Below are 60,066 nucleotides of genomic sequence, written 5' to 3' on the forward strand. Positions count from 1 at the left end.
CAGCCCAAGCTTTTATAAACATTAAAAGTATTTCTTCTGCTGTTACATAATATACGTTACCCGCAGCACGCTGTAGAACTCATCCAACACAAGGCTCATGGAGCGAGTCAGGTTGCTGACATATGATGTCTCTTGGTTCAGAGCATCCTGGAAGCTCTCAAAGTCCTGCATCCACTCAACCGCAAAGCTGTGATCGATGATATCTGTCTGCAAGAGACATTGATGGGGGAGCAGTAGAGCAGGCAGGGGCGACGGGGGCCAAGAGCGCTAAAGCATGGGCGATGGGGGCCAAGAGCGCTAAAGCACGAGAGGTGATGAGAAGAGAAAGAGGGCTGGGGGAGCTGAGCAATACAGGGAGCTAAACAGAACTCACCTTGTTCATGACAACAATAAACGGCAGCTTGGTTTTGTACATGATGCTGAAATAAAATGACAGTCGTGAGGGAGGCTGCAGGGGATATGCTAGGAGACAAGTACAAGCTCTTTAGCTACCTACTGATTAAAGAGATGGTAGTGCCGCTCACCTGCAGGCATAGAGCATGTTAGACATGAACGTGACTGGGTTTGTGCTTCGAGAGGTATCCATGACATAGACAACCACAGAAGGGAAGGATGACGCCTAAAGAGAGAGACAGCGGTTATATCTTCTTGCAGCCGGCCTTGCACCTAGTCAGGAGAACTTAGCATGACATTATAGGGACATGAAACCTATTTCTCTTTCTTTTGAGATTTAGGTAGAACAAACAATTTTAAACAACTTTCCAGTTTACGTATATTATCAAATTGGCTTCATTCTCTTGCTTTGTTGAAGGAGCAGCAATACAGTACTTGGTTTCTAACTGAACAATGACAATCGGTATATATATATATATATATATATATATAGCCACCAATCAGCAGCTAAAACCTAGGTCCCTTTGCTGCTCCTGAGCTTTCCTAGATAAAACTTTCAGCAAATGGTAACAAGAGAAAGAAGCAAATTAAATAGTAGTTTATTGGAAAAGTTGTTTAAATTGTATTCTCTATCTGAATCATGAAAGAACAAAGTTAGGCTGCATGTCCCTTTAACCAGTGGTTACAGATTATCACTGCACACTTTATATTGTATGAACAAACAGAGAATGTAGTGCTCACTGGGCCTGTCTGCTGCAGAAGAGCAAGCTCACACTTACTACACACTTTATATTGTATGAACAAACAGAATGTAGTGCTCACTGGGCCCTGTCTGCTGCAGAAGAGCAAGCTCACACTTACTGCACACTTTATATTGTATGAACAAACAGAATGTAGTGCTCTCTGGGCCCTGTCTGCTGCAGAAGAGCAAGCTCACACTTACTGCACACTTTATATTGTATAAACAGAGAATGTAGTGCTCACTGGGCCCTGTCTGCTGCAGAAGAGCAAGCTCACACTTACTGCACACTTTATATTGTATGAACAGAGAATGTAGTGCTCACTGGGCCCTGTCTGCTGCAGAAGAGCAAGCTCACACTTACTGCACACTTTATATTGTATGAGCAAACAGAGAATGTAGTACTCACTGGGCCCTGTCTGCTACAGAAGAGCAAGCTCACACTTACTGCACACTTTATATTGTATGAACAAACAGATAATGTAGTGCTCACTGGGCCCTGTCTGCTGCAGAAGAGCAAGCTCACACTTACTGCACACTTTATATTGTATGAACAGAGAATGTAGTGCTCACTGGGGCCCTGTCTGCTGCAGAAGAGCAAGCTCACACTTACTGCACACTTTATATTGTATGAACAGAGAATGTAGTGCTCACTGGGGCCCTGTCTGCTGCAGAAGAGCAAGCTCACACTTACTACACACTTTATATTGTATGAACAAACAGAGAATGTAGTGCTCACTGGGGCCCTGTCTGCTACAGAAGAGCAAGCTCACACTTACTGCACACTTTATATTGTATGAACAAACAGAGAATACAGTGCTCACTGGGCCCTGTCTGCTACAGAAGAGCAAGCTCACACTTACTGCACACTTTATATTGTATGAACAAACAGAATGTAGTGCTCACTGGGCCCTGTCTGCTACAGAAGAGCAAGGTCACACTTACTGCACACTTTATATTGTATGAACAAACAGAGAATGTAGTGCTCACTGGGCCCTGTCTGCTGCAGAAGAGCAAGCTCACACTTACTGCACACTTTATATTGTATGAACAAACAGAGAATGTAGTGCTCATTGGGGCCCTGTCTGCTGCAGAAGAGCAAGCTCACACTTACTGCACACTTTATATTGTATGAACAAACAGAATGTAGTGCTCACTGGGCCCTGTCTGCTGCAGAAGAGCAAGCTCACACTTACTGCACACTTTATATTGTATGAACAAACAGAGAATGTAGTGCTCACTGGGGCCTTTCTGCTGCAGAAGAGCAAGCTCACACTTACTGCACACTTTATATTGTATGAACAAACAGAGAATGTAGTGCTCACTGGGCCCTGTCTGCTGCAGAAGAGCAAGCTCACACTTACTGCACACTTTATATTGTATGAACAAACAGAATGTAGTGCTCACTGGGGCCCTGTCTGCTACAGAAGAGCAAGCTCACACTTACTGCACACTTTATATTGTATGAACAAACAGAGAATGTAGTGCTCACTGGGCCCTGTCTGCTGCAGAAGAGCAAGCTCACACTTACTGCACACTTTATATTGTATGAACAAACAGAGAATGTAGTGCTCACTGGGGCCCTGTCTGCTGCAGAAGAGCAAGCTCACACTTACTGCACACTTTATATTGTATGAACAAACAGAATGTAGTGCTCACTGGGGCCCTGTCTGCTGCAGAAGAGCAAGCTCACACTTACTGCACACTTTATATTGTATGAACAAACAGAATGTAGTGCTCACTGGGGCCCTGTCTGCTGCAGAAGAGCAAGCTCACACTTACTGCACACTTTATATTGTATGAACAGAGAATGTAGTGCTCACTGGGCCCTGTCTGCTGCAGAAGAGCAAGCTCACACTTACTTTACACTTTATATTGTATGAACAAACAGAGAATACAGTGCTCACTGGGCCCTGTCTGCTGCAGAAGAGCAAGCTCACACTTACTGCACACTTTATATTGTATGAACAGAGAATGTAGTGCTCACTGGGGCCCTGTCTGCTGCAGAAGAGCAAGGTCACACTTACTGCACACTTTATATTGTATGAGCAAACAGAGAATGTAGTGCTCACTGGGCCCTGTCTGCTGCAGAAGAGCAAGCTCACACTTACTGCACACTTTATATTGTATGAACAAACAGAGAATGTAGTGCTCACTGGGCCCTGTCTGCTGCAGAAGAGCAAGCTCACACTTTATATTGTATGAACAAACAGAGAATGTAGTGCTCACTGGGGCCCTGTCTGCTGCAGAAGAGCAAGCTCACACTTACTGCACACTTTATATTGTATGAACAAACAGAGAATGTAGTGCTCACTGGGCCCTGTCTGCTGCAGAAGAGCAAGCTCACACTTACTGCACACTTTATATTGTATGAACAGAGAATGTAGTGCTCACTGGGGCCCTGTCTGCTGCAGAAGAGCAAGCTCACACTTACTGCACACTTTATATTGTATGAACAGAGAATGTAGTGCTCACTGGGGCCCTGTCTGCTGCAGAAGAGCAAGCTCACACTTACTGCACACTTTATATTGTATGAACAAACAGAGAATGTAGTGCTCACTGGGCCCTGTCTGCTGCAGAAGAGCAAGCTCACACTTACTGCACACTTTATATTGTATGAACAGAGAATGTAGTGCTCACTGGGGCCTGTCTGCTGCAGAAGAGCAAGCTCACACTTACTGCACACTTTATATTGTATGAACAAACAGAATGTAGTGCTCACTGGGCCTTGTCTGCTGCAGAAGAGCAAGCTCACACTTACTGCACACTTTATATTGTATGAACAAACAGAGAATGTAGTGCTCACTGGGCCCTGTCTGCTGCAGAAGAGCATGCTCACACTTACTGCACACTTTATATTGTATGAACAAACAGAATGTAGTGCTCACTGGGGCCCCTGTCTGCTGCAGAAGAGCAAGCTCACACTTACTGCACACTTTATATTGTATGAACAGAGAATGTAGTGCTCACTGGGGCCCTGTCTGCTGCAGAAGAGCAAGCTCACACTTACTGCACACTTTATATTGTATGAACAAACAGAATGTAGTGCTCACTTGAGCCTCTGTCCTGCTGCCAGAAGAGCAAGCTCACACTTACTGCACACTTTATATTGTATGAACAGAGAATGTAGTGCTCACTGGGCCCTGTCTGCTGCAGAAGAGCAAGCTCACACTTACTGCACACTTTATATTGTATGAACAAACAGAATGTAGTGCTCACTGGGGCCCTGTCTGCTGCAGAAGAGCAAGCTCACACTTACTGCACACTTTATATTGTATGAACAAACAGAGAATGTAGTGCTCACTGGGCCCCTGTCTGCTGCAGAAGAGCAAGCTCAACACTTACTGCACACTTTATATTGTATGAACAAACAGAGAATGTAGTGCTCACTGGGGCCCTGTCTGCTGCAGAAGAGCCAAGCTCACACTTACTGCACACTTTATATTGTATGAACAAGAGAATGTAGTGCTCACTGGGCCCCTGTCTGCTACAGAAGAGCAAGCTCACACTTACTGCACACTTTATATTGTATGAACAAACAGAATGCAGTGCTCACTGGGGCCCTGTCTGCTGCAGAAGAGCAAGCTCACACTTACTGCACACTTTATATTGTATGAACAAACAGACAATGTAGTGCTCACTGGGGCCCCTGTCTGCTGCAGAAGAGCAAGCTCACACTTACTGCACACTTTATATTGTATGAACAAACAGAATGTAGTGCTCACTGGGGCCCTGTCTGCTGCAGAAGAGCAAGCTCACACTTACTGCACACTTTATATTGTATGAACAAACAGAGAATGTAGTGCTCACTGGGGCCCTGTCTGCTGCAGAAGAGCAAGCTCACACTTACTGCACACTTTATATTGTATGAACAAACAGAATGTAGTGCTCACTGGGCCCTGTCTGCTGCAGAAGAGCAAGCTCACACTTACTGCACACTTTATATTGTATGAACAGAGAATGTAGTGCTCACTGGGGCCCTGTCTGCTGCAGAAGAGCAAGCTCACACTTACTACACTTTATATTGTATGAACAAACAGAGAATGTAGTGCTCACTGGGCCCTGTCTGCTGCAGAAGAGCAAGCTCACACTTACTGCACACTTTATATTGTATGAACAAACAGAATGTAGTGCTCACTGGGGCCCTGTCTGCTACAGAAGAGCAAGCACACTTACTGCACACTTTATATTGTATGAACAAACAGAGAATGTAGTGCTCACTGGGGCCCTGTCTGCTGCAGAAGAGCAAGCTCACACTTACTGCACACTTTATATTGTATGAACAGAGAATGTAGTGCTCACTGGGCCCTGTCTGCTGCAGAAGAGCAAGCTCACACTTACTGCACACTTTATATTGTATGAACAAACAGAGAATGTAGTGCTCACTGGCCCTGTCTGCTGCAGAAGAGCAAGCTCACACTTACTGCACACTTTATATTGTATGAACAGAGAATGTAGTGCTCACTGGGCCCTGTCTGCTGCAGAAGAGCAAGCTCACACTTACTGCACACTTTATATTGTATGAACAAACAGAGAATGTAGTGCTCACTGGGGCCCTGTCTGCTGCAGAAGAGCAAGCTCACACTTACTGCACACTTTATTTGTATGAACAAACAGAGAATGTAGTGCTCACTGGGCCCTGTCTGCTGCAGAAGAGCAAGCTCACACTTACTGCACACTTTATATTGTATGAACAAACAGAATGTAGTGCTCACTGGGCCCTGTCTGCTGCAGAAGAGCAAGCTCACACTTACTGCACACTTTATATTGTATGAACAGAGAATGTAGTGCTCACTGGGGCCCTGTCTGCTGCAGAAGAGCAAGCTCACACTTACTGCACACTTTATATTGTATGAACAAACAGAATGTAGTGCTCACTGGGCCCTGTCTGCTGCAGAAGAGCAAGCTCACACTTACTGCACACTTTATATTGTATGAACAAACAGAATGTAGTGCTCACTGGGGCCTGTCTGCTGCAGAAGAGCAAGCTCACACTTACTGCACACTTTATATTGTATGAACAAACAGAATGTAGTGCTCACTGGGCCCTGTCTGCTGCAGAAGAGCAAGCTCACACTTACTGCACACTTTATATTGTATGAACAAACAGAGAATGTAGTGCTCACTGGGCCCTGTCTGCTGCAGAAGAGCAAGCTCACACTTACTGCACACTTTATATTGTATGAACAAACAGAGAATGTAGTGCTCACTGGGGCCCTGTCTGCTGCAGAAGAGCAAGGTCACACTTACTGCACACTTTATATTGTATGAACAGAGAATGTAGTGCTCACTGGGCCCTGTCTGCTGCAGAAGAGCAAGCTCACACTTACTGCACACTTTATATTGTATGAACAAACAGAATGTAGTGCTCACTGGGCCCTGTCTGCTGCAGAAGAGCAAGCTCACACTTACTGCACACTTTATATTGTATGAACAAACAGAATGTAGTGCTCACTGGGGCCCTGTCTGCTGCAGAAGAGCAAGCTCACACTTACTGCACACTTTATATTGTATGAACAAACAGAGAATGTAGTGCTCACTGGGCCCTGTCTGCTGCAGAAGAGCAAGCTCACACTTACTGCACACTTTATATTGTATGAACAAACAGAATGTAGTGCTCACTGGGGCCCTGTCTGCTACAGAAGAGCAAGCTCACACTTACTGCACACTTTATATTGTATGAACAAAAGAGAATGTAGTGCTCACTGGGCCCTGTCTGCTGCAGAAGAGCAAGCTCACACTTACTGCACACTTTATATTGTTTGAACAAAGAGAATGTAGTGCTCACTGGGCCCTGTCTGCTGCAGAAGAGCAAGCTCACACTTACTGCACACTTTATATTGTATTACAACAGAGAATGTAGTGCTCACTGGGCCCTGTCTGCTGCAGAAGAGCAAGCTCACACTTACTGCACACTTTATATTGTATGAACAAACAGAATGTAGTGCTCACTGGGCCCTGTCGCTGCAGAAGAGCAAGCTCACACTTACTGCACACTTTTATTGTATGAACAAACAGAGAATAGTGCTCACTGGGCCCTGTCTGCTACAGAAGAGCAAGGTCACACTTACTGCACACTTTATATTGTATGAACAAACAGAATGTAGTGCTCACTGGGCCCTGTCTGCTGCAGAAGAGCAAGCTCACACTTACTGCACACTTTATATTGTATGAACAAACAGAGAATGTAGTGCTCACTGGGCCCTGTCTGCTGCAGAAGAGCAAGTCACACTTACTGCACACTTTATATTGTATGAACAAACAGAATGTAGTGCTCACTGGGCCCTGTCTGCTGCAGAAGAGCAAGCTCACACTTACTGCACACTTTATATTGTATGAACAAACAGAATGTAGTGCTCACTGGGCCCTGTCTGCTGCAGAAGAGCAAGCTCACACTTACTGCACACTTTATATTGTATGAACAAACAGAATGTAGTGCTCACTGGGCCCTGTCTGCTGCAGAAGAGCAAGCTCACACTTACTGCACACTTTATATTGTATGAACAGAGAATGTAGTGCTCACTGGGCCCTGTCTGCTGCAGAAGAGCAAGCTCACACTTACTGCACACTTTATATTGTATGAACAGAGAATGTAGTGCTCACTGGGCCCTGTCTGCTGCAGAAGAGCAAGCTCACACTTACTGCACACTTTATATTGTATGAACAAACAGAATGTAGTGCTCACTGGGCCCTGTCTGCTGCAGAAGAGCAAGCTCACACTTACTGCACACTTTATATTGTATGAACAAACAGAGAATGTAGTGCTCACTGGGCCCTGTCTGCTGCAGAAGAGCAAGCTCACACTTACTGCACACTTTATATTGTATGAACAAACAGAGAATGTAGTGCTCACTGGGCCTGTCTGCTGGAGAAGAGCAAGTCACACTTACTGCACACTTTATATTGTATGAACAAACAGAATGTAGTGCTCACTGGGCCCTGTCTGCTGCAGAAGAGCAAGCTCACACTTACTGCACACTTTATATTGTATGAACAAAGAGAATGTAGTGCTCACTGGGCCCTGTCTGCTGCAGAAGAGCAAGCTCACACTTACTGCACACTTTATATTGTATGAACAAACAGAATGTAGTGCTCACTGGGCCCTGTCTGCTGCAGAAGAGCAAGCTCACACTTACTGCACACTTTATATTGTATGAACAAACAGAATGTAGTGCTCACTGGGCCCTGTCTGCTGCAGAAGAGCAAGCTCACACTTACTGCACACTTTATATTGTATGAACAAACAGAATGTAGTGCTCACTGGGCCCTGTCTGCTGCAGAAGAGCAAGCTCACACTTACTGCACACTTTATATTGTATGAACAAAAAGAGAATGTAGTGCTCACTGGGCCCTGTCTGCTGCAGAAGAGCAAGCTCACACTTACTGCACACTTTATATTGTATGAACAAACAGAGAATGTAGTGCTCACTGGGGCCCTGTCTGCTGCAGAAGAGCAAGCTCACACTTACTGCACCTTTATATTGTATGAACAAACAGAATGTAGTGCTCACTGGGGCCCTGTCTGCTGCAGAAGAGCAAGCTCACACTTACTGCACACTTTATATTGTATGAACAAACAGAGAATGTAGTGCTCACTGGGCCCTGTCTGCTGCAGAAGAGCAAGCTCACACTTACTGCACATTTTTTTTGTATGAACAAACAGAATGTAGTGCTCACTGGGCCCTGTCTGCTGCAGAAGAGCAAGCTCACACTTACTGCACACTTTATATTGTATGAACAAACAGAGAATGTAGTGCTCACTGGGCCCTGTCTGCTGCAGAAGAGCAAGCTCACACTTACTGCACACTTTATATTGTATGAACAAACAGAGAATGTAGTGCTCACTGGGCCCTGTCTGCTGCAGAAGAGCAAGCTCACACTTACTGCACACTTTATATTGTATGAACAAACAGAATGTAGTGCTCACTGGGCCCTGTCTGCTGCAGAAGAGCAAGCTCACACTTACTGCACACTTTATATTGTATGAACAAACAGAGAATGTAGTGCTCACTGGGCCCTGTCTGCTACAGAAGAGCAAGTCACACTTACTGCACACTTTATATTGTATGAACAAAGAGAATGTAGTGCTCACTGGGCCTGTCTGCTGCAGAAGAGCAAGCTCACACTTACTGCACACTTTATATTGTATGAACAAACAGAGAATGTAGTGCTCACTGGGCCCTGTCTGCTGCAGAAGAGCAAGCTCACACTTACTGCACACTTTATATTGTATGAACAAACAGAGAATGTAGTGCTCACTGGGCCCTGTCTGCTGCAGAAGAGCAAGCTCACTTACTGCACACTTTATATTGTATGAACAAACAGAGAATGTAGTGCTCACTGGGCCCTGTCTGCTGCAGAAGAGCAAGCTCACACTTACTGCACACTTTATATTGTATGAACAAACAGAATGTAGTGCTCACTGGGCCCTGTCTGCTGCAGAAGAGCAAGCTCACACTTACTGCACACTTTATATTGTATGAACAAACAGAGAATGTAGTGCTCACTGGGCCCTGTCTGCTGCAGAAGAGCAAGCTCACACTTACTGCACACTTTATATTGTATGAACAAACAGAATGTAGTGCTCACTGGGCCCTGTCTGCTGCAGAAGAGCAAGCTCACACTTACTGCACACTTTATATTGTATGAACAAAGAGAATGTAGTGCTCACTGGGCCCTGTCTGCTGCAGAAGAGCAAGCTCACACTTACTGCACACTTTATATTGTATGAACAAACAGAATGTAGTGCTCACTGGGCCTGTCTGCTGCAGAAGAGCAAGCTCACACTTACTGCACACTTTATATTGTATGAACAGAGAATGTAGTGCTCACTGGGCCCTGTCTGCTGCAGAAGAGCAAGCTCACACTTACTGCACACTTTATATTGTATGAACAAACAGAGAATGTAGTGCTCACTGGGGCCCTGTCTGCTGCAGAAGAGCAAGCTCACACTTACTGCACACTTTATATTGTATGAACAAACAGAATGTAGTGCTCACTGGGCCTGTCTGCTGCAGAAGAGCAAGCTCACACTTACTGCACACTTTATATTGTATGAACAAACAGAATGTAGTGCTCACTGGGCCTGTCTGCTGCAGAAGAGCAAGCTCACACTTACTGCACACTTTATATTGTATGAACAAACAGAAATGTAGTGCTCACTGGGCCCTGTCTGCTGCAGAAGAGCAAGCTCACACTTACTGCACACTTTATATTGTATGAACAAACAGAAATGTAGTGCTCACTGGGGCCTGTCTGCTGCAGAAGAGCAAGCTCACACTTACTGCACACTTTATATTGTATGAACAAACAGAGAATGTAGTGCTCACTGGGCCCTGTCTGCTGCAGAAGAGCAAGCTCACACTTACTGCACACTTTATATTGTATGAACAAACAGAAAGTAGTGCTCACAGGGCCCTGTCTGCTGCAGAAGAGCAAGCTCACACTTACTGCACACTTTATATTGTATGAACAAAAAGAGAATGTAGTGCTCACTGGGGCCCTGTCTGCTGCAGAAGAGCAAGCTCACACTTACTGCACACTTTATATTGTATGAACAAACAGAGAATGTAGTGCTCACTGGGGCCCTGTCTGCTGCAGAAGAGCAAGCTCACACTTACTGCACACTTTATATTGTATGAACAAACAGAATGTAGTGCTCACTGGGCCCTGTCTGCTGCAGAAGAGCAAGCTCACACTTACTGCACTTTATATTGTATGAACAAACAGAGAATGTAGTGCTCACTGGGCCCTGTCTGCTGCAGAAGAGCAAGCTACACTTACTGCACACTTTATATTGTATGAACAAACAGAGAATGTAGTGCTCAATGGCCCTGTCTGCTGCAGAAGAGCAAGCTCACACTTACTGCACACTTTATATTGTATGAACAAACAGAATGTAGTGCTCACTGGGCCCTGTCTGCTGCAGAAGAGCAAGCTCACACTTACTGCACACTTTATATTGTATGAACAAACAGAATGTAGTGCTCACTGGGCCCTGTCTGCTGCAGAAGAGCAAGCTCACACTTACTGCACACTTTATATTGTATGAACAAACAGAATGTGTAGTGCTCACTGGGCCCTGTCTGCTGCAGAAGAGCAAGCTCACACTTACTGCACACTTTATATTGTATGAACAAACAGAATGTAGTGCTCACTGGGGCCTGTCTGCTGCAGAAGAGCAAGCTCACACTTACTGCACACTTTATATTGTATGAACAAACAGAGAATGTAGTGCTCACTGGGCCCTGTCTGCTGCAGAAGAGCAAGCTCACACTTACTGCACATTTATATTGTATGAACAAACAGAATGTAGTGCTCACTGGGCCTGTCTGCTGCAGAAGAGCAAGCTCACACTTACTGCACACTTTATATTGTATGAACAAACAGAATGTAGTGCTCACTGGGCCCTGTCTGCTGCAGAAGAGCAAGCTCACACTTACTGCACACTTTATATTGTATGAACAAACAGAATGTAGTGCTCACTGGGGCCCTGTCTGCTGCAGAAGAGCAAGCTCACACTTACTGCACACTTTATATTGTATGAACAAACAGAGAATGTAGTGCTCACTGGGCCCTGTCTGCTGCAGAAGAGCAAGCTCACACTTACTGCACACTTTATATTGTATGAACAAACAGAAATGTAGTGCTCACTGGGGCCTGTCTGCTGCAGAAGAGCAAGCTCACACTTACTGCACACTTTATATTGTATGAACAAACAGAGAATGTAGTGCTCACTGGGCCTGTCTGCTGCAGAAGAGCAAGCTCACACTTACTGCACACTTTATATTGTATGAACAAACAGAATGTAGTGCTCACTGGGCCCTGTCTGCTGCAGAAGAGCAAGCTCACACTTACTGCACACTTTATATTGTATGAACAAACAGAGAATGTAGTGCTCACTGGGGCCCTGTCTGCTGCAGAAGAGCAAGCTCACACTTACTGCACACTTTATATTGTATGAACAAACAGAATGTAGTGCTCACTGGGGCCCTGTCTGCTGCAGAAGAGCAAGCTCACACTTACTGCACACTTTATATTGTATGAACAAACAGAATGTAGTGCTCACTGGGCCCTGTCTGCTGCAGAAGAGCAAGCTCACACTTACTGCACACTTTATATTGTATGAACAAACAGAATGTAGTGCTCACTGGGGCCCTGTCTGCTGCAGAAGAGCAAGCTCACACTTACTGCACACTTTATATTGTATGAACAAACAGAGAATGTAGTGCTCACTGGGGCCTGTCTGCTGCAGAAGAGCAAGCTCACACTTACTGCACACTTTATATTGTATGAACAAACAGAGAATGTAGTGCTCACTGGGGCCCTGTCTGCTGCAGAAGAGCAAGCTCACACTTACTGCACACTTTATATTGTATGAACAAACAGAGAATGTAGTGCTCACTGGGGCCCTGTCTGCTGCAGAAGAGCAAGCTCACACTTACTGCACACTTTATATTGTATGAACAAACAGAGAATGTAGTGCTCACTGGGCCCTGTCTGCTGCAGAAGAGCAAGCTCACACTTACTGCACACTTTATATTGTATGAACAAACAGAGAATGTAGTGCTCACTGGGCCCTGTCTGCTGCAGAAGAGCAAGCTCACACTTACTGCACACTTTATATTGTATGAACAAACAGAATGTAGTGCTCACTGGGCCCTGTCTGCTGCAGAAGAGCAAGCTCACACTTACTGCACACTTTATATTGTATGAACAAACAGAATGTAGTGCTCACTGGCCTGTCTGCTGCAGAAGAGCAAGCTCACACTTACTGCACACTTTATATTGTATGAACAAACAGAGAATGTAGTGCTCACTGGGGCCCTGTCTGCTGCAGAAGAGCAAGCTCACACTTACTGCACACTTTATATTGTATGAACAAACAGAATGTAGTGCTCACTGGGCCCTGTCTGCTGCAGAAGAGCAAGCTCACACTTACTGCACACTTTATATTGTATGAACAAACAGAAAATGTAGTGCTCACTGGGCCCTGTCTGCTGCAGAAGAGCAAGCTCACACTTACTGCACACTTTATATTGTATGAACAAACAGAATGTAGTGCTCACTGGGGCCCTGTCTGCTGCAGAAGAGCAAGCTCACACTTACTGCACACTTTATATTGTATGAACAAACAGAAAATGTAGTGCTCACTGGGCCTGTCTGCTGCAGAAGAGCAAGCTCACACTTACTGCACACTTTATATTGTATGAACAAACAGAGAATGTAGTGCTCACTGGGCCTGTCTGCTGCAGAAGAGCAAGCTCACACTTACTGCACACTTTATATTGTATGAACAAACAGAGAATGTAGTGCTCACTGGGGCCCTGTCTGCTGCAGAAGAGCAAGCTCACACTTACTGCACACTTTATATTGTATGAACAAACAGAATGTAGTGCTCACTGGGCCCTGTCTGCTGCAGAAGAGCAAGCTCACACTTACTGCACACTTTATATTGTATGAACAAACAGAATGTAGTGCTCACTGGGGCCTGTCTGCTGCAGAAGAGCAAGCTCACACTTACTGCACACTTTATATTGTATGAACAAACAGAATGTAGTGCTCACTGGGGCCCTGTCTGCTGCAGAAGAGCAAGCTCACACTTACTGCACACTTTATATTGTATGAACAAACAGAATGTAGTGCTCACTGGGCCCTGTCTGCTGCAGAAGAGCAAGCTCACACTTACTGCACACTTTATATTGTATGAACAAACAGAATGTAGTGCTCACTGGGCCCTGTCTGCTGCAGAAGAGCAAGCTCACACTTACTGCACACTTTATATTGTATGAACAAACAGAGAATGTAGTGCTCACTGGGCCTGTCTGCTGCAGAAGAGCAAGCTCACACTTACTGCACACTTTATATTGTATGAACAAACAGAGAATGTAGTGCTCACTGGGGCCCTGTCTGCTGCAGAAGAGCAAGCTCACACTTACTTCACACTTTATATTGTATGAACAAACAGAATGTAGTGCTCACTGGGGCCCTGTCTGCTGCAGAAGAGCAAGCTCACACTTACTGCACACTTTATATTGTATGAACAAACAGAAATGTAGTGCTCACTGGGGCCCTGTCTGCTGCAGAAGAGCAAGCTCACACTTACTGCACACTTTATATTGTATGAACAAACAGAATGTAGTGCTCACTGGGCCCTGTCTGCTGCAGAAGAGCAAGCTCACACTTACTGCACACTTTATATTGTATGAACAAACAGAGAATGTAGTGCTCACTGGGCCCTGTCTGCTGCAGAAGAGCAAGCTCACACTTTACTGCACACTTTATATTGTATGAACAGAGAATGTAGTGCTCACTGGGGCCCTGTCTGCTGCAGAAGAGCAAGCTCACACTTACTGCACACTTTATATTGTATGAACAAACAGAGAATGTAGTGCTCACTGGGGCCCTGTCTGCTACAGAAGAGCAAGCTCACCTTACTGCACACTTTATATTGTATGAACAAACAGAGAATGTAGTGCTCACTGGGCCCTGTCTGCTGCAGAAGAGCAAGCTCACACTTACTGCACACTTTATATTGTATGAACAAACAGAGAATGTAGTGCTCACTGGGCCTGTCTGCTGCAGAAGACAAGCTCACACTTACTGCACATTATATTGTATGAACAAACAGAGAATGTAGTGCTCACTGGGCCCTGTCTGCTGCAGAAGAGCAAGCTCACACTTACTGCACACTTTATATTGTATGAACAGAGAATGTAGTGCTCACTGGGGCCCTGTCTGCTGCAGAAGAGCAAGCTCACACTTACTGCACACTTTATATTGTATGAACAAACAGAAATGTAGTGCTCACTGGGGCCCTGTCTGCTGCAGAAGAGCAAGCTCACACTTACTGCACACTTTATATTGTATGAACAAACAGAGAATGTAGTGCTCACTGGGGCCCTGTCTGCTGCAGAAGAGCAAGCTCACACTTACTGCACACTTTATATTGTATGAACAAACAGAAATGTAGTGCTCATGGGGCCCTGTCTGCTGCAGAAGAGCAAGCTCACACTTACTGCACACTTTATATTGTATGAACAACAGAATGTAGTGCTCACTGGGGCCTGTCTGCTGCAGAAGAGCAAGCTCAACTTACTGCACACTTTATATTGTATGAACAAACAGAATGTAGTGCTCACTGGGGCCCTGTCTGCTGCAGAAGAGCAAGCTCACACTTACTGCACACTTTATATTGTATGAACAAACAGAGAATGTAGTGCTCACTGGGCCTGTCTGCTGCAGAAGAGCAAGCTCACACTTACTGCACACTTTATATTGTATGAACAAACAGAATGTAGTGCTCACTGGGGCCCTGTCTGCTGCAGAAGAGCAAGCTCAAACTTACTGCACACTTTATATTGTATGAACAAACAGATAATGTAGTGCTCACTGGGGCCTGTCTGCTGCAGAAGAGCAAGCTCACACTTACTGCACACTTTATATTGTATGAACAAACAGAGAATGTAGTGCTCACTGGGCCCTGTCTGCTGCAGAAGAGCAATCACACTTACTGCACACTTTATATTGTATGAACAAACAGAATGTAGTGCTCACTGGGCCCTGTCTGCTGCAGAAGAGCAAGCTCACACTTACTGCACACTTTATATTGTATGAACAAACAGAATGTAGTGCTCACTGGGGCCCTGTCTGCTGCAGAAGAGCAAGCTCACACTTACTGCACACTTTATATTGTATGAACAAACAGACAATGTAGTGCTCACTGGGGCCCTGTCTGCTGCAGAAGAGCAAGCTCACACTTACTGCACACTTTATATTGTATGAACAAACAGAGAATGTAGTGCTCACTGGGCCCTGTCTGCTGCAGAAGAGCAAGCTCAACTTACTGCACACTTTAATTGTATGAACAAACAGAATGTAGTGATCACTGGGCCCTGTCTGCTGCAGAAGAGCAAGCTCACAACTTACTGCACACTTATATTGTATGGAACAAACAGAGAATGTAGTGCTCACTGGGCCCTGTCTGCTGCAGAAGAGCAAGCTCACACATACTGCACACTTTATATTGTATGAACAAACAGAGAATGTAGTGCTCACTGGGGCCCTGTCTGCTGCAGAAGGAGCAAGCTCACACTTAACTGCACACTTATATTGTATGAACAAACAGAATGTAGTGCTCGACTGGGGCCCTGTCTGCTGCAGAAGAGCAAGCTCACCACTTACTGCACACTTTATATTGTTATGAACAAACAGAGAATGTAGTGCTCACTGGGGCCCTGTCTGCTGCAGAAGAGCAAGCTCACACTTACTGTACACTTTATATTGTATGAACAAACAGAGAATGTAGTGCTCACTGGGGCCCTGTCTGCTGCAGAAGAGCAAGCTCACACTTACTGCACACTTTATATTGTATGAACAAACAGAGAATGTAGTGCTCACTGGGCCCTGTCTGCTGCAGAAGAGCAAGCTCACACTTACTGCACACGTTATATTGTATGAACAAACAGAATGTAGTGCTCACTGGGGCCCTGTCTGCTGCAGAAGAGCAAGCTCACACTTACTGCACACTTTATATTGTATGAACAAACAGAATGTAGTGCTCACTGGGCCCTGTCTGCTGCAGAAGAGCAAACTCACACTTACTGTACACTTTATATTGTATGAACAAACAGAGAATGTAGTGCTCACAGGGGCCCTGTCTGCTGCAGAAGAGCAAGCTCACACTTACTGCACACTTTATATTGTATGAACAAACAGAATGTAGTGCTCACTGGGGCCCTGTCTGCTGCAGAAGAGCAAGCTCACACTTACTGCACAGCTTTATATTGTATGAAGCAAACAGAATGTAGTGCTCACTTGGGCCCTGTCTGCTGCAGAAGAGCAAGCTCACACTTACTGCACACTTTATATTGTATGAACAAACAGATAATGTAGTGCTCACTGGGGCCCTGTCTGCTGCAGAAGAGCAAGCTCACACTTACTGCACACTTTATATTGTATGAACAAAACAGAATGTAGTGGCTCAGCTGGGCCCTGTCTGCTGCAGAAGAGCAAGCTCACACTTACTGCACACTTATATTGTATGAACAACAGAGAATGTAGTGCTCACTGGGGCCCTGTCTGCTGCAGAAGAGGCAAGCTCACACTTACTGCACACTTTATATTGTATGAACAGAGAATGTAGTGCTCACTGGGGCCCTGTCTGCTGCAGAAGAGCAAGCTCACACTTACAGCAACACTTTATATTGTATGAACAGACAGAATGTAGTGCTCACTGGGCCCTGTCTGCTGCAGAAGAGCAAGCTCACACTTACTGCACACTTTATATTGTATGAACAAACAGAATGCAGTGCTACACTGGGGCCCTGTCCTGCTGCAGAAGAGCAAGCTCACACTTACTGCACACTTTATATTGTATGAACAGAGATGTAGTGCTCACTGGGGCCCTGTCTGCTGCAGAAGAGCAAGCTCACACTTACTGCACACTTTATATTGTATGAACAAACAGAGAATGTAGTGCTCACTGGGGCCCTGTCTGCTGCAGAAGAGCAAGCTCACACTTACTGCACACTTTATATTGTATGAACAAACAGAATGTAGCTGCTCACTGGGGCCCTGTCTGCTGCAGAAGAGCAAGCTCACACTTACTGCACACTTTATATTGTATGAACAAACAGAGAATGTAGTGCTCACTGGGCCCTGTCTGCTGCAGAAGAGCAAGCTCACACTTACTGCACACTTTATATTGTATGAACAAACAGAGAATGTAGTGCTCATTGGGGCCTGTCTGCAGTAAGTGTGAGCTTGCTGTTCTGCAGCAGACAGGCCCCAATGAGCACTACATTCTCTGTTTGTTCATACAATATAAAGTGTGCAGTAAGTGTGAGCTTGCTCTTCTGCAGCAGACAGGGCCCAGTGAGCACTACATTCTCTGTTTGTTCATACAATATAAAGTGTGCAGTAAGTGTGAGCTTGCTCTTCTGCAGCAGACAGGCCCCAGTGAGCACTACATTCTGTTTGTTCATACAATATAAAGTGTGCAGTAAGTGTGAGCTTGCTCTTCTGCAGCAGACAGGCCCCAGTGAGCACTACATTCTGTTTGTTCATACAATATAAAGTGTGCAGTAAGTGTGAGCTTGCTCTTCTGTAGCAGACAGGGCCCAGTGAGCACTACATTCTGTTTGTTCATACAATATAAAGTGTGCAGTAAGTGTGAGCTTGCTCTTCTGCAGCAGACAGGCCCCAATGAGCACTACATTCTCTGTTTGTTCATACAATATAAAGTGTGCAGTAAGTGTGAGCTTGCTCTTCTGCAGCAGACAGGCCCCAGTGAGCACTACATTCTGTTTGTCATACAATATAAAGTGTGCAGTAAGTGTGAGCTTGCTCTTCTGCAGCAGACAGGGCCCAGTGAGCACTACATTCTGTTTGTTCATACAATATAAAGTGTGCAGTAAGTGTGAGCTTGCTCTTCTGCAGCAGACAGGGCCCAGTGAGCACTGCATTCTGTTTGTTCATACAATATAAAGTGTGCAGTAAGTGTGAGCTTGCTCTTCTGCAGCAGACAGGGCCCCAGTGAGCACTACATTCTCTGTTCATACAATATAAAGTGTGCAGTAAGTGTGAGCTTGCTCTTCTGCAGCAGACAGGGCCCAGTGAGCACTACATTCTCTGTTCATACAATATAAAGTGTGCAGTAAGTGTGAGCTTGCTCTTCTGCAGCAGACAGGGCCCAGTGAGCACTACATTCTCTGTTTGTTCATACAATATAAAGTGTGCAGTAAGTGTGAGCTTGCTCTTCTGCAGCAGACAGGCCCAGTGAGCACTACATTCTGTTTGTTCATACAATATAAAGTGTGCAGTAAGTGTGAGCTTGCTCTTCTGCAGCAGACAGGGCCCAGTGAGCACTACATTCTGTTTGTTCATACAATATAAAGTGTGCAGTAAGTGTGAGCTTGCTCTTCTGCAGCAGACAGGGCCCAGTGAGCACTACATTCTGTTTGTTCATACAATATAAAGTGTGCAGTAAGTGTGAGCTTGCTGTTCTGCAGCACACGTTATATTGTATGAACAAACAGATAATGTAGTGCTCACTGGGCCCTGTCTGCTGCAGAAGAGCAAGCTCACACTTACTGCACACTTTATATTGTATGAACAGAGAATGTAGTGCTCACTGGGGCTCCTGTCATGCTGCAGAAAGAGTCAAGCTCACACTTACTGCACACTTTATATTGTATGAACAAACAGAGAATGTAGGTGCTCACTGGGCCCTCTGTCTGCTGCAGTAGAGTACAAGCTCACACTTACTGCCCACTTCATATTGTCATGAACAAACAGAGAATGAGTGCTCACTGGGGCCCTAGACTGCCTGCAGAGAGCAAGGCTCACACTTACTGCTCACTTTATATTGTATGAACAAACAAGATGTAGTGCTCACTGGCCCTGTGTGCAGCAGAGAGTAAGCTCACACTTATGCACACTTTATATTGTATGAACAAACAAGAATGTAGTGCTCATGGGCCCTGTCTGCTGCAGAAGAGCAAGCTCACATTACTGCACACTTTATATTGTATGAACAAACAGAGATGTAGTGCTCACTTGGGCCCTGTCTGCTGCAGAAGAGCAAGCTCACTTACTGCACACTTTATATTGTATGAACAAACAGAATGTAGTGCTCACTGGGGGCCCCTGTCTGCGCAGAAGAGCAAGCTCACACTTACTGCACACTTTATATTGTATGAACAAACAGAATGCAGTGCTCATGGGCCCTGTCTGCTGCAGAAGAGCAAGCTCACACTTACTGCACACTTTATATGTATGAAACAAATAGAGAATGTAGTGCTCACTGGGCCCTGTCTGCTGCAGAAGAGCAAGCTCACACTTACTGCACACTTTATATTGTTTTTGAACAAACAGAATGTAGTGCTCACTGGGCCCTGTCTGCTGCAGAAGAGCAAGCTCACACTTACTGCACACTTTATATTGTATGAACAAACAGAATGTAGTGCTCATGGGGCCCTGTCTGCTACAGAAGAGCAGTCACACTACTGACACTTTATATTGTATGAACAAACAGAATGTAGTGCTCACTGGGCCCTGTCTGCTGCAGAAGAGCAAGCTCACACTTACTGCACACTTTATATTGTGATGAACAGAGAATGTAGTGCTCACTGGGGCCTGTCTGCTGCAGAAGAGCAAGTCACACTTACTGCACACTTTATATTGTATGAACAAACAGAGAATGTAGTGCTCACTGGGCCCTGTCTGCTGCAGAAGAGCAAGCTCACACTTACTGCACACTTTATATTGTATGAACAAACAGATAATGTAGTGCTACTGGGGCCTGTCTGCTGCAGAAGAGCAAGCTCACACTTACTGCACACTTTATTTGATGAACAAACAGTGAATGTAGTGCTCATTGGGGCCCTGTCTGCTGCAGAAGAGCAAGCTCACACTTACTGCACACTTTATATTGTGAATGTAGTGCTCACTGGGCCCTGTCTGCTGCAGAAGAGCAAGCTCACACTTACTGCACACTTTATATTGTATGAACAAACAGAGAATGTAGTGCTCACTGCGCCCTGTCTGCTGCAGAAGAGCAAGCTCACACTTACTGCACACTTTATATTGTATGAACAAACAGAATGTAGTGCTCACTGGGCCCTGTCTGCTACAGAAGAGCAAGCTCACACTTACTGCACACTTTATATTGTATGAACAAACAGAGAATACAGTGCTCACTGGGGCCCTGTCTGCTGCAGAAGAGCAAGCTCACACTTACTGCACACTTTATATTGTATGACCAAACAGAGAATGTAGTGCTCACTGGGGCCCTGTCTGCTGCAGAAGAGCAAGCTCACACTTACTGCACACTTTATATTGTATGAACAAACAGAAATGTAGTGCTCACTGGGGCCCTGTCTGCTGCAGAAGAGCAAGCTCACACTTACTGCACACTTTATATTGTATGAACAAACAGAGAATGTAGTGCTCATGGGGCCCTGTCTGCTGCAGAAGAGCAAGCTCACACTTACTGCACACTTTATATTGTATGAACAAACAGAATGTAGTGCTCACTGGGCCCTGTCTGCTACAGAAGAGCAAGTCTCACACTTACTGCACACTTTATATTGTATGAACAAACAGAATGTAGTGCTCACTGGGCCTGTCTGCTGCAGAAGAGCAAGGTCACACTTACTGCACACTTTATATTGTATGAACAAACAGAATGTAGTGCTCACTGGGCCCTGTCTGCTGCAGAAGAGCAAGCTCACACTTACTGCACACTTTATATTGTATGAACAAACAGAATGTAGTGCTCACTGGGCCTGTCTGCTGCAGAAGAGCAAGCTCACACTTACTGCACACTTTATATTGTATGAACAAACAGAATGTAGTGCTCACTGGGGCCTGTCTGCTGCAGAAGAGCAAGCTCACACTTACTGCACACTTTATATTGTATGAACAAACAGAGAATGTAGTGCTCACTGGGCCCTGTCTGCTGCAGAAGAGGCAAGCTCACTCACTTACGCAACTTTATATTGTATGAACAAACAGGAGAATGTAGTGCTCACTGGGCCCTGTCTCGCTGCAGAAGAGCAAGGCGTCACACTTACTGCACACTTTATATTGTATGAACACAGCAGAATGTAGTGCTCACTGGGGCCTGTCTGCTGCAGAAGAGCAAGCTCACACTTCTGCACACTTTATATTGTATGACCAAACAGAATGTAGTGCTCACTGGGGCCCTGTCTGCTGCAGAAGAGCAAGCTCACACTTACTGCACACTTTATATTGTATGAACAGAGAATGTAGTGCTCACTGGGCCCTGTCTGCTGCAGAAGAGCAAGCTCACACTTACTGCACACTTCATATTGTATGAACAAACAGAGAATGTAGTGCTCACTGGGCCCTGTCTGCTACAGAAGAGCAAGCTCACACTTACTGTACACTTTATATTGTATGAACAAACAGAGAATGTAGTGCTCACTGGGGCCCTGTCTGCTGCAGAAGAGCAAGGTCACACTTACTGCACACTTTATATTGTATGAACAAACAGAGAATGTAGTGCTCACTGCGCCCTGTCTGCTGCAGAAGAGCAAGCTCACACTTACTGCACACTTTATATTGTATGAACAAACAGAGAATGTAGTGCTCACTGGGCCCTGTCTGCTGCAGAAGAGCAAGCTCACACTTACTGCACACTTTATATTGTATGAACAAGAATGTAGTGCTCACTGGGCCCTGTCTGCTGCAGAAGAGCAAGCTCACACTTACTGCACACTTTATATTGTATGAACAAACAGAGAATGTAGTGCTCACTGGGGCCCTGTCTGCTGCAGAAGAGCAAGCTCACACTTACTGCACACTTTATATTGTATGAACAAACAGAATGTAGTGCTCACTGGGCCCTGTCTGCTGCAGAAGAGCAAGCTCACACTTACTGCACACTTTATATTGTATGAACAAACAGAGAATGTAGTGCTCACTGGGCCCTGTCTGCTGCAGAAGAGCAAGCTCACACTTACTGCACACTTTATATTGTATGAACAAACAGAATGTAGTGCTCACTGGGGGCCTGTCTGCTGCAGAAGAGCAAGCTCACACTTACTGGCACACCTTTATATTGTATGAACAAACAGGAGACTGTAGTGCTCACTGGGCCCTGTCTGCTGCAGAAGAGCAAGCTCACACTTACTGCACACTTTATATTGTATGAACAAACAGAGAATGTAGTGCTCACTGGGGCCCTGTCTGCTGCAGAAGAGCAAGCTCACACTTACTGCACACTTTATATTGTATGAACAAGAATGTAGTGCTCACTGGGCCTGTCTGCTGCAGAAGAGCAAGCTCACACTTACTGCACACTTTATATTGTATGAACAAACAGAATGTAGTGCTCACTGGGGCCTGTCTGCTGCAGAAGAGCAAGCTCACACTTACTGCACACTTTATATTGTATGAACAAACAGAGAATGTAGTGCTCACTGGGCCCTGTCTGCTACAGAAGAGCAAGCTCACACTTACTGCACACTTTATATTGTATGAACAAACAGAATGTAGTGCTCACTGGGGCCCTGTCTGCTGCAGAAGAGCAAGCTCACACTTACTTTACACTTTATATTGTATGAGCAAACAGAGAATGTAGTGCTCACTGGGCCCTGTCTGCTGCAGAAGAGCAAGGTCACACTTACTGCACACTTTATATTGTATGAACAGAGAATGTAGTGCTCACTGGGCCCTGTCTGCTGCAGAAGAGCAAGCTCACACTTACTGCACACTTTATATTGTATGAACAAACAGAATGTAGTGCTCACTGGGGCCCTGTCTGCTGCAGAAGAGCAAGCTCACACTTACTGCACACTTTATATTGTATGAACAGAGAATGTAGTGCTCACTGGGCCCTGTCTGCTACAGAAGAGCAAGGTCACACTTACTGCACACTTTATATTGTATGAACAAACAGAGAATGTAGTGCTCACTGGGCCCTGTCTGCTGCAGAAGAGCAAGCTCACACTTACTGCACACTTTATATTGTATGAACAAACAAGAATGTAGTGCTCACTGGGCCCTGTCTGCTGCAGAAGAGCAAGCTCACACTTACTGCACACTTTATATTGTATGAACAGAGAATGTAGTGCTCACTGGGCCCTGTCTGCTGCAGAAGAGCAAGCTCACACTTACTGCACACTTTATATTGTATGAACAAACAGAGAATGTAGTGCTCACTGGGCCCTGTCTGCTGCAGAAGAGCAAGCTCACACTTACTGCACACTTTATATTGTATGAACAAGAATGTAGTGCTCACTGGGCCCTGTCTGCTGCAGAAGAGCAAGCTCACACTTACTGCACACTTTATATTGTATGAACAAACAGAGATGTAGTGCTCACTGGGCCCTGTCTGCTGCAGAAGAGCAAGCTCACACTTACTGCACACTTTATATTGTATGAACAAACAGAGAATGTAGTGCTCACTGGGCCCTGTCTGCTGCAGAAGAGCAAGCTCACACTTACTGCGCACTTTATATTGTATGAACAGAGAATGTAGTGCTCACTGGGCCTGTCTGCTGCAGAAGAGCAAGCTCACACTTACTGCACACTTATATTGTATGAACAAACAGAATGTAGTGCTCACTGGGCCCTGTCTGCTGCAGAAGAGCAAGCTCACACTTACTGCACACTTTATATTGTATGAACCAAACAGAATGTAGTGCTCACTGGCCCTGTCTGCTGCAGAAGAGCAAGCTCACACTTACTGCACACTTTATATTGTATGAACAAACAGAGAATGTAGTGCTCACTGGGCCCTGTCTGCTGCAGAAGAGCAAGCTCACACTTACTGCACACTTTATATTGTATGAACTAAACAAGAGAATGTAGTGCTCACTGGGCCTGTCTGCTGCAGAGAGCAAGCTCACACTTACTCACAACTTTATATTTGTATGAACAAACAGAATGTAGTGCTCACTGGGCCCTGTCTGCTGCAGAAGAGCAAGCTCACACTTACTGCACACTTTATATTGTATGAACAAACAGAATGTAGTGCTTCTCTGGGCCCTGTCTGCTGCAGAAGAGCAAGCTCACACTTACTGCACACTTTATATTGTATAAACAGAGAATGTAGTGCTCACTGGGCCTGTCTGCTGCAGAAGAGCAAGCTCACACTTACTGCACACTTTATATTGTATGAACAGAGAATGTAGTGCTCACTGGGGCCCTGTCTGCTGCAGAAGAGCAAGCTCACACTTACTGCACACTTTATATTGTATGAACAGAGAATGTAGTGCTCACTGGGCACTGTCTGCTGCAGAAGAGCAAGCTCACACTTACTGCACACTTTATATTGTATGAACAAACAGATAATGTAGTGCTCACTGGGGCCCTGTCTGCTGCAGAAGAGCAAGCTCACACTTACTGCACACTTTATATTGTATGAACAGAGAATGTAGTGCTCACTGGGCCTGTCTGCTGCAGAAAGAGCAAGCTCACACTTACTGCACACTTTATATTGTATGAAACAGAGATTGTAGTGCTCCACTGGGGCCCTGTCTGCTGCAGAAGAGCAAGCTCACACTTACTACACACTTTATATTGTATGAACAAAACAGAGAATGTAAGTGCTCACTGGGGCCCTGTCTGCTACAGAAGAGCAAGCTCACACTTACTGCGACACTTTATATTGTATGAACAAACAGAGAATACAGTGCTCACTGGGCCCTGTCTGCTACAGAAGAGCAAGCTCACACTTACTGCACACTTTATATTGTATGAAACAAACAGGAATGTAGTGCTCACTGGGCCTGTCTGCTACAGAGAGCAAGGTCACACTTACTGCACACTTTATATTGTATGAACAAACAGAGAATTGTAGTGCTCACTGGGCCCTGTCTGCTGCAGAAGAGCAAGCTCACACTTACTGCACACTTTATATTGTATGAACAAACAGAGAATGTAGTGCTCACTGGGGCCAGGTCTGCTGCAGAAGAGCAAGCACACACTTACTGCACACTTTATATTGTATGAAACAAACAGGAATGTAGTGCTCACTGGGCCCTGTCTGCTGCAGAAGAGCAAGCTCACACTTACTGCACACTTTATATTGTATGAACAAACAGAGAAATGTAGTGCTCAATGGGGGCCTTTCTGCTGCAGAAGAGCAAGCTCACACTTACTGCACACTTTATATTGTATGAACAAACAGAGAATGTAGTGCTCACTGGGCCCTGTCCTGCTGCAGAAGAGGCAAGCTCACACTTACTGCACACTTTATATTGTATGAACAAACAGAATGTAGTGCTCACTGGGGCCCTGTCTGCTACAAGAAGAGCAAGCTCACACTTACTGCACACTTTATATTGTATGAACAAACAGAGAATTGTAGTGCTCACTGGGCCCTGTCTGCTGCTGAAGAGCAAGCTCCACACTTACTGCACACTTTATATTGTATGACAAACAGAGAATGTAGTGCTCAATGGGGGCCCTGTCTGCTGCAGAAGAGCAAGCTCACACTTTACTGCACACTTTATATTGTATGAACAAACAGAATGTAGTGCTCACTGGGGGCCCTGTCTGCTGCAGAAGAGCAAGCTCACACTTACTGCACACTTTATATTGTATGAACAAACAGAATGTAGGTGCTCACTGGGGCCCCTGTCTGCTGCAGAAGAGCAAGCTCACACTTACTGCACACTTTATAATTGTATGAACAGAGAATGTAGTGCTCACCTGGGCCCTGTCCCTGCTGCCAGAAGAGCAAGCTCACACTTAACTTTACACTTTATATTGTATGAACAAACAGAGAATACAGTGCTCACTGGGCCCTGTCTGCTGCAGAAGAGCCAAGCTCACACTTACTGCACACTTTATATTGTATGAACAGCAGAATGTAGTGCTCACTGGGCCCTGTCTGCTGCAGAAGAGCAAGGTCACACTTACTGCAACCTTTATATTGTATGAGGCAAAACAGAGAATGTAGTGCTCACTGGGGCCCTGTCTGCTGCAGAAGAGCAAGCTCACACTTACTGCACACTTTATATTGTATGAACAAACAGAGAATGTAGTGCTCACTGGGCCCTGTCTGCTGCAGAAGAGCAAGCTCACACTTTATATTGTATGAACAAACAGAGAATGTAGTGCTCACTGGGGCCCTGTCTGCTGCAGAAGAGCAAGCTCACACTTACTGCACACTTTATATTGTATGAACAAACAGAGAATGTAGTGCTCACTGGGCCCTGTCTGCTGCAGAAGAGCAAGCTCACACTTACTGCACACTTTATATTGTATGAACAGAGAATGTAGTGCTCACTGGGGCCTGTCTGCTGCAGAAGAGCAAGCTCACACTTACTGCACACTTTATATTGTATGAACAGAGAATGTAGTGCTCACTGGGGCCTGTCTGCTGCAGAAGAGCAAGCTCACACTTACTGCACACTTTATATTGTATGAACAAACAGAGAATGTAGTGCTCACTGGGCCCTGTCTGCTGCAGAAGAGCAAGCTCACACTTACTGCACACTTTATATTGTATGAACAGAGAATGTAGTGCTCACTGGGGCCTGTCTGCTGCAGAAGAGCAAGCTCACACTTACTGCACACTTTATATTGTATGAACAAACAGAATGTAGTGCTCACTGGGCCTTGTCTGCTGCAGAAGAGCAAGCTCACACTTACTGCACACTTTATATTGTATGAACAAACAGAGAATGTAGTGCTCACTGGGCCCTGTCTGCTGCAGAAGAGCATGCTCACACTTACTGCACACTTTATATTGTATGAACAAACAGAATGTAGTGCTCACTGGGGCCCTGTCTGCTGCAGAAGAGCAAGCTCACACTTACTGCACACTTTATATTGTATGAACAGAGAATGTAGTGCTCACTGGGGCCCTGTCTGCTGCAGAAGAGCAAGCTCACACTTACTGCACACTTTATATTGTATGAACAAACAGAATGTAGTGCTCACTTGGCCCTGTCTGCTGCAGAAGAGCAAGCTCACACTTACTGCACACTTTATATTGTATGAACAGAGAATGTAGTGCTCACTGGGCCCTGTCTGCTGCAGAAGAGCAAGCTCACACTTACTGCCACACTTTATATTGTATGAACAAACAGAATGTAGTGCTCCCTGGGGGCCCTGTCTGCTGCAGAAGAGCAAGCTCACACTTACTGCACACTTTTATATTGTATGGAACAAAACGAGAGAATGTAGTGCTCACTGGGCCCTGTCGCTGCAGAGAGAGCAAGCTCAACACTTACTGCACACTTTATATTGTATGAACAAACAGAGAATGTAGTGCTCACTGGGGCCCTGTCTGCTGCAGAAGAGAAGCTACACTTACTGCAACACTTTATATTGTATGAACCAGAGAATGTAGTGCCACTGGGGCCCTGTCTGCTACAGAAGAGCAAGCTCACACTTACTGCACACTTTATATTGTATGAACAAACAGAATGTAGTGCTCACTGGGGCCTGTCTGCTGCAGAAGAGCAAGCTCACACTTACTGCACACTTTATATTGTATGAACAAACAGACAATGTAGTGCTCACTGGGGCCCTGTCTGCTGCAGAACAGCAAGCTCACACTTACTGCACACTTTATATTGTATGAACAAACAGAGAATGTAGTGCTCACTGGGCCCTGTCTGCTGCAGAAGAGCAAGCTCACACTTACTGCACACTTTATATTGTATGAACAAACAGAGAATGTAGTGCTCACTGGGGCCCTGTCTGCTGCAGAAGAGCAAGCTCACACTTACTGCACACTTTATATTGTATGAACAAACAGAATGTAGTGCTCACTGGGCCCTGTCTGCTGCAGAACAGCAAGCTCACACTTACTGCAAACTTTATATTGTATGAACAGAGAATGTAGTGCTCACTGGGGCCCTGTCTGCTGCAGAAGAGCAAGCTCACACTTACTGTACACTTTATATTGTATGAACAAACAGAGAATGTAGTGCTCACTGGGCCCTGTCTGCTGCAGAAGAGCAAGCTCACACTTACTGCACACTTTATATTGTATGAACAAACAGAATGTAGTGCTCACTGGGGCCTGTCTGCTACAGAAGAGCAAGGTCACACTTACTGCACACTTTATATTGTATGAACAAACAGAGAATGTAGTGCTCACTGGGGCCCTGTCTGCTCCAGAAGAGCAAGCTCACACTTACTGCACACTTTATATTGTATGAACAGAGAATGTAGTGCTCACTGGGCCCTGTCTGCTGCAGAAGAGCAAGCTCACACTTACTGCACACTTTATATTGTATGAACAAACAGAGAATGTAGTGCTCACTGAGCCCTGTCTGCTGCAGAAGAGCAAGCTCACACTTACTGCACACTTTATATTGTATGAACAAAAAGAGAATGTAGTGCTCACTGGGCCCTGTCTGCTGCAGAAGAGCAAGCTCACACTTACTGCACACTTTATATTGTATGAACAAACAAGAATGTAGTGCTCACTGGGGCCCTGTCTGCTGCAGAAGAGCAAGCTCACACTTACTGCACACTTTATATTGTATGAACAAACAGAGAATGTAGTGCTCACTGGGCCCTGTCTGCTGCAGAAGAGCAAGCTCACACTTACATGACACTTATATTGTATGACAAACAGAATGTAGTGCTACTGGGCCCTGTCTGCTGCAGAAGTAGCAAGCTCACCACTTACTGCACACTTTATATTGTTATGAACAGAGAATGTAGTGCTCACTGGGGCCCGGTCTGCTGCAGAAGAGCAAGCTCACACTTACTGCACACTTTATATTGTATGAACAAACAGAATGTAGTGCTCACTGGGCCCTGTCTGCTGCAGAAGAGCAAGCCTCACACTTACTGCACACTTTATATTGTATGAACAAACAGAATGTAGTGCTCACTGGGGCCTGTCTGCCTGCAGAAGAGCAAGCTCACACTACTGCACACTTTATATGTATGAACAAACAGAATGTAGTGCTACACTGGGCCCTGTCTGCTGCAGAAGAAGCAAGCTCACACTTACTGCACACTTTATATTGTTTGAACAAACAGAGAATGTAGTTGCTCACTGGGCCCTGTCTGCTGCTGAAGAGCAAGCTCACACTTACTGCACACTTTATATTGTATGAACAAACAGTGAATGTAGTGCTCACTGGGGCCCTGTCTGCTGCAGAAGAGCAAGGGTCACACTTACTGCACACTTTATATTGTATATGAACAGAGAATGTAGTGCTCCTCTGGGCCCCTGCGTCTGCTGCGAGAAGAGCAGCTCACACTTACTGCCAACACTTTATATTGTATGAACAAACAGAAGAATGTTAGTACTCACTGGAGTCCCTGTCTGCTACAGAAGAGCAAGGTCACACTTGCTGCACACTTTATATTGTATGAACAAACAGAATGTAGTGCTCACTGGGGCCCTGTCTGCTGCAGAAGAGCAAGCTCACACTACTGCACCACTTTTATTGTAATGAACAAACAGAGAATGTAGTGCTCACCTGGCCTGTCTGCTGCAGAAGAGCAAGCTCACACTTACTGCACACTTTATATTGTATGAACAAACAGAATGTAGTGCTCACTGGGGCCCTGTCTGCTACAGAAGAGCAAGCTCACACTTACTGCACACTTTATATTGTATGAACAAACAGAGAATGTAGTGCTCACTGGGCCCTGTGTGCTGCAGAAGAGCAAGCTCACACTTACTGCACACTTTATATTGTATGAACAAACAGAATGTAGTGCTCACTGGGGCCCTGTCTGCTGCAGAAGAGCAAGCTCACACTTACTGCACACTTTATATTGTATGAGCAAACAGAGAATGTAGTGCTCACTGGGCCCTGTCTGCTGCAGAAGAGCAAGCTCACACTTACTGCACACTTTATATTGTATGAACAAACAGAATGTAGTGCTCACTGGGACCTGTCAGCTGCAGAAGAGCAAGCTCACACTTACTGCACACTTTATATTGTATGAACAAACAGAGAATACAGTGCTCACTGGGCCCTGTCTGCTACAGAAGAGCAAGGTCACACTTACTGCACACTTTATATTGTATGAACAAACAGAATGTAGTGCTCACTGGGCCCTGTCTGCTGCAGAAGAGCAAGCTCACACTTACTGCACACTTTATATTGTATGAACAAACAGAGAATACAGTGCTCACTGGGGCCTGTCTGCTGCAGAAGAGCAAGGTCACACTTACTGCACACTTTATATGTATGAACAAAACAGAATGTAGTGCTCACTTGGGCCCTGTCTGCTGCCAGAAGAGCAAGCTCACAACTTACTGCACACTTTATATTGTATGAACAAACAGAATGTAGTGCTCACTGGGCCCTGTCTGCTGCAGAAGAGCAAGCTCACCCACTTACTGCACACTTTATATTGTATGAACAAACCAGAATGTAGTTGCTCACTGGCCCTGTCTGCTGCAGAAGAGCAAGCTCACACTTACTGCACTACTTTATATTGTATGAACAGAGAATGTAGTGCTCACTGGGGCCCCCCTGTCTGCTGTCAGAAGAGCAAGCTCACACTTACTGCACACTTTATATTGTATGAACAGAGGAATGTAGTGCACACTGCGCCCCTGTCTGCTACAGAAGAGCAAGGTCACACTTACTGCACACTTTATATTGTATGAACAAACAGAATGTAGTGCTCACTGGGGCCCTGTCTGCTGCAGAAGAGCAAGCTCACACTTACTGCACACTTTATATTGTATGAACAAACAGAGAATGTAGTGCTCACTGGGCCCTGTCTGCTGCAGAAGAGCAAGCTCACACTTACTGCACACTTTATATTGTATGAACAAACAGAGAATGTAGTGCTCACTGGGCCCTGTCTGCTGCAGAAGAGCAAGGTCACACTTACTGCACACTTTATATTGTATGAACAAACAGAGAATGTAGTGCTCACTGGGCCTGTCTGCTGCAGAAGAGCAAGCTCACACTTACTGCACACTTTATATTGTATGAACAGAGAATGTAGTGCTCACTGGGCCCTGTCTGCTACAGAAGAGCAAGGTCACACTTACTGCACACTTTATATTGTATGAACAAACAGAATGTAGTGCTCACTGGGGCCCTGTCTGCTGCAGAAGAGCAAGCTCACACTTACTGCACACTTTATATTGTGCTGAACAAACAGAATGTAGTGCTCACTGGGGCCCTGTCTGCTGCAGAAGAGCAAGCTCACACTTACAGCACACTTATATTGTATGAACAAACAGAATGTAGGTGCTCACTGGGGCCCCTGTCTGCTGCAGAAGAGCAAGCTCACACTACTGCACACTTTATATTGTATGAACAAAGAGAATGTAGTGCTCACTGGGGCCCTGTCTGCTACAGAAGAGCAAGCTCACACTTACTGCACACTTTATATTGTATGAACAAACAGAGAATGTAGTGCTCACTGGGCCCTGTGTGCTGCAGAAGAGCAAGCTCACACTTACTGCACACTTTATATTGTATGAACAAACAGAATGTAGTGCTCACTGGGGCCCTGTCTGCTGCAGAAGAGCAAGCTCACACTTACTGCACACTTTATATTGTATGAACAAACAGAGAATGTAGTGCTCACTGGGCCCTGTCTGCTGCAGAAGAGCAAGCTCACACTTACTGCACACTTTATATTGTATGAACAAACAGAATGTAGTGCTCACTGGGCCCTGTCAGCTGCAGAAGAGCAAGCTCACACTTACTGCACACTTTATATTGTATGAACAAACAGAGAATGTAGTGCTCACTGGGGCCCTGTCTGCTGCAGAAGAGCAAGCTCACACTTACTGCACACTTTATATTGTATGAACAAACAGAGAATACAGTGCTCACTGGGCCCTGTCTGCTACAGAAGAGCAAGGTCACACTTACTGCACACTTTATATTGTATGAACAAACAGAATGTAGTGCTCACTGGGCCCTGTCTGCTGCAGAAGAGCAAGCTCACACTTACTGCACACTTTATATTGTATGAACAAACAGAGAATACAGTGCTCACTGGGCCCTGTCTGCTACAGAAGAGCAAGGTCACACTTACTGCACACTTTATATTGTATGAACAAACAGAATGTAGTGCTCACTGGGGCCTGTCTGCTACAGAAGAGCAAGCTCACACTTACTGCACACTTTATATTGTATGAACAAACAGAGAATGTAGTGCTCACTGGGCCCTGTCTGCTGCAGAAGAGCAAGCTCACACTTACTGCACACTTTATATTGTATGAACAAACAGAGAATGTAGTGCTCACTGGGCCCTGTCTGCTGCAGAAGAGCAAGCTCACACTTACTGCACACTTTATATTGTATGAACAAACAGAGAATGTAGTGCTCACTGGGCCCTGTCTGCTGCAGAAGAGCAAGCTCACACTTACTGCACACTTTATATTGTATGAACAAACAGAATGTAGTGCTCACTGGGCCCTGTCTGCTGCAGAAGAGCAAGCTCACACTTACTGCACACTTTATATTGTATGAACAAACAGAGAATGTAGTGCTCACTGGGCCCTGTCTGCTGCAGAAGAGCAAGCTCACACTTACTGCACACTTTATATTGTATGAACAAACAGAATGTAGTGCTCACTGCGCCCTGTCTGCTGCAGAAGAGCAAGCTCACACTTACTGCACACTTTATATTGTATGAACAAACAGAGAATGTAGTACTCACTGGGCCCTGTCTGCTGCAGAAGAGCAAGCTCACACTTACTGCACACTTTATATTGTATGAACAAACAGAATGTAGTGCTCACTGGGCACTGTCTGCTGCAGAAGAGCAAGCTCACACTTACTGCACACTTTATATTGTATGAACAGAGAATGTAGTGCTCACTGGGCCCTGTCTGCTGCAGAAGAGCAAGCTCACACTTACTGCACACTTTATATTGTATGAACAAACAGAGAATGTAGTGCTCACTGGGGCCCTGTCTGCTGCAGAAGAGCAAGCTCACACTTAATGCACACTTTATATTGTATGAACAAACAGAATGTAGTGCTCACTGGGGCCTGTCTGCTGCAGAAGAGCAAGCTCACACTTACTGCACACTTTATATTGTATGAACAAACAGAGAATGTAGTGCTCACTGGGCCCTGTCTGCTGCAGAAGAGCAAGCTCACACTTACTGCACACTTTATATTGTATGAACAAACAGATAATGTAGTGCTCACTGGGGCCTGTCTGCTGCAGAAGAGCAAGCTCACACTTACTGCACACTTTATATTGTATGAACAAACAGATAATGTAGTGCTCACTGGGCCCTGTCTGCTGCAGAAGAGCAAGCTCACACTTACTGCACACTTTATATTGTATGAACAAACAGAGAATGTAGTGCTCACTGGGCCCTGTCTGCTACAGAAGAGCAAGCTCACACTTACTGCACACTTTATATTGTATGAACAAACAGATAATGTAGTGCTCACTGGGCCCTGTCTGCTGCAGAAGAGCAAGCTCACACTTACTGCACTTTATATTGTATGTACAAAAAGTTAATGTAGTGCTCACTGGGGCCCTGTCTGCTGCAGAAGAGCAAGCTCACACTTACTGCACACTTTATATTGTATGAACAAACAGAGAATGTAGTGCTCACTGGGGCCCTGTCTGCTGCAGAAGAGCAAGCTCACACTTACTGCACACTTTATATTGTATGAACAAACAGAATGTAGTGCTCACTGGGCCCTGTCTGCTGCAGAAGAGCAAGCTCACACTTACTGCACACTTTATATTGTATGAACAAACAGAGAATGTAGTGCTCACTGGGCCTGTCTGCTGCAGAAGAGCAAGCTCACACTTACTGCACACTTTATATTGTATGAACAAACAGAGAATGTAGTGCTCACTGGACCCTGTCTGCTGCAGAAGAGCAAGCTCACACTTACTTCACACTTTATATTGAATGAACAAACAGAATGTAGTGCTCACTTGGCCCTGTCTGCTGCAGAAGAGCAAGCTCACACTTACTGCACACTTTATATTGTATGAACAAACAGAATGTAGTGCTCACTGGGCCCTGTCTGCTGCAGAAGAGCAAGCTCACACTTACTGCACACTTTATATTGTATGAACAAACAGAATGTAGTGCTCACTGGGGCCTGTCTGCTGCAGAAGAGGAAGCTCACACTTACTGCACACTTTATATTGTATGAACAAACAGAATGTAGTGCTCACTGGGCCCTGTCTGCTGCAGAAGAGCAAGCTCACACTTACTGCACACTTTATATTGTATGAACAAACAGAGGAATGTAGTTGCTCACTGGGGCCCTGTCTGCTGCAGAAGAGCAAGCTCACACTTACTGCCCACACTTTATATTGTAATGAACAAACAGATAATGTAGTACTCACTGGGGCCCTGTCAGCCTGAGAAGAGCAAGCTCACACTTACTGCACACTTTATATTGTATGAACAAACAGAGACTGTAGTGCTCACTGGGCCTGTCTGCTGCAGAAGAGCAAGCTCACACTTACCTGCCACACTTTATATTGTATGAACAAACAGAGAGTAGTTGCTCACTGGGCCCTGTCTGCTGCAGAAGAGCAAGCTCACACTTACTGCACACTTTATATGTATGAACAAACAGAGAATGTAGTGCTCACTGGGGCCTGTCTGCTGCAGAAGAGCAAGCTCACACTTACTGCACACTTTATATTGTATGAACAAACAGATAATGTAGTACTCACTGGGGCCTGTCTGCTGCAGAAGAGCAAGCTCACACTTACTGCACACTTTATATTGTATGAACAAACAGAGAATGTAGTGCTCACTGGGCCTGTCTGCTGCAGAAGAGCAAGCTCACACTTACTGCACACTTTATATTGTATGAACAAACAGATAATGTAGTGCTCACTGGGGCCTGTCTGCTGCAGAAGAGCAAGCTCACACTTACTGCACACTTTATATTGTATGAACAAACAGAGAATGTAGTGCTCACTGGGCCCTGTCTGCTGCAGAAGAGCAAGCTCACACTTACTGCACACTTTATATGTATGAACAAACAGAATGTAGTGCTCACTGGGCCCTGTCTGCTGCAGAAGATCAAGCTCACACTTACTGCACCACTTTATATAGTATGAACAAAACAGAATGTAGTGCTCATGGGGCCCTGTCTGCTTGCAGAAGAGCAAGCTCACACTTACTGTACACTTTATATTGTAATGAACAAACAGAGCATGTAGTGCTCACCTGGGGGCCCTGTCTGCTGCAGGCAGAGCAAGCTCACACTTACTGCACACTTTATATTGTATCTGAACAGCCAACAGAAGAATAGTAGGTGCTCACAGGGCCCCTGTCGCTGCTGCCGAAGAGCAAGCTCACCACTTATGCACACTTTATATTGTTGATGAACAGAGAATGTAGTGCTCACTGGGGCCTGTCTGCTGCAGAGAGAGCAAGCTCACACTCTACTGTAACACTTTATATCTGTATGAACAAACAGAGAATGTAGGCTCACTGGGGCCCCTGTCGCTGCAGGAAGAGCAAGCTCACACTTACCTGCACACTTTATCTTGTACTGAACAAACAGAGATGAATGAGTGCTCACTGGGCCCTGTCTGCTGCAGAAGAGCAAGCTCACACTTACTGCACACTTTATATTGTATGAACAAACAGAGAATGTAGTACTCACTGGGCCCTGTCTGCTGCAGAAGAGCAAGCTCACACTTACTGCACACTTTATATTGTATGAACAAACAGAATGTAGTGCTCACTGGGCCCTGTCTGCTGCAGAAGAGCAAGCTCACACTTACTGCACACTTTATATTGTATGAACAAACAGAATGTAGTGCTCACTGCGCCCTGTCTGCTGCAGAAGAGCAAGCTCACACTTACTGTACACTTTATATTGTATGAACAAACAGAGAATGTAGTGCTCACTGGGCCCTGTCTGCTGCAGAAGAGCAAGCTCACACTTACTGCACACTTTATATTGTATGAACAAACAGAGAATATAGTGCTCACTGGGGCCCTGTCTGCTGCAGAAGAGCAAGCTCACACTTACTGCACACTTTATATTGTATGAACAAACAGAAAATGTAGTGCTCACTGGGCCCTGTCTGCTGCAGAAGAGCAAGCTCACACTTACTGCACACTTTAATTGTATGAACAAACAGAGAATGTAGTGCTCACTGGGGCCCTGTCTGCTGCAGAAGAGCAAGCTCACACTTACTGCACACTTTATATTGTATGAACAAACAGAAAATGTAGTGCTCACTGGGCCCTGTCTGCTGCAGAAGAGCAAGCTCACACTTACTGCACACTTTATATTGTATGAACAAACAGAAAATGTAGTGCTCACTGGGCCCTGTCTGCTGCAGAAGAGCAAGCTCACACTTACTGCACACTTTATATTGTATGAACAAACAGAGAATGTAGTGCTCACTGGGGCCCTGTCTGCTGCAGAAGAGCAAGCTCACACTTACTGCACACTTTATATTGTATGAACAAACAGAAATGTAGTGCTCACTGGCCCTGTCTGCTGCAGAAGAGCAAGCTCACACTTACTGCACACTTTATATTGTATGAACAAACAGAATGTAGTGCTCACTGGGGCCTGTCTGCTGCAGAAGAGCATGCTCACACTTACTTCACACTTTATAATGTATGAACCAAACAGAAAACTGTAGTGCTCAGCTGGGGCCTGTCTGCTGCAGCAGAAGAGCAAGATCACACTTACTGCACACTTTATATTGTATGAACAAACAGAATGTAGTGCTCACTGGGGCCCTGTCTGCTGCAGAAGAGCAGCTCACACTTACTGCACACTTTATATTGTATGAAACAAACAGAATGTAGTGCTCACTGGGCCCTGTCTGCTAGAGAAGAGCAAGCTCACACTTACTGCACACTTTATATTGTCTGAACAAAAGAGAATGTAGTGCTCACTGGGCCCGGTCTGCTGCAGAAGAGCAAGCTCACACACTTACTGACACACTTTATATTGTATGATAACAACAGAGAATGTAGTGCTCACTGGGGCCTGTCTGCTGCAGAAGAGCAAGCTCACACTTACTTCACACTTTATATTGAATGAACAAACAGAATGTAGTGCTCACTGGGGCCCTGTCTGCTGCAGAAGAGCAAGCTCACACTTACTGCACACTTTATATTATATGAACAAACAGATAATGTAGTGCTCACTGGGGCCTGTCTGCTGCAGAAGAGCAAGCTCACACTTACTGCACACTTTATATTGTATGAACAAACAGAATGTAGTGCTCACTGGGCCCTGTCTGCTGCAGAAGAGCAAGCTCACACTTACTACACACTTTATATTGTATGAACAAACAGAGAATGTAGTGCTCACTGGGCCCTGTCTGCTGCAGAAGAGCAAGCTCACACTTACTGCACACTTTATATTGTATGAACAGAGAGTAGTGCTCACTGGGCCCTGTCTGCTGCAGAAGAGCAAGCTCACACTTACTGCACACTTTATATTGTATGAACAAACAGAGAATGTAGTGCTCACTGGGCCCTGTCTGCTACAGAAGAGCAAGCTCACACTTACTGCACACTTTATATTGTATGAACAAACAGAGAATGTAGTGCTCACTGGGGCCCTGTCTGCTACAGAAGAGCAAGCTCACACTTACTGCAAACTTTATATTGTATGAACAAACAGAGAATGTAGTGCTCACTGTGGTCCTGTCTGCTGCAGAAGACCAAGCTCACACTTACTGCACACTTTATATTGTATGAACAAACAGAGAATGTAGTGCTCACTGGGCCCTGTCTGCTAGAGAAGAGCAAGCTCACACTTACTGCACACTTTATATTGTATGAACAGAGAATGTAGTGCTCACTGGGGCCCTGTCTGCTGCAGAAGAGCAAGCTCACACTTACTGCACACTTTATATTGTATGAACAAACAGACAATGTAGTGCTCACTGGGGCCCTGTCTGCTGCAGAAGAGCAAGGTCACACTTACTGCACACTTTATATTGTATGAACAAACAGAGAATGTAGTGCTCACTGGGCCCTGTCTGCTGCAGAAGAGCAAGCTCACACTTACTGCACACTTTATATTGTATGAACAAACAGACAATGTAGTGCTCACTGGGGCCCTGTCTGCTGCAGAAGAGCAAGCTCACACTTACTGCACACTTTATATTGTATGAACAGACAGAATGTAGTGCTCACTGGGGCCCTGTCTGCTGCAGAAGAGCAAGCTCAAACTTACTGCACACTTTATATTGTATGAACAAACAGACAATGTAGTGCTCACTGGGGCCCTGTCTGCTGCAGAAGAGCAAGCTCACACTTACTGCACACTTTATATTGTATGAACAAACAGAGAAGTAGTGCTCACGGGCCCTGTCTGCTGCAGAAGAGCAAGCTCACACTTACTGCACACTTTATATGTATGAACAACAGAAGTAGTGCTCACTGGGGCCCTGTCTGCTGCAGAAAGCAAGCTCACAAACTTACTGCACACTTTATATTGTATGAACAAACAGATAATGTAGTGCTCACTGGGGCCTGCTCTGCAGAAGAGCAAGCTCACACTTACTGCACACTTTATATTGTATGAACAAACAGAGAAGTAGTGCTCACTGGGCCCTGTCTGCTGCAGAAGAGCAAGCTCACACCTTACTGCACACTTTTATATTGTATGAACAAACCAGAAATGTAGTGCTCACTGGTGCCCTGTCTGCTGTGCAGAAGAGCAAGGTCACACTTACTGCACACTTTATATTGTATGAACAAACAGAATGTAGTGCTCACTGGGCCCAGTCTGCTGCAGAAGAGCAAGCTCCAAACCTTACTGCTACACTTTATTTGTATGAACAAACAGAGAAATGTAGTGCTCACTGGGGCCCTGTCTGCTGCAGAGAGCATAGCTCACACCTTACTGCCCACTTTATATTGATATGACCCAAACAGAGAATGTAGTGCTCACTGGGCCCTGTCTGCATGCAGAAGAGCAAGTCACACTTACTGCACACTTTATATTGTCTGAACAGACCGAGATGTACGTGCTCACTGGGGCCCTGTCTGCTGCAGAAGAGCAAGCTCCAAACTTACCTGCACACTTTATATTGTATGAACAAACAGATAATGTAGTGATCACTGGGGCCTGTCTGCTGCAGAAGAGAGCACGCTCAACACTTACTGCAACACTTTATATTGTATGAACAAACAGAGAATGTGCTCACTGGGCCCTGTCTGCTGCAGAAGAGCAAGCTCACACTTACTGCACACTTTATATTGTATGAACAAACAGAATGTAGTGCTCACTGGGCCTGTCTGCTGCAGAAGAGCAAGCTCACACTTACTGCACACTTTATATTGTAGAACAAACAGAATGTAGTGCTCACTGGGCCCTGTCTGCTGCAGAAGAAGCAGCACACTTACTGTACACTTTATTGTATAACAAACAGAGAATGTAGTGCTCACTGGGGCCCTGTCTGCTGCAGAAGAGCAAGCTCACACTTACTGCACACTTTATATTGTATGAACAAACAGAGAATGTAGTGCTCACTGGGCCCTTTCTGCTGCAGAAGAGCAAGCTCACACTTACTGCACACGTTATATTGGTATGAACAAACAGAATGTAGTGCTCACTGGGCCCTGGTCTGCTGCAGAATAGAAAGCTCACAACTTACTGCACACTTTTATATTGTATGAACAAACGAGAATGTAGTGCTCACTGGGCCCTGTCTGCTGCAGAAAGAGCAAGCTCACACTTACTGCCACACTTTATATTGTATGAACAAGCAGAGATGTAGTGCTCACTGGGGCCCTGTCTGCTGCCAGAAGCGCAAGCTCCACACTTACTGCACACTTTCTACTTGTCATGAACAAACAGAATGTAGTGCTCACTGGGGCCCCTGTTGCTGCAGGAAGAGCAAGCTCACACTTACTGCACCACTTTATATTGTATGAAGAAACAGGAGAAGTAGTGCTCACTGGGCCCTGTCTGCTGCAGAAGAGCAAGCTCAACTTACTGCACACTTTATTTATTGTATGAACAAACAGATACTGTAGTGCTCACTGGGCCTGTCTGCTGCAGAAGAGCAAGCTCACACTTACTGCACACTTTATATTGTATGAACAAACAGAATGTAGTGCTCACTGGGCCCTGTCTGCTGCAAAGAGCAAGCTCACACTACTGCACACTTTATATTGTATGAACAAACAAGAATGTAGTGCTCACGGGGCCCTGTCTGCTGCAGAAGAGCAAGCTCACACACTTACTGCACACTTTAATTGTATGAACAAGAATGTAGTGCTCACTGGGCCCTGTCTGCTGCAAAGAGCAAGCTCACACTACTGCACACTTTATATTGTATGAACAGACAGAATGTAGTGCTACACTGGGGCCCTGTCTGCTGCAGAAGAGCAAGCTCACACTTACTGCATGCACACTTTATATTGTATGAACAAACAGAATGCAGTGCTCACTGGCCCTGTCTGCTGCAGAAGAGCAAGCTCACACTTACTGCACACTTTATATTGTATGAACAGAGAATGTAGTGCTCACTGGGTCCTGTCTGCTGCAGAAGAGCAAGCTCACACTTACTGCACACTTTATATTGTATGAACAAACAGAGAATGTAGTGCTCACTGGGGCCCTGTCTGCTGCAGAAGAGCAAGCTCACACTTACTGCACACTTTATATTGTATGAACAAACAGAATGTAGTGCTCACTGGGGCCTGTCTGCTGCAGAAGAGCAAGCTCACACTTACTGCACACTTTATATTGTATGAACAAACAGAGAATTAGTGCTCACTGGGCCCTGTCTGCTGCAGAAAGCAAGCTCACACTACTGCACACTTTATATTGTATGAACAAACGAGAATGTAGTGCTCATGGGGCCCTGTCTGCTGCAGTAAGTGTGAGCTTGCTCTTCTGCAGCAGACAGGGCCCCAAGTGAGCCACTACATTCTCTGTTTGTCATACAATACTAAAGTGTGCAGTAAGTGTGAGCTTGCTCTTCTGCAGCAGACAGGGCCCAGTGAGCACTACATTCTCTGTTTGGTTCATACCAATATAAAGTGTGCAGTAAGTGTGAGCTTGCTCTCTCTGCAGCAGACAGGCCCCAGTGAGCACTACATTCTGTTTGTTCATACAATATAAAAGTGTGCAGTAAGTGTGAGCTTGCTCTTCTGCAGCAGACAGGGCCCCAGTGAGCACCTACATTCTGTTTGTTCATACAATATAAAGTGTGCAGTAAGTGTGAGCCTTGCCTCTTCTGTAGCAGACAGGGCCCAGTGAGCAACAATCTCTGTTTGTTCATACAATATAAAGTGTGCAGTAAGTGTGAGCTTGCTCTTCTGCAGGCAGACAGGCCCCAGTGAGCACTACATCTCTGTTTGTTCATACAATATAAAGTGTGCAGTAAGTGTGAGCTTGCTCTTTGCAGCAGACAGGCCCCAGTGAGCACTACATTCTGTTTGTTCATACAATATAAAGTGTGCAGTAAGTGTGAGCTTGCTCTTCTGCAGCAGACAGGGGCCCAGTGAGCACTACATTCTGTTTGTTCATACAATATAAAGTGTGCAGTAAGTGTGAGCTTGCTCTTCTGCAGCAGAAGGGCCCAGTGAGCACTGCATTCTGTTTGTTTCATACAATATAAGTGTTGCAGTAAGTGTGAGCTTGCTCTTCTGCAGCAGACAGGGCCCAGTGAGCACTAATTCTTGTTCATACCAATATAAAGTGTGCTGTAAGTGTGAGCTTGACTCTTCTGCAGCAGACAGGGCCCAGTGAGCACTAATTCTGTTTGTTCATACAAATAAAAGTGTGCAGTAAGTGTGAGCTTGCTCTTCTGCAGCAGACAGGGCCCAGAGAGCACTACATTCTCTGTTTGTTCATAACAATATAAAGTGTGCGAGTAAGTGTGAGACTTGCCTCTCTGACGCAGACAGGGCCCCTAGTGAGGCACTACAATCTCTGTTTGTTCATACAATATAAAGTGTGCAGTAAGTGTGAGCTTGCTCTTCTGCAGCAGACAAGGGCCCAGTGAGGCCACTACATTCTCGTTTCGATACTAATATAAAGTGTGCAGTAAGTGTGTGGCTTGCTCTTCTCTGCAGCAGACAGGGCCCAGAGAGCACTACATTCTGTTTGCTTCATACAATATAACGTGTGCAGCTGAACGAGCAGAGCTCAGACTTACTGCAGCACACTTTATATTGTATGAACAAACAGAATGTAGTGCTCACTGGGGCCCTGTCTGCTGCAGAAGAGCAAGCTCACACTTACTGCACACTTTATATTGTATGAACAGAACAGAAATGTAGTGCTCACTGGGCCCTGTCTGCTGCAGAAGAGCAAGCTCACACTTACTGCACACTTTATATTGTATGAACAAACAGAGAATGTAGTGCTCACTGGGCCCTGTCTGCTGCAGAAGAGCAAGCTCACACTTACTGCACACTTTATTATTGTATGAACAAACAGAGAATGTAGTGCTCACCTGGGCCCTGTCTGCTGCAGAAGAGCAAGCTCACACTTACTGCACACTTTATATTGTATGAACAACAGAATGTAGTGCTCACTGGGCCCTGTCTGCTGCAGAAGAGCAAGCTCACACTTACTGCACACTTTATATTGTATGAACAAACAGAATGTAGTGCTCACTGGGGCCCTGTCTGCTGCAGAAGAGCAAGCTCACACTTACTGCACACTTTATATTGTATGAACAAACAGAGAATGTAGTGCTCACTGGGCCCTGTCTGCTGCAGAAGAGCAAGCTCACACTTACTGCACACTTTATATTGTATGAACAAACAGAATGTAGTGCTCACTGGGGCCCTGTCTGCTGCAGAAGAGCAAGCTCACACTTACTGCACACTTTATATTGTATGAACAAACAGAATGTAGTGCCTCACTGGGCCCTGTCTGCTGCAGAAGAGCAAAGCTCACACTTACTGCACACTTTATATTGTATGAACAAATAGAGAATGTAGTGCTCACTGGGCCCTGTCTGCTGCAGAAGAGCAAGCTCACACTTACTGCACACTTTATATTGTATGAACAAACAGAATGTAGTGCTCACTGGGCCCTCGTCTGCTGCAGAAGAGCAAGCTCACACTTACTGCACACGTTATATTTGTATGAACAAACAGAGAAGTAGTGCTCACTGGGGCCCTGTCTGCTACAGAAGAGCAAGCTCACACTTACTGTACACTTTATATTGTATGAACAAACAGAATGTAGTGCTCACTGGGCCCTGTCTGCTGCAGAAGAGCAAGCTCACACTTACTGCACACTTTATATTGTATGAACAGAGAATGTAGTGCTCACTGGGGCCTGTCTGCTGCAGAAGAGCAAGCTCACACTTACTGCACACTTTATATTGTATGAACAAACAGGAATGTAGTGCTCACTGGGCCCTGTCTGCTGCAGAAGAGCAAGCTCACACTTACTGCACACTTTATATTGTATGAACAAACAGATATTGTAGTGCTCACTGGGGCCTGTCTGCTGCAGAAGAGCAAGCTCACACTTACTGCACACTTTATATTGTATGAACAAACAGAGAATGTAGTGCTCATTGGGGCCCTGTCTGCTGCAGAAGAGCAAGCTCACACTTACTGCACACTTTATATTGTGAATGTAGTGCTCACTGGGCCCTGTCTGCTGCAGAAGAGCAAGCTCACACTTACTGCACAGCTTTATATTGTGATGAACAAACAGAGAATGTAGTGCTCACTGCGCCCTGTCTGCTGCAGAAGAGCAAGCTCACACTTACTGCACACTTTTATATTGTATGAACAAACAGAATGTAGTGCCTCACTGGGGGCCCGCTGTCTGCTGCTACAGAAGAGCAAGCTCACACTTCTGCAACACTTTATAATGTATGAACAAACGAGAACTAGTGCTCACTGGGGGCCCTGTCTGCTGCAGAAGAGCAAGCTCACACTTACTGCACACTTTATATTGGGTATGACAAACAGAGAATGTAGTGCTCACTGGGGCCCTGTCTGCTGCAGAAGAGCAAGCTCACACTTACTGCACACTTTATATTGTATGAACAAACAGAATGTAGTGCTCACTGGGGCCCTGTCTGCTGCAGAGAAAGAGCAAAGCTCACACTTACTGCACACTTTATATTGTATTGAACAAACAGAGAATGTAGTGCTCACTGGGGCCCTGTCTGCTGCAGAATGAGGCAAGCTCACACTTACGTGCACACTTTATATGTATGAACAAACAGGAATGTAGTGCTCACTGGGGACCTGTCTGCTACAGAAGAGCAAGCTCACACTTACTGCACACTTTATATTGTATGAACAAACAGAATGTAGTGCTCACTGGGGCTCCTGTCTGCTGGCAGAAGAGCAAGGTCACACTTACTGCACACTTTATATTGTATGAACAAACAGAATGTAGTGCTCACTGGGCCCTGTCTGCTGCAGAAGAGCAAGCTCACACTTACTGCACACTTTATAATGTATGAACAAACAGAATGTAGTGCTCACTGGGCCTGTCTGCTGCAGAAGAGCAAGCTCACACTTACTGCACACTTTATATTGTATGAACAAACAGAATGTAGTGCTCACTGGGGCCCTGTCTGCTGCAGAAGAGCAAGCTCACACTTACTGCACACTTTATATTGTATGAACAAACAGAGAATGTAGTGCTCACTTGGGGCCCTGTCTGCTGCAGAAGAGCAAGCTCACACTTACTGCATACTTTATATTGTATGAACAAACAGAGAATGTAGTGCTCACTGGGCCTCTGTCTGCTGCAGAAGAGCAAGCTCACACTTACTGCACACTTTATATTGTATGAACAAACAGAAATGTAGTGCTCACTGGGGCCTGGTCTGCTGCAGAAGAGCAAGCTCACACTTACTGGCACACTTATATTGTATGACCAAACAGAATGTAGTGCCTCACTGGGGCCCTGTCTGCTGCAGAAGAGCAAGCCTCACACTTACAGCACACTTTATATTGTATGAACAGAGAATGTAGTGCTCAACTGGGCCCCTGTCTGCTGCAGAAGAGCAAGCTCCACACTTTCTGCACACTTCATATTGTATGAACAAACAGAGAATGTAGTGCTCACTGGGCCCTGTCTGCTACAGAAGAGCATAGCTCACACATACTGTACACTTTATATTGTATGAACAAACAGAGAATGTAGTGCTCACTGGGGCCCTGTCTGCTGCAGAAGAGCAAGGTCACAGCTTACTGCACACTTTATATTGTATGAACAAACGAGAATGTAGTGCTCACTGCGCCCTGTCTGCTGCAGAAGAGCAAGCTCACACTTACTGCACACTTTATATTGTAATGAACAAACAGAGAATGTAGTGCTCACTGGGGCCCAGTCTGCTGCAGAAGAGCAAGCTCACACTTACTGCACACTTTATATTGTATGAAACAAGAATGTAGTGCTCACTGGGCCCTGTCTGCTGCAGAAGAGCAAGCTCACACTTACTGCACACTTATATTGTATGAACAAACAGAGATGTAGTGCTCACTGGGGCCCTGTCTGCTGCAGAAGAGCAAGCTCACACTTACTGCACACTTAATATTGTAGAACAAACAGAGAATGTAGTGCTCACTGGGGCCCTTTCTGCTGCAGAAGAGCAAGCTCACACTTACTGCACACTTTATATTGTATTGAACAAACAGTAATGTAGTGCTCACTGGGCGCCCTGTCTGCTGCAGAAGGAGCAAGCTCACACTTACTGCACACTTATATAGTATGAACAAACAGAGAATGTAGTGCTCACTGGCCCTGTCTGCTGCAGAAGAGCAAGCTCACACTTACTGCACACTTTATATTGTATGAACAACAGAATGTAGTGCTCACTGGCACGGTGTCTGCTGCAGAAGAGCAAGCTCACACTACTGTACACTTTATATTTGTATGAACAAACAGAATGTAGTGCTCACTGGGGCCCTGTCTGCTGCAGAAGAGCAAGCTCCACAACTTTACGGCACACTTTATATTTATGAACACAGAGAATGTAGTGCTCACTGGGCCCTGTCTGCTGCAGAAGAGCAAGCTCACACTTACTGCACTCTTTATATTGTATGAACAAACAGAGAAATGTAGTGCTCACTGGGCCCTGTCTGCTGCAGAAGAGCAAGCTCACACTTACTGCACACTTTATATTGTGATGAACAAACAGGGAATGTAGTGCTCACTGGGGGCCCCTGTCTGCTGCAGAATGAGCAAGGCTCACAGCTTACTGCACACTTTATATTCGTATGAACTAACAGAGAATGTAGTGCTCACTGGGCCCTGCTGCTGCACGAGAGCAAGCTCACACTTACTGAACACTTTATATTGTATGAACAAACAGAATGTAGTGCTCACTGGGGCCCTGTCTGCTGCAGAAAGGAGCAAGCTCACACTTACTGCACACTTTATATGTATGAACAAGAGAATGTAGTGCTCACTGGGCCCTGTCTGCTGCAGAAGAGCAAGCTCACACTTACTGCACACTTTATATTGTATGAACAAACAGAATGTAGTGCTCACTGGGCCCTGTCTGCTGCAGAAGAGCAAGCTCACACTTACTGCACACTTTATATTGTATGAACAGAGAATGTAGTGCTCACTGGGCCCTGTCTGCTGCAGAAGAGCAAGCTCACACTTACTGCACACTTTATATGGTATGAACAAACAGAATGTAGTGCTCACTGGGCCCTGTCTGCTGCAGAAGAGCAAGCTCACACTTACTGCACACTTTATATTGTATGAACAAACAGAGAATGTAGTGCTCACTGGGCCCTGTCTGCTGCAGAAGAGCAAGCTCACACTTACTGCCACACTAATATTGTGATGAACAAACAGAGGAATGTAGTGCTCACTGGGGGCCCTGTCTGCTGCAGAAGAGCAAGGCTCACACTATAACTGCACACTTTATATTGTTAATGAACAAACAGAGAATTGTAGTAGCGCACTGGGGCCCTAGTTCTGCTGTCAGAAGAGCAAGCTCACACATACTGCACACTTTATATTGTATGACAAACAGAGAATGTAGTGCTCACTGGGGCCCTGTGTGCTGCAGGAAGATGCAAGCTCACACTTACTCGCACACTGTATATTGTATGAACAAGACAGGAATGTAGTGCTCAACTGGGACCATGTCTGCTGCAGAAGAGCAAGCTCACACTTACTGCACACTTGTATATTGTATGAAACAGAGAATGGTAAGTGCTCACAGGGGCAACTGTCCTGCTGCAGAAGAGCAAGCTCACCTTACTGCACACTTTATATTGTATGAACATAACAGATACTGTAGTGCTCACTGGGCCCTGGTCTGCTGCAGAAGAGCAAGCTCACTACTTAGCGCTCACTTTATATTGTATGAACAAAACAGAGATTCAGTGCTCAACTGGGGCCTGTCCCGTGCTGCAGAAGATACCAAGCTCACACTTACTGCACTCTTTTATTGTATGAACAATACAGAATGTAGTGCTCACTGGCCCTGTCTGCTGCAGAAGAGCAAGCTCACACTTACCTGCACACTTTATATTGTATGAACAACAAGAAATGTAGTGCTCACTGTGGCCCTGTATGCTTGCAGAAGAGCCAAGCTCACACTTACAGCAGCACTTCTATATTGTATGGAACAAACAGAGAATGTAGTGCTCACTGGGCCCTCGTCTGCTAGCAGAGAAGAGCAAGCTCACACTTACTGACCACTTTACTTATTGTATGAACAAACAGAGAATGTAAGTGCACACTGGGGCCGCTGTCTTGCTGCAGAAGAGCAAGGTCCCACTTACTGCACACTTATATTGTATGAACAAACAGAAATGTAGTGCTCACTGCGGCCCTGTCTGCTGCAGAAGAGCAAGCTCACACTTACTGCACACTTTATATTGTATGAACAACAGAGAATGTAGTGCTCACTGGGCCCCTGTCTGCTGCCAGAAGAGCAAGCTCACACTTACTGCACACTTTATATTGTATGAACAAAGAATGTAGTGCTCACTGGGCCCTGTCTGCTGCAGAAGAGCAAGCTTCCACTTACTGCACACTTTATATTGTATGAACAAACAGAGAATGTAGTGCTCACTGGGCCCTGTCTGCTGCAGAAGAGCAAGCTCACACTTACTGCACACTTTATATTGTATGAACAAACAGAATGTAGTGCTCACTGGGGCCCTGTCTGCTGCAGAAGAGCAAAGCTCACACTTACTGCACACTTTTTATATTGTACTGAACAACAAGAAAGTAGTGCTCACTGGGCCCTGTCTGCTGCAGAAGAGCAAGCTCACATCTACCTGCACACTTTCAATTGTATGAAACAAAGAGAATGTAGTGCTCACTGGGGCCTGTCTGCTGCAGAAGAGCAAGCTCACACTTACTGCACACTTTATATTGTATGAACAAAACAGAGAATGTAGTGCTCACTGGGGCCCTGTCTGCTGCAGAAGAGCAAGGCTCACACTTACTGACACACTTTATATTGTATGAACAAACAGAGAATGTAGTGCTCACTGGGCCCCTGTCTGCTGCAGAAGAGCAAGCTCACACTTACCTGCACACTTTATATTGTATGAACAAACAGAGAATGTAGTGCTCACTGGGGCCCTGTCTGCTGCAGAAGAGCAAGCTCACACTTACTGCACACTTTATATTGTATGAACAAACAGAGAATGTAGTGCTCACTGGGCCCTGTCTGCTGCAGAAGAGCAAGCTCACACTTACTGCACACTTATATTGTATGAACAAACAGAGAATGTAGTGCTCACTGGGGCCCCTGTCTGCTGCAGAAGAGCAAGCTCACACTTACTGCACACTTTATATTGTATGACAAACGAGAATGTAGTGCTCACTGGTCCCTGTCTGCTGCAGAAGAGCAAGCTCACACTTACTGCACACTTTATATTGTATGAACAAACAGAGAATGTAGTGCTCACTGGGGGCCCTGTCTGCTGCAGAGAGCAAGGTCACACTTACTGCACACTTTATATTGTATGAACAAACAGAGAATGTAGTGCTCACTGGGCCCTGTCTGCTGCAGAAGAGCAAGCTCACACTTACTGCACACTTTATATTGTATGAACAACAGAGAATGTAGTGCTCACTGGGGCCCTGTCTGCTGCAGAAGAGCAAGCTCACACTTACTGCACACATTATATTGTATGAACAAACAGAATGTAGTGCTCACTGGGCCCTGTCTGCTGCAGAGAGCAAGCTCACACTTACTGCACACTTTATATTGTATGAACAAACAGAGAATGTAGTGCTCACTGGGGCCCTGTCTGCTGCAGAAGAGCACAGCTCACACTTACTGCACACTTTATATTGTATGAACAAACAGAGAATGTAGTGCTCACTGGGCCCATGTCTGCTGCAGAAGAGCAAGCTCACACTTACTGCACACTTTATATTGTATGAACAACAGCAGAATGTAGTGCTCACTGGGCCCTGTCTGCTGCAGAGAGCAAGCTCACACTTACTGCACACTTTATATTGTATGAACAAACAGAATGTAGTGCTCACTGGCGGCCTGTCTGCTGCAGAAGAGCAAGCTCACACTTACTGCACACTTTATATTGTATGAGCAAACAGAGAATGTAGTGCCTCACTGGCCTGTCTGCTGCAGAAGAGCAAGCTCACACTTACTGCACACTTTATATTGTATGAACAAACAGAATGTAGTGCTCACTGGGACCTGTCAGCTGCAGAAGAGCAAGCTCACACTTACTGCACACTTTATATTGTATGAACAAACAGAGAATACAGTGCTCACTGGGCCCTGTCTGCTGCAGAAGAGCAAGCTCACACTTACTGCACACTTTATATTGTATGAACAAACAGAGAATACAGTGCTCACTGGGGCCTGTCTGCTGCAGAAGAGCAAGCTCACACTTACTGCACACTTTATATTGTATGAACAAACAGAATGTAGTGCTCACTGGGCCCTGTCTGCTGCAGAAGAGCAAGCTCACACTTACTGCACACTTTATATTGTATGAACAAACAGAATGTAGTGCTCACTGGGCCCTGTCTGCTGCAGAAGAGCAAGCTCACACTTACTGCACACTTTATATTGTATGAACAAACAGAGAATGTAGTGCTCACTGGGCCCTGTCTGCTGCAGAAGAGCAAGCTCACACTTACTGCACACTTTATATTGTATGAACAAACAGAATGTAGTGCTCACTGGGGCCCTGTCTGCTGCAGAAGAGCAAGCTCACACTTACTGCACACTTTATATTGTATGAACAAACAGAGAATGTAGTGCTCAGCTGGCACTGTCTGCTGCAGAAGAGCAAGCTCACACTTACTGCACACTTTATATTGTATGAACAAACAGGAGAATGTAGTGCTCCACTGGGGCCCTGTCTGGTGCAGAAGAGCAAGCTCACACTTACTGCACACTTTATATTGTTATGAACAAACAGAATGTAGTGCTCACTGGGCCCTGTCTGCTGCAGAAGAGCAAGCTCACACTTACTGCACACTTTATATTGTATGAACAAACAGAGAATGTAGTGCTCACTGGGCCCTGTCTGCTGCAGAAGAGCAAGCTCACACTTACTGCACACTTTATATTGTATGAACAAACAGAGATGTAGTGCTCACTGGGCCCTGTCTGCTGCAGAAGAGCAAGCTCACACTTACTGCACACTTTATATTGTATGAACAGAGAATGTAGTGCTCACTGGGCCCTGTCTGCTGCAGAAGAGCAAGCTCACACTTACTGCACACTTTATATTGTATGAACAAACAGAATGTAGTGCTCACTGGGCCCTGTCTGCTGCAGAAGAGCAAGCTCACACTTACTGCACACTTTATATTGTATGACAAACATAGAATGTAGTGCTCACTGGGCTCCTGTCTGCTGCAGAAGAGCAAGCTCACACTTACTGCACACTTTATATTGTATGAACAAACAGAATGTAGTGCTCACTGGGCCCTGTCTGCTGCAGAAGAGCAAGCTCACACTTACTGCACACTTTATATTGTATTGAACAAACAGAATGTAGTGCTCACTGGGCCCTGTCTGCTGCAGAAGAGGCAAGCTCACACTTACTGCACACTTTATATTGTATGAACAAACAGAATGTAGTGCTCCACTGGGCCCTGTCTGCTGCATAATAGCAAGCTCACACTTACTGCACACTTTATATTGTATGAACAAACAGAATGTAGTGCTCACTGGGCCCTGTCTGCTGCAGAGAGAGCTAGCTCACACTTACTGCACACTTTATATTTGTATGAACAAACAGAATGTAGTGCTCACTGGGGCCCTGTCTGCTGCAGAAGAGCAAGCTCACACTTACTGGCACACTTATATTGTATGAACAGAGAAATGTAGTGTAACTGGGGCCTAGTCTGTGCAGAAGAGCAAGCTCACACTTACTGCACACTTTTATTGTATGAAACAACAGAATGTAGTGATCTCACTGGGGCCCCTGTCTGCTGCAGAAGAGCAAGTCACACTTATGCAACTTTATATTGTAAGAGCACAACAGTGAACTGTAGTGACTCACTGGGCTCCTGTCTGCTGCAGAAGAGCAAGCTCCACTTACTGCACAACTTTATATTGTATGAACAAAAAAGAATGTAGTGTCACTGGGACCTAGTCAGCTGAGAGAGCAAGATCACATTAGGGGCCCATTTATCAAAGGGCTTGAGGACCTGATCCGAATGCGGATCAGGTCCGCAAGACCTCGCTAAATGCGGAAGAGCAATACGCTCTTCACATTTAACATTGCAACCACAGCTCACAAGAGATGCTGGTGCAACGCAGCCCCCCTGCTGTACTGCGGCAATCGGCGCCAGCGGGAGCTGTCAAATCAACCGATCGTATTCGATCGGGTTGATTTCTCGGCGGTTTGTCCGCTGTCAGAGCAGGGGACAGTGTTAGATAGCAGCGGTTATAGACCGTGCTTATAACTTTGTGTTTCTGGCGAGTCTGAAGACTCGCCAGAAACACGGCCCTTCAAGCTCCATACGGAGCTTGATAAATGGGCCTGTGACTGCACACTTTATATTGTATGAACAAACAGAATGTAGTGCTCACTGGGCCCTGTCTGCTGCAGAAGAGCAAGGTCACACTTACTGCACACTTTATATTGTATGAACAGAGAATGTAGTGCTCACTGGGCCCTGTCTGCTGCAGAAGAGCAAGCTCACACTTACTGCACACTTTATATTGTATGAACAAACAGAGAATGTAGTGCTCACTGGGCCCTGTCTGCTGCAGAAGAGCAAGCTCACACTTACTGCACACTTTATATTGTATGAACAAACAGAATGTAGTGCTCACTGGGCCCTGTCTGCTGCAGAAGAGCAAGCTCACACTTACTGCACACTTTATATTGTATGAACAAACAGAATGTAGTGCTCACTGGGCCCTGTCTGCTGCAGAAGAGCAAGCTCACACTTACTGCACACTTTATATTGTATGAACAAACAGAATGTAGTGCTCACTGGGGCCCTGTCTGCTGCAGAAGAGCAAGCTCACACTTACTGCACACTTTATATTGTATGAACAAACAGAGAATGTAGTGCTCACTGGGCCCTGTCTGCTGCAGAAGAGCAAGCTCACACTTACTGCACACTTTATATTGTATGAACAAACAGAATGTAGTGCTCACTGGGGCCCTGTCTGCTGCAGAAGAGCAAGCTCACACTTACTGCACACTTTATATTGTATGAACAAACAGAATGTAGTGCTCACTGGGGCTTGCTTTTAGGTCATACTTACCAAGGCCTCAGTAATGATGGAACCAGAGGCTGACCAGGTGAAAACTTCAATTTGTCCAGGAGTGTCAATCAGCACATACCTGAAAAGCAAACGTGTGAGGCAGAAGGATGAGGAGATGACGATGGCAGAGTTATAGAAGGGCGCTGAGCTGCAGTACGTACCGGCAATTTGTCTGGCTCTTCTCTATAAATTTCACCACCTGCAGAATGGGACAGATATTCATGCACTGTGCACACTGACATCACCTACTACTGTATATTTAAAGGAAGACTGCAGTAATTAAATGCTACCTCATTACAATATTTGGTGTGATCACCCTTTGCCTTTAAAACAGCATCAATACTTCTAGATACTTGTGCTCAGTCACAGATTTAAGTAAGCATAGAGTCAGGTGCATGATTAAACAATGATAATCAATTAATATGTAGGTTGAAACAGTTATTAACTGAAACAGAAACAGCTGTGTAGGAGAAATAACACTGGGTGAGGTACAGCCAAACTCTGTTAACAATTGAGATTGGTGAAGACAAGGTAATGTCAAGAGTCATACACCATGGCAACAAGACACAAGGTAGTTATACTGCATGAGCAAGGTCTCTCCCAAGTAGACATTTCAAGGCAGACAGGGGTTTCCAGACGCGCTGTCCAAGCTTTCCTGAAGAAGCACAAGATATGGGCAATATTGAGGACGCAGTAGTGGTCATGAGAGTACATCATGCTTGCTTCTGTTCGCAATTAAAAGATGTCCCAATTGGCAGAAACCATTCTGATAATCCATCTGTCGGTAGAAATCTGTTCAGCGCTCTTCATTGTACACTTGTAGCCAAAAAGCCATACCTCCAACGTGGAAACAAGGCCAAGCGACTCAACTATACACGAAAACACAAGAACTCAGGTGCAGAAAAATGGCAGCAGGTACCCTGGACTGAGGAGTAAAAAGTTGAAATATGTGGCTGTAGAAGAAGGCAGTTTGTTTGTTGAAGGACTGAAGAGTGGTACAAGAGTGAGTGTCTGCAGGCAGCATTGAAGCATAGGTGGGGTTTCTTTCAAGTTTGAGGCTGCATTTCTGCAAAAGGAGTTGGGGGATTTAGTCAGAATGGTCTCCTGGATGCCGAGAGGTACCGGCATTTTTATTCATCATGCAATACCATCAGTGAGGCATCCGATTGGCCTCAAATGTATTCCGCAGCTTGACAACAACCCTACACGTACAAAGTTATTAAGCACTATCTTCAGCATAAAGAAGAACACAGAGTCTTGGAAGCGATGGTACGGTCCTCACAGAGATCAACATTAAAGAGACACGAAACCAACATTTTTTCTCTCATGATTTAGAAAGAGTATGCCATTTTAAACAACTTTCTAATTTACTTCTATTATCTAGTTTGCTTCATTCACTTGATATACTTTGCTGGAAAGCATATCTAGATAGGCTCAGTAGCTGCCGATTGGTTGCTGCACATAGATGCCTCGTGTGATTGGCTCTCCCATGTGCATTGTAATTTCTTCAACAAAGGATATCTAAAGAATGAAGCAAATTAGATAATTTAAGTAAATTGGAATGTTGTTTAAAATTGTATTCTCTACTTGAATCATGAAAGAAAATGTTTGGGTTTAGTGTCCCTTTAAGTCTGTCTGGGATTGACATGAAGAGACAGAAGGAACCAATGCTGCCTAAACCCACAGGACAACTCTAATTAGCTCTCCATGATGTTTGGAACAAGCGACCTTACTGAGTTCCTTAAATAACCGAGTGCACCTGGAAGAATTGATGCTGCTGTGAAGGGTGGTCACAAGAAATATTCATTTATATTACTACTATTCATTTGCATTTTGTTAATCGATGAAAATACATTATTTACACCTCTGACAGCAGGCTTACTTTACGGCACTGTTCCCACCTATTACGTTTGCACTACTCACCCTGCACAGCGGTCAAAGAGAAATAAATTATTTACACCTCTATTTCTGACAGCAGGCTTACTTTACGGCACTGTTCCCACCTATTACGTTTGCACTACTCACCCTGCACAGGGGTAATGAAAAATAAATTATTTACACCTCTATTTCTGACAGCAGGCTTACTTTACGGCACTGTTCCCACCTATTACGTTTGCACTACTCACCCTGCACAGGGGTCAGACAAATAAATTATTTACACCTCTATTTCTGACAGCAGGCTTACTTTACGGCACTGTTCCCACCTGTCTATTACGTTTGCACTACTCACCCTGCACAGGGGTCAGACAAATAAATTATTTACACCGCTATTTCTGACAGCAGGCTTACTTTACGGCACTGTTCCCACCTGTCTATTACGTTTGCACTACTCACCCTGCACAGCGGTCAAAGAGAAATACAATTAAACTCTCATGCTTCAGATAGAGAGTAACTTCAATATGCTTTTAAATTCCCTTACTGTGGCAAACCTAGCCACTTCTGGACTATAACGTGAGAAAGGTTGTCTATAGGCTGTATATTGTGCTATGTAGATGTGACAGACCCTTCTGTCAGCACTGAAAGAGTTAACTGTGTTCAGCTTTAGCCTCAGCTATGGTGCACTGTCATTAATGTTATTGATACACAGTCCATTGTTTAATCAACCTCAGAGAGCAGACCCTAGATGATAAGGAAAGCCAAGTGTGTGTCTGTGTTTAAATTGTTATCAGCTTGAGCAAGGTATTCTATTGTATCATGTAAAAGGGCGTGTTCCCTCCATTCAATGTACAACATTCTTTCAACCCCCCTTCCGGGGGGGGTCAGACCTGCATAAATACTGGGCATATGAGCCTTAATAAAATTCATTCTGTTTAAACCTGAAAACTGGCTGGGTTGTTAATTGCTGATTCCCTATGCAGGACATTGTTCCCTGGTGTTAACCCTTGGTATCCGGTTGGTACCGTTACAATTGGTGGCAAGCGACGGAATGAACCTTATCGCCCAGAAGAGCAACTACACAAGCCAGTTGGTACCGTTACACTTACTATGTTCTATTCTTAAAAAGCAAACATCAGCAGCAGTGCACAACTGGATCTAACAGGTGATTGGTGGCTACAGACATTTCTACCTTGTCATTGGCTCTCCCTGTGTTTTCACCTAGCTCACAGTAGCTGGCTTTCACTATGTGTTTAATTCTTCTGCAGAGGTTAAGCATAGTTATATACAAGTAATAGTGCAATAATAAAATACTTAAGTATATTCAAGCCTTTTCGCTTTGTACAGCAGTTTTCCTTTGCAGAGTTAGAGGATGCGCAGTGCATATCAGTTTTCTATTACAATAGACTTTTGGCCGATTACCATATAATCCTATTACAGTATAGTTTATTATGATTTTCTCGTGACCTGATCCTGCACTCACCTGATCAAACCGAGTAGCAAACAGATTGAGGGAGGTCACGATGCCGCCATTCGGTCCCAAACCATATCTGTAATATTCTGTCAAGAAAACCTACTGTGTTTTCTAGTATAAAGGGCTCACACATAAGCAAAACGTATGGTCAGGGGCAGCTTAGACTCCCAGGCTTTGGAGGTACAGAGGAACAATAAAGTGGTGAGGTCCTGGCTTTCATTCAAATGGAAAATGAGCTACAGGAAAGGGCACTATACAAGGCAGTGGGAGTCCTCTGCAAAAAAGCACAAAAAGCAGGTAGGAGCGCAGGGAATAGTCTGCACAGAGCAAGGAAGGGGGCAGCAGCACACAGAGAAAGTGTGGTCCCTAAAGCAAGGCAGCGTGCAGGGGGTGGGGCTAAAACTAACCAGCATGTAGAGCAGGTGCTGTCCCCGCAGCTAGGCAGTACACAGAGCAGGTGCTGTCCCCGCAGCTAGGCAGTACACAGAGCAGGTGCTGTCCCCGCAGCTAGGCACAGCTAGGCAGTACACAGAGCAGGTGCTGTCCCCGCAGCTAGGCACAGCTAGGCAGTACACACAGCAGGTGGGGTCCCCGCAGCTAGGCAGCACACACAGCAGGTGGGGTCCCCGCAGCTAGGCAGCACACAGAGCAGGTGCGGTCCCCGCAGCTAGGCAGCACACAGAGCAGGTGCGGTCCCCGCAGCTAGGCAGCACACAGAGCAGGTGCGGTCCCCGCAGCTAGGCAGCACACAGAGCAGGTGCGGTCCCCGCAGCTAGGCAGCACACAGAGCAGGTGCGGTCCCCGCAGCTAGGCAGCACACAGAGCAGGTGCTGTCCCCGCAGCTAGGCAGCACACAGAGCAGGTGGGGTCCCCGCAGCTAGGCAGCACACAGAGCAGGTGCGGTCCCCGCAGCTAGGCAGCACACAGAGCAGGTGCGGTCCCCGCAGCTAGGCAGCACACAGAGCAGGTGCGGTCCCCGCAGCTAGGCAGCACACAGAGCAGGTGCTGTCCCCGCAGCTAGGCAGCACACAGAGCAGGTGCTGTCCCCGCAGCTAGGCAGCACACAGAGCAGGTGCTGTCCCCGCAGCTAGGCAGCACACAGAGCAGGTGCTGTCCCCGCAGCTAGGCAGCACACAGAGCAGGTGCTGTCCCCGCAGCTAGGCAGCACACAGAGCAGGTGCGGTCCCCGCAGCTAGGCAGCACACAGAGCAGGTGCTGTCCCCGCAGCTAGGCAGCACACAGAGCAGGTGCTGTCCCCGCAGCTAGGCAGCACACAGAGCAGGTGCTGTCCCCGCAGCTAGGCAGCACACAGAGCAGGTGCTGTCCCCGCAGCTAGGCAGCACACAGAGCAGGTGCTGTCCCCGCAGCTAGGCAGCACACAGAGCAGGTGCTGTCCCCGCAGCTAGGCAGCACACAGAGCAGGTGCTGTCCCCGCAGCTAGGCAGCACACAGAGCAGGTGCTGTCCCCGCAGCTAGGCAGCACACAGAGCAGGTGCTGTCCCCGCAGCTAGGCAGCACACAGAGCAGGTGCTGTCCCCGCAGCTAGGCAGCACACAGAGCAGGTGCTGTCCCCGCAGCTAGGCAGCACACAGAGCAGGTGCTGTCCCCGCAGCTAGGCAGCACACAGAGCAGGTGCTGTCCCCGCAGCACACAGAGCAGGTGCTGTCCCCGCAGCACACAGAGCAGGTGCTGTCCCCGCAGCTAGGCAGCACACAGAGCAGGTGCTGTCCCCGCAGCACACAGAGCAGGTGCTGTCCCCGCAGCTAGGCAGCACACAGAGCAGGTGCTGTCCCCGCAGCTAGGCAGCACACAGAGCAGGTGCTGTCCCCGCAGCTAGGCAGCACACAGAGCAGGTGCTGTCCCCGCAGCTAGGCAGCACACAGAGCAGGTGCTGTCCCCGCAGCTAGGCAGCACACAGAGCAGGTGCTGTCCCCGCAGCTAGGCAGCACACAGAGCAGGTGCTGTCCCCGCAGCTAGGCAGCACACAGAGCAGGTGCTGTCCCCGCAGCTAGGCAGCACACAGAGCAGGTGCTGTCCCCGCAGCTAGGCAATACACAGAGCAGGTGCTGTCCCCGCAGCTAGGCACAGCTAAGCAGTACACAGAGCAGGTGCTGTCCCCGCAGCTAGGCACAGCTAAGCAGTACACAGAGCAGGTGCTGTCCCCGCAGCTAGGCACAGCTAAGCAGTACACAGAGCAGGTGCTGTCCCCGCAGCTAAGCACTGTGATAAAAAGTGATGCAGATAAGCAGCGTGCAGAGTGATGAAAGGGGATGCAGCACAAAGAACAGCTAGGCCTGGAACAAAACAAGGAGGCGGTCAGGGGTGTTAAGCAACATACACCGAAGGATAAGTGAGGCACAGAGGTGTAAGCAGGAGGTGCAAGTAACTCCGGTAGGTAGGATACTGTTTCATTACTTCCTTATAGTTCACTGTGTCCCTGATGTCTGAAATATAACAAAAAGGTAAAGCAAATGAATAACAGATCCTACTAAATGACCGCCCCTCGCACTCCGGTCTCGCCCCTCGCACCCCGGTCTCGCACCCCGACAGCCCCTCGCACCCCGACAGCCCCTCGCACCCCGGTCTCGCACCACGACAGCCCCTCGCACCACGACAGCCCCTCGCACCCCGGTCTCGCACCAAGACAGCCCCTCGCACCCCGGTCTCGCACCAAGACAGCCCCTCGCACCCCGGTCTCGCACCAAGACAGCCCCTCGCACCCCGGTCTCGCACCCCGACAGCCCCTCGCACCCCGACAGCCCCTCGCACCCCGGTCTCGCACCACGACAGCCCCTCGCACCACGACAGCCCCTCGCACCCCGGTCTCGCACCAAGACAGCCCCTCGCACCCCGGTCTCGCACCAAGACAGCCCCTCGCACCCCGGTCTCGCACCAAGACAGCCCCTCGCACCCCGGTCTCGCACCAAGACAGCCCCTCGCACCCCGGTCTCGCACCAAGACAGCCCCTCGCACCCCGGTCTCGCACCAAGACAGCCCCTCGCACCCCGGTCTCGCACCAAGACAGCCCCTCACTCAGGTCTCGCACCAAGACAGCCCCTCACACTCGGGTCTCGCACCAAGACAGCCCCTCACACTCGGGTCTCGCACCACGACAGCCCCTCACACTCGGGTCCCGCACCACGACAGCCCCTCACACTCGGGTCCCGCACCACGACAGCCCCTCACACTCAGGTCTCGCACCAAGACAGCCCCTCGCACCCCGGTCTCGCACCAAGACAGCCCCTCGCACCCCGGTCTCGCACCAAGACAGCCCCTCGCACCCCGGTCTCGCACCAAGACAGCCCCTCGCACCCCGGTCTCGCACAATGACAGCCCCTCACACTCAGGTCCCGCACCAAGACAGCCCCTCTCACTCAGGTCCCGCACCATGACAGCCCCTCACACTCAGGTCCCGCACCATGACAGCCCCTCACACTCAGGTCCCGCACCATGACAGCCCCTCACACTCAGGTCCCGCACCATGACAGCCCCTCACACTCAGGTCCCGCACCATGACAGCCCCTCACAC

General features: G+C 46.2%; 1 protein-coding gene across 1 annotated transcript; it reads right to left on the minus strand.

Moving 5' to 3' along the window:
* Positions 1–60: 60 nt before the first annotated feature.
* LOC128644475 (GPN-loop GTPase 1) lies at positions 61–58,977 on the minus strand (the record flags this gene model as incomplete). The annotated part of the gene is made up of 7 exons (XM_053697059.1): positions 58,942–58,977; positions 56,547–56,613; positions 53,350–53,387; positions 53,189–53,267; positions 525–619; positions 374–419; positions 61–207 (listed from the first exon to the last, which is right to left on the minus strand). Coding segments are annotated over exons 1-7 (480 nt in total), but the record flags the coding sequence as incomplete, so codon positions are not given.
* Between the last annotated feature and the right edge of the window lie 1,089 nt (positions 58,978–60,066).

Source organism: Bombina bombina, unplaced genomic scaffold (assembly GCF_027579735.1).
Source record: "Bombina bombina isolate aBomBom1 unplaced genomic scaffold, aBomBom1.pri scaffold_1135, whole genome shotgun sequence".
NCBI classification, from domain to species: Eukaryota; Metazoa; Chordata; class Amphibia; order Anura; family Bombinatoridae; genus Bombina; species Bombina bombina.